General features: G+C 38.5%; 1 non-coding gene and 2 pseudogenes across 1 annotated transcript; 1 reads left to right on the top strand and 2 right to left on the bottom strand.

Annotated features, from left to right (window-relative positions):
• Nucleotides 1-1,153: 1,153 nt before the first annotated feature.
• On the bottom strand, nt 1,154-1,251 carry LOC142438090 (U2 spliceosomal RNA; annotated as a pseudogene).
• A 22,608-nt stretch (nt 1,252-23,859) lies between these two features.
• Nucleotides 23,860-47,760, bottom strand: LOC142433377 (14-3-3 protein epsilon pseudogene; annotated as a pseudogene).
• Nucleotides 47,761-67,407: 19,647 nt separating this feature from the next.
• Nucleotides 67,408-67,556, top strand: LOC142438408 (small nucleolar RNA SNORA57). The gene has a single exon (XR_012782785.1). It is a non-coding gene; the product is annotated as a small nucleolar RNA SNORA57 (small nucleolar RNA).
• Nucleotides 67,557-72,089: the final 4,533 nt, after the last annotated feature.

Here is a 72,089-nt window from a genome sequence, read left to right as displayed (position 1 = left end):
ATTTGAAATTTAAAAACAGGCCTCTAAAGCATTGGCCTGACCTAAGGTAAATATGGCCAGAGGCAATCTTTCTTTTAATCCTTTCTTTCTTTTTTTTTTTCTTAACCCTCTGGGGCAGCAGTTCTCAACCTGTGGGTCGGGAGACCCCTTTGGGGGTCAAACGACCCTTTCACAGGGGTCACCCAATTCATAACAGTAGAATACTTACAGTTATGAAGTACCAGCAAAGATAATTTCGTGGTTGGGGGCTCACCATACCATGAGGAACTGTATTAAAAGGTTGCAACATTAGGAAAGTTGAGAACCACTGCCCTATGGGTTTAGAATATCGTTTATTTCAGCTTTAAAACAAACCAAAATATAGCAAGTCATCTAAGAGAAAGGATGGTTTTGAGAGTTGTAAAAAGAGATATAAAAATTAAATTTCAGATGATTTCTTTAAATGTAATATGAAAGGATATTTTCTTAATGAGATTTCAAATCCCATCAAATAGTTATGTTGCTCTCAGTAAATCCACCTGTAGATTTACCCATCTGTGTTATGATGAGTTCACTATAGTAACAAATCCAGTGACACTCATATATGTATAATAAATAGCTTTATATCAAGAAATAGTTATATATCAAAAAAACATCTCAATCCAGTCTAACTCAAGTCCTTAAGTCTGATACTAATCCATAAGTCCCTCTTCAGACTTGTGCAGCCACATGCAGTAATGGTAACCCATGCTGGTGGGTGCAGAGTTGTGTGGCTCCTCCTAGGTCCGTGGAAGTCATGGCAGGATTCCAGCAGCTCTCAGAGTGACCAGAAAGCAGGAAGGTCAAGGCAGAGAAGAGAGAGCTAGCCTCCAGAGAGCTAAATATCTCAGTCACACCTCTAAGGGAAGCCATCAAACTGTGACCTGATTGACAGGTCTTTTTAGAGGTGCCATATTAGCATAAAAATTATCACATCATTTCTTTACATGTCCTTCTAGTCAGAAGCCTCATGTTATTGATCAAAACGATTTCCAATGTGCAAAATAATAGTTGTCACTGAAGATTACAAAATGACCCAAAGAATTCACTCCTTTAAATAATTTTGCTTATTTAGCAAATTATTAGGAGAAAAATAATAAGTAGCAAATTATAGTAAGTAATAATTAGTAAAAACATAATTTGGACTCTGATTCCACTAAACAACAAAATATTTAGTTATTTATAACCTAACTTTTACTACACTTGATCTTAGCCAAAAGGCTGAGAAGTGATATATGATCCAACTTTTAGAGAAACAAAATTTAAAAGTTATATTTAGAGAGAAATAAACAGAACAAATAGATAAATAAAAAGAGTAACTTTGAGTCTAATCCAATCCATCCAACCTCATGTATTTCACAGAACTATTCTCGATAGTGTTTGCAGGGGCTGATTTTTTTAAGTACTTCTAAGACACCTCTGAATTGGCTCAAACTTCAAATAATTCAGTTACCAGTTTAATACATTAATCAATTGGACCAGGGACTTGTATTTGGAGAAAAATGTAGCATATATATTTAATGAAAATGAGTTGCTTATGTATATTTGGGGCTTCTATACAACATAAATATAATATTAATTGAGCTGACTTTTTAATGCCAATATTTTGATTTCTCAGCAAATTTGAATTAAATTATAATAAAAAAATGAGAATCAACTTAACAGAGTAATCTTGATAACTTTACTGTACTGGTCATATAATTATTTAAGTTAATAAATACATTTACTATCATTTTAGATTATTTCTCATAATTATCTTTCAAAAAATCTAAATAGTGAATTATAATAATATAGATTATGGCTGTGATGTTTACCTGCTACAGGTAAAGGAGAATGATTTTTTTAAGGCAACAGTGTTATTTCAAATAAGCTTCTGAGAATATGTATTTAGGAGAGAAAAGATCTTTAGTGTTGAGAAGTATTAAATTTTCAACTGTTTCCTCACAGAAAATGATCTCTAAATGGAGTTCTCCCCAGCTTTATTTGTAGGTGGGGAAGGTGTAGTGGCATTGTGGTCACAAGTTGGGCTGCTCACCACAGAGTCGGGAGTTTAAAACCACCAGTCAGCGCTGAGGGAGAAAGACTGGACTGTCCTCCCATAAGGAGAAGCCCGGTTGTTCAACGGTGTTCATGCACTGAGGGAGGGAATGAGCAGAGGCCGGAAGTCTATACACTATCTCAAGCTATTGCCATATAAATGTATGTGCTTAAGCCAATACCTCTATTTTTATGATTAATGTATTCACATATGTACACACCTAAGCCTATACCTCTATCCATAGCTTTGCTTCCTAGATCCTTCCTCTGTTTCCTTTTACCTTCCTCCTGCCCCACCATCATGCTTGCCCTACTTCCAGTTCTTAATATTTCCTCTGATCTAGATGGTCATTGGTCCAACACTCCCAGGATCTCTACATCCTCTTTGTTTTTATTTTAATTCCCTAGTTGGTCCCCTGTCCATGGCATTGTTTGCTCACTACACCATTTCCTTACCACCTTCTCCCCCAGATACCTCTGGGACCGCCGGTCCTGTTGCTTTCTCCTCAAGCTTGCTTCCCATGCCTCTCTTATTTAAGTAGGCAAATCAATAATTATATAGACCAAACAAAAAACCCCAAAAGATTGAAAAAACAAAAGAAAAAACATACATAATTCCAGATCTGTCTGCTGATCTTCATGACTGTCTCCCCACTGGTCCTGGAGGAATTCTGGGAGATTCCTTTCCTAGCCTGAAGCCTCTTTTGGGGACTTTTTCGGGGCTTTGTGGCTTGGCTTTCCTCCAGTTGCTGATTTGCTATGTTCCCTTCTTGATCTGCCCCGCTGCAGGGGATTCAGACTGCACTGTGTGTCCCAATACTGTCCTCTATTGTAATATGCTTCATTAAGGGGACAACATGTCATGAGCTGTTGTCATCCCTAGAGTCCTCTCTGTCTTAGCAGCTCCGTGCAGAGATGTCGTCCTCGGCGCTTGGTGTGCCAATATGGGGTCTAGACAGACCGTCCCTTTCTCTTTTTCTTCTTGGTTTGTTTCCGTGAGGCCATGGGATGCTGGCCCCTCTCTCAAAAATGTAGGTTTAGGGTTGTTCTCATACTTCTAGGGAGAGGGTCATTTTGGCTCCGGTTGGGGTCAGCCTGGTCGCCCAAACTTTTCAGGTATTCCTCCACGTGGTTATGTCGCCTCATGATTCATTGCACCGAGACGGGGTCTGTATGCACGCTTGCAACTCCGTGGAGACATAAGCAATACTCTCCTCCTGGGTGGGTTAGTGCCCTGGATGAAAATGCCATCATCTCATATCTGCCACCCCTTTTCTCCTTGTCCCTGTCCCCTTCCCCTTTTCACCCTTCCCCCTTCCCCCTTCTTTTTGTTGCATGAACATGCACCTCCTTGGGTTTGGTCTGACTTTGACCTGACTGCCTGTACCTCAATCTGTATATTGCGAGATAAGTGGCTTTTCTTCTATATCTACTACGCTGATTGCGCTTGCTTCAGGCTGCTCATGTTGTACTTCTCCTTTTGGCTGACTTCACGTAGCATCATTCCTCCAACTCTTCCCATGAAACGTTTTAGCGAGGCATAGTACTTCACTGTGTGCATGTGCCAGAGTTTACTAATCCACTCATCTATCAATGGAAATTTAGGTTGTTTCTGACTCTTTTTCATTGTGAATTGCGTTACAATAAACATTGGAGAGCAAATGACTGCTCATGTTTTATTTCTTACCTCTTCTGGGTAAATGCTCAGCAGGGGGATAACTGGGTCATAAGGTTCATCAAATTCCATTTTCTTTTAAGTCTCACCAGATTGCTTTCCATAGTGGTGGTACATATCTGCACAACAACCAGCAGTGGAGAGAGTTCCTATCTCACAACATCCTCTCCAACATTTTTGCTCTCCAGTTCTTGATTTTCTGATTTGGCCTAACCTCAAGGGTGCTAGATGATATCTCATGGTTGTTTTAATTTGCATTCCTCTGGTGACTAATGATCAGGAGCATTTTCTCATATGTTTATTGGACATACGGGTCTCCTCCTTAGTGAAACTTCTTTACAGATGTTTTGCCCACGTCCTCAGGGGTTAATTGTTTTCCTCTTTTTGAAGGTCAGGAGGGGTTATAGATGTCAGCAATAAGCTTTTTGTCTGTGTGTCCTTGCTAAAATTCTTCACCCAATCTGTGGGTTGCCTTGTTACCCCCTTGGTGAAGCCTTTGGATGTACACAGATGTTTTCTCTTTAGTATTTCTCACTTGTGGATTTCAAGTTCATTTGTGTGTGTACCCTGCCCGATTGCAGTTAGCCTATGTATTCCCTGGGCTAAGGTTCTTAGGTTTGTCCCAATTCCTTCATTGATGGTCTTGATAATTTGGGGTTTTACTTCTAGGTCTGTGATCTATCTTGTGTTTGTTCCTGTGCATGGGGTGAGGTGAACTTCTTGTTTCATTTTTCTACATGTGGATATCCATTGTTTCCAGCACCACTTGTTAAAGTGGGCATCCGCCTCCCACTTGATGCTTTTGGGGCCCTTGTTAAAAATCAGTTGCCTTATCTGTTGATGGTTTTATTTCTGGGTTTTCTGTTCATCTCCATTGGTCTGAATATCAGTCATTATGTCAGGACCACACTGTTTTGACCACTGCGGCTCTGTAATAGGTGTTAAAATCAGGTAAAGCAAGCCCTCCAGCTTTGCCCTTCTTCTTGAGGAGTTCACTGCTAATTTGGGGCTTCTTCCCTGTCCATATGAAATTGGTGGGCAGTTTTTCTAATTTTTAGAAGAAGCTAGTATCTGAATTGGGATAGAGTTAAACTTATACAGTGCCTTGGTAAGAATGACATCTTTACTATATTGAGTCGTCTAATCCATGAGCATGAGATATTCTTCAATTTGTGGAGGTTGCTTTTGGTTTTCTCTAGTAGGGGCTTGTAGTTTTCCTTATATGTCTTTTATTTATTTATTTTGTAAAATATTTCCCTCGTTATTTCAATTTTTGTTGGATATTGTGTAGGGTACTGCCTTTTTGAGACCCTCTTCCATGATCTTGTCCAATGTATAGAGCAAAGCAATAGACTTCTGTTGGTCCTATATCCTGCCATTCTTCTATATTCCTCTATTGCTATCAGTACTCTTATTGTGGAGCTTTAGGGATATTCAATGTACAGAATCATGTCTTCTGCAAATAGCAATAGTTTCACCTCCTCCTCTTCCAGTTGGATATTTTTAATGCACTTGTGCTGTCTTATATTGTTAGCTATGACCTCCAGTATGATATTGAATAGAAGTAGGGACAAGGGGTATCCTTGTCTAGTCCCCTTTTTCAGTGGGACTAGACAAGGATAACCTTTTTATCTTTTCTCTATTGACTATGATGTTGGCTTTTTGTAGATAGCTTGTATTAACTTAAGGAATTTTTCCTTCCATTCCTATCTTCTTGAGTATCTTAATTAGGAATAGGTGTTGGATGTTGTCAAATGCTTTTTCTGCATCTCTCCATATTACCATGTTATTATTATACTTCTTATCAATGTGATGTATAATATTGATGGATTTGGGGATGTTAAACCATCCCTGGATTCCTGGGATGAATCCTACCTGATCATGGTGGATGATATATTTATGTACTTTTGTATTCTATTGGCCAAAATCTTGTTAAGGATTATTGCATCTATGTTCATTAGAGCTATTGATCTAAAGTTCTCTCTTGTTGTGGAATCCTTGCCGTTTGAGTATCAAAGTTATAGTGACTTCAGAAAAGGCGTTTTGGAGTTTGCTATCCTTTTCTATGTTGTAGAATAATTTTTGGAAGATTGGTGTCAACTCTTCCCTGAACGCTTCGTAGAATTCTCCTGTGAAGCCATCTGGTCTGGGAATTTTTTTGTTGGTAGCTTCTTTATAACTACATCTATTTCTTCCTTTTCCATAGGTCTATTGAGGTTCTTGAACTCTATCTGGGATAATCTAGGAAGGGATTGTTTTTCCAGGTCTTGTCCATGTATTCAATGTTGTTGAATTCATTAGAATATAGACTTTAATAGTACTTTGTGATTACCCTTTTAATCTCCTTGGAGTCTGTTGTGATTTCCCGTTTCATTCTTCATCCTGGCTATTGATGTTTGCTCCTTCCTTTCCTTGGTTAGGTTGCAAGTAATCTGTCGATTCTGCTAATATTTTCATAGAACCATTTTTTTGTTGCATTAATCTTTTGTATCATTCTTTTGCCATCTCACTGGTTTAACTCTTCCCTGATTTTTATTATTTCTTTTCTTTTTCTATTGGAGGAGTTGTTCTGTTCATTCTGTTCTAGTTGCTGGGGGTTTTGCGATAAAAGTATATCAATCATAAGTCTCTCTTCCTTTCTTATGTATGCATTTATTGCTATCATGCCACCTCTTATAATTGCATTTGTAGTATGCCATAAATTTTTATACATTGTATTCTTATTCTCATTTGTTTTTAAAAACTTCCTAAACTACTCTCTAATCTGGGGCAGTACCCATTCATGTCTCTAAACACTGTTATTCACCCTCTAATTGTTTGCCTTGTTTTTATGGTTTTCCTTTGATTAATCTCTAGCTTTATGGCATGGTAATTCGAGAACATTTGCATAATCTCCATGTGTTTGAATGTACCCAAGCTTGACTGTGTCCCAGTATGTGGCCTATTTTCATAAATGAGTCATGAGCTCTTGAAAAGAATGGGATTCCATACCCCCCCACCCCCCACCACCAGATTGGTTGGAAAGCTCTATATATGTCTATCAGATCCAGTTGCCTAATTGTAGGTTTAGCTCTGTAGCCTCCTTGCTTAGTTTCTTTCCCAGTGATCTTTCTCTGATAGTGGTGTATTAAAGTCACCTACTATGATTGTTGAATCTGTGGTTTCTTTATTTAAATCTTTTGATGAATTTCACAGGTCTCTTTTTAGGCACATATATATTTATTATGCTTACTGGTTCCTGGTTTATTGATCATTGAAGAATTATAGTGGGCCCCTTCTTGTCATTTTTTATGGTTTGAGCTTTGAGGTCAATTTTGTCAGAGATTAGGATTGCTACAACTGTTCTTTTTCAAGTTGCCATTTGCGTGGCATATTTTCATCAGCCTTTTATTCTTACTCTATTTTTTTCTGTGAGTTTAAGATGTGTCACTTGCAAGCAGCAGATTAATGGGCTGTTTTCTGAATTAGTCTACTAGTTATTTTCTTTTAATGTATAAATTGAGGCCGTTGACATTCCGAGTCACTATCATGATCTGGGGATTCATTACTGCGATCTGGTGCCTTTTGTGTTGGGTGCTTTCCTAACTCCCTTCACATCAGTGTGCTGTGTTTGTGTGGGGGGCTTTGTTCTTGCCTTATTATCCCTTTGAGGCCATTATATCTTGGTAATTGTTATCAGCAAGTTGACTTCTAGATGAGGTTGGGCTATTTGGTGATCTCCTGTTTTTGATCGGTGATGTTGGTCTTTGACCATAGTGAGTTGGGGAGTATCTTCTGCAAAGTTGGGTGTCTTATAGCATATTATTTGAGTTTTTCCTTGTCCTGGAAGTCCCTTATCTCTCATTCTATCTTAAGAGATCATTTGTCAGTGTAGAGGATTTTTGGGAAAGTGATTTTCAATTAGGTTTTGGAAGATGTTACTTCACTTTCTCCTTCTCTACATAATTTCTGCTTAAAGGTCTGAGAACATTCTTACCTGAGCACCATTGCGTGTGCTTTTCCTTTCTCTGTTTCTCTTAAAATTTTCTTTTTCTTCAAAGTTGGATAATTTAACTATTACAAACCTTGATAAGTTCTTCTTGGAGGTTAGTCTTATTGGTACCCTCTCTTCTTCCTGTATGAGTGTCTGATTCTCATTCATTAAGGTAGGAAAGTTTTCTTCAGGAAATTCCCTTGCTAATTTAGCTGTCAACTTCTTCATTGTGTCTTGTTCCAGTTGACCAATTATTCAAATATTGTTCCTATTTATTGCATCTGTCATTGATCTCAGGTTTTCTTCCTCCTCTTTTGTTATTTTTATTTACTGTCTTTCACGATTTATTTAAATTTGCCAGATTATCTTTGATATTACTGCTATGATTCTCTGTCTTCTCTAGTCTGTTCACGAGATCTGTGATCTTGTGTGTAACTTCTGTTACATCATCCTATATTTAGCTCTTTTATTTCCCTTTGGTGCGTAGACTTCATCCCCTCTATTATGGATTTCATCTCTCTGTCATTGCATTCTTATTATGCATTGCTTCCCCAATCTCCTGTATTATTTCAATCAGCTTTCTGAACATTTTTTTTAGGGACAGATCCATGTCTGATTCTTCTATGAACGTCATTAGCTGTGCTGTGGTGCTTTATCTTCCGTGTTTTTTGTTGAGAGTGTTGCACTATGTTTCTGTTTAAGTGACAATTTCTTAGATCTGGACGCCATGTTTCTAGAAGACCAAGGGACCCTGAGCTCTTTCTCTGTGTGACTGGTAGAGGTGTTTTTGAGGGATGTGTGTGGCCTACTGTGGTGGTGGATTGGACTGCTCTGTAGTCAGGGTACTGCAGCAATTCAGTGACCAATGGTGGTGAGGGGCCTCAGAGACCGGCATGAGGCTGGTGATTATCTGTATTCCTCTGGGATGAATTGGTCTGGTCTGTCAGGCCACAATTAAAACAAAAAACACCTAATTGAATACGATGGTGGGGCAGGCCACGTTGTCATGGATGGGGGTGCTGTTCAAAGGCAGGAACAATACCATTGATGCTGGTGCAGGTGCCATGGGAACGCTGCCATATTTGAGGTGCCAGGTCCCAGCGGGGGCTGCTATCGCTATCACAGGTGGGGTGAGCCAAGCAGTCATGGGCAGGCCACTGCTGTTGTGGGTGGTGGGAGGGAAGGAACTCAGCCTGCAGTGCTAAGACTGATGGGAGCCAATTGGTGGTTGCCACATTGCTGTCTGAGGTAATATGGCTCCAGGAGCCTTGTATCCCAGGGACAGAATCACTGTACCCTGGGTTCAAGACCCAGGCTAGATGTGGGGGGATGATGCTTTCTGGGCCAAGGATGTACTCTCTGAGCTGCGGGCCACGAGAGGTGGGGCAGAGATGAGCCGTGCTGCCAGGGAAGTGGTGGGCACTACATTGCACAGACCAGGAGAAGTGGGGGCAGTGCTATGCTGTGCTGTCAGGAAAGTTGTGTGTGCCGAATCCCAGGGACACAGTAACACTGCTGCTACAGGGGTGGAGGAGTCTCAGGCAATGGTGCAGAGAGCCCCCACAGCCACAGGTGATCAAACTTACTGCAGGTGACCTGCATGACAGTCCCTGGGGCTCTTAGTGGGTGGTGGGAGGGCATGGAGTTTGGCAGTAGGATAGCTGCCATGTGGCAAGAGAAGAACTGCAAGAGAAGGGAGTAGCACCCCTAGGGGAGTGCTTTAGGTGACAACAACTGTGTGGTGGTCCAGCTGTGGCTGTAGGAAACTCAGCAGGGAAGTCATCTAGCTCTTGACATTACAACCAGGCTTGGGGGTGGTGGGAAATCGGTAGGTGGTGACCGCTATGTCATGCAGAGTCAGCACGGTTGGCACAGGCCAGTAAATCACTGGGATCAGGTTGCAGCTCTCCGGAGTTCTTGGGAAAAGCAGTGAGTGGAAGGGTTGCCTCCCGGACAGAAAACAACACTCTGAGTTGTCATGAGGGTCTTTTAACTTACCAGAATCCTCCCACTCGTCCTCCTGCACACCAGGCTCACTGATCACCACAGATATCCCAGTATGGACTGCTTACCTGGATGCCATCTTGCCCCTCTCTCAGAGAGGTGGAATTTGTTAGCATTGTTGGTGTTTCAGTAATTATTTCATGAAACTCATTGATCAGAATGAACACGTACATTCATTTATTAAGAACCCCCAAATATAGAAAATATTTAAAATTAATATGCAGGAACTTGAATAAAAATTAATATATATTTAAAAGTTTTATTCTAAGGAACAACTATTACATACAAATAAAATATCTGTACTGCACAAATTCTCAAATGGTACAATCAGATTGAGTACCACTCTTTTTATATCCTATTCTATGTTATCCTCTTTTGTCTTAATCACTTTACTGGGGACTCTTATAGCTCTTATAACATTCCATACATCAATCGTATTAAGAATATTTGTGTGTATGTTGCCATCAACATTTTATAATATTCAATTTCTCTTTGTGCCATTGGTGTCAGCTCCTCTTTTTCCCTCCCTCACCACCCTCCCACCCTCATGCCTCCTTGATAAATAATAAATTATTATTGTTTTTCATATCTTACACTGAACGTGTCTCCCTTTACCCACATTTCTGTTGTTCATTCCCTGGTGAGGGTGATTATGTGTCAATCATTGCAGTTGGTACCCCTTTAATCCCTCCACCTTCCTCTACCCCCAGTATGTTATTTCGATTTCTGTTCCTGATGGGTAAATCTGACCTGCATTCTATGCATTGTGAGCTCTCATCTGTACCACTGGACATGCTCTGGTTTAGACAGAACTCATAGTTTGGGGTGAGGAAGCCTCAAAGAACCAAAGGAATATTGTGTTTAATCGGAGGTATACTGCACCCTGGTTGACTGATCCCTTTCCTGTGAACCTTCTGTGAGGGGATGTCCTATTGTCTACAGATGGTTTTGGATCTAGGCTCCAACTCCCCTTGTTCTCAACAATATGCTTTTTCTGTTTGTTTTGGGTCTTCTGGTGCCTGTTACCTTATTCTGTAAACACCTCATGATCACCTAGGCTGGTGTGCTGCTTCCATGTGGGTTTGTTACTTTTCTGCTAGATGGCCATTTCTTTAATTTCAAGCCTTTAAGACTCCAGATACTATATCTTTAGATAGATGGACACCATCTGCTTTCTTCACCACACTTGCTTATGCACCCGTTCTGTCTTCAGTGATCATGCCAGGAGGATGAGCATCACTGAAGCCAGATTGTTAGAAAAAAATATTCTTGCTCTGAGGGAGGACTTGAGCAGATCCATCCGCTTCCTCAATGACTGACGTGCCATATAAATATTTATACATAGGCCAATACTTTTATTTTTATGAATTAATATATTTACATAAATGCATACTTTTGTTTCTACCTCTATCCCTAGCCTTGCTTCCTAGATCTTTCCTCTGTTTCCTTTTACTTTCCTCCTGCTCCACCTTTATACTCACCCTTCTTCTCCCTCTTAGTAATTCCTCTCAGCTAGATTGATGCAACATCACTGAAATCTCTACATCTTCCTTTTGGTTGCTTTAAATTTCCTAGTCATTCCCCTGTTTATGGCATTGTTTGCTCACTGTTCCTTTCCCCTGACTCCTCCTCACACCAGGGTCCCTCCAGAATCTTTTGTCCTGTTACTGTCTTCATGGGCTTGCTTCCTATGTATTTCTTATATTGGTAGGCAAAACATCAATAACATAGAAAGAGAGAGAAAAGAAAACAAAAGACTGAGTACCAAGAAGGAAAAAAAAGAAAGAAAAGAAAACTAGCAAAATACAATCTCGCAAAAGCATACATAATTCCAGTTCTGTCCACTGACCTATGTTACTATCTCCCCACCGGTCCTGAAGGGTTCTGGGAAGGCTCCCTCCTACTGTGAAGTTAATTTTGGCTTCTAGGGGATTTTTTTGCTTTGTTTTCTTCCTGTTGCTGATTTGTTATCTTCCCTTCTTAGTTTGCCCCACTGTGCAGGCAATGAGACTGAACTCACTTCCTGTGTGGCCCCAACATTGTCCTTTGTTGCTGTATGGCTACATTATCTTTCGAATGAAAGTTTCTTTTTATCTCAGCAATCGACAAAGTTCCAGCTTTGCAGAGTCTTGCCATTATTTTTAAAAGAAAAAAAAATACTGAAATGGTAAATCATGTTGTTTTCTTATTCAGGGATTATTAACACAATAGAATGAGTGATATATGTATATACAGGTATGCTTCAGAAATATTATTATGGCTATGCTTCTAGAACACTGTAATACAGTAAATAATATGAATTTATTTTTAGTTTCTGATAGGGACAGAACAGGGACTTCTAACTGCTAAGGATAACAAGTGACCTGGACAAAGTCTATTAAACATCCTGGAGATCAGTCTGGGTGAACATTCTGACACCAAACTGTAGCCGGAGGTAAGTTTAAAAGAAGTCTACACGTGATTCAAGGATGGACTAAGCAAACTAATTGGAAAGCGGAACTATCATGTGAAAGATGCAATTTCAGTCCCTCTGACTATTCCTTTGAAAGCAGTAAATGGTCCCCTGGAAGAGCCCGTTCTCAACTCCAGAGAGGGACGAGCTTGAAACATATCTTATCTACGCAGAAGCAATCATTCTCACCTCTTGGGGGCGTGGGGGAGGGACTTGCTTAGATTTTGAAAGGTGTCTGTTTGATGCATAGATAAAACTTTTGCTTAACATTTTTGCTGTGTTACATCAGTGTGTGTGCAGTTTTTAATCTGTTGCCAACAGACTCTTTGAGAGGGACTTGCTAGTACCCCCAAGGACGACAAAGCGAGTGCTGGCAGGAAGACCTGGCAGGCCTCTCCAGCACAGAAGTTTGCAGGTTCCTAGAGCATGTAAAGTTCATGTTTATACTATACTATGGTTTACTAAGGGAGCCCTGGTGCTGTAGTAGTTATGCGTTGGGCTATGAAACCACCAGCCACTCTGCAGGAGAAAGATGAGGATTTTTATTCCCATAAATAGTTACAGTCTCGAAAACGCACAGAGGGTTCGCTATGAACTGGCATCAACTCATTGGCAGTGAGTTTGGTTTTGGTTCTGTGGTCTATTAGGAGCCCTGGTGACACTGTCAGGTAATTTTTGGATTGTTTGCTACAAGGACTATGGTGCAAATCAATCAGCTGTTTGGCCTAAAAAAAAAAAGATAAGAGTGTGCAAAAAAAAAAAAAGGAAAGAAAACAAAAAAAACTGCAAACTCAATGCTAGACAGGATTGCCATGAGTAAAGCCAACTTGCTAGCAGTGCTTTATTGTTGTTGCTCGTTGTTGTTTTGGCAATCTATTAAGTGTGTGTTAAGATTGTGGGAATTATCAAAATGTGACACAGAGACACACTGTTCGAAATATGGTGCCTAAAGGCTTGGGAGATGAGAAGTGGACACAAACCTTCAGTTTGTAAAACACACAATATTTTCAAGGAACAACTGGGTGATATAAAATGAGTGATACCTGCATATATAATGAAAAATGATTGATTGATTTTTTTTCCCCTAGGAATTGATTCATATGGTTGTACGGAACTGAGAAATCCAAAATCTATAGATAAGGTGACAGGTTGAAGACTCCTGAAAGCTTCCATTTTAAGATCTGTAGATCAGGCCAAAGAGGGAATGTAGAGTCAAATGAGAGTCCTGCCCAAATATTCACTCACAGTTTAGAGGCAAAAGACACCATGGAGAAGCTGCTCTTTCTATTGATTAACTGATTATATCACATTAAATTCCATTATGGTGGGTGATAACATTTCATTAGAATGTATTATGGCCAGTTGATTTATTCTCATGTAACATGCCCATGGTACTATCAGCTTATGGTTCGACTGTAGTTAAAACAGTGCAGCGCTCCATAGCAGAACTGTGAGGCTGTCTGCTCCCATCACAATGTGAAGTCACCGCAACCCTGTAGAGGGTCACTGTGAGTGGCAGTGCACGTGGTGGTGGCTACTCCAAGATAGCAATCAAGACTATTGTCTGGAAAAATCATTGGCAATTGTAGAGGAGGTAGATTGTTATATGAGGTTTAGTATCACAGTAATATATTTTTCAAAGCCCTATGTTGGTTCTATTAGCTTGTTGCAGTACCTTAAGAATCTTGACAGGAAATGTACAAACCATGGGATGGCACTTTATATTCTGGGTTTTACAGTGCTTTATTTTTGTCTATATCTCCCACTCTACTGTGGAAGATAAAATTCATGAAGTGATCCTTCTCTATAGATATGTCTAACTGTACCTGAGAGAAAAACTTTACTCATATTTGTCATGAAATGTTGTCCCCATGATAACTTTCTAAAACAATTTACTCATCTGAAATCAAGTAAGAATAGGTTACTTTCAGTGATATTACAATCTTTTAATTAAATATTTGATTATTCCCATCACCTGACAGTGATATCCAAAGTTCATGAGCAATAACTTTGCCTCTGGTGCTGTTACTAGGTGCCCCAAAGTCATTACCGACTCAAAGACATGTCATGTGTACAACATCTTGTGTCATCTCACAACTGCTCCGGCTGAGGCTGATGCTGCAGCCACTGTCAGCTCATCCTGTCCGGTGGCGTGCTCTTCTTCATGGACAGTCTACTTTACCGAGCCTGAGCTTCTTTCCCAGAACCTGCTCTCTCCTGATCTTTCCAATGAATTCCTGACAGTCTCACTTCTAAGAAGCATTCTGCTTGTACTTGTTCAAAGAAATATCTCTTTATTCTTTTGGCAGTTCACAATATTTTGAGTATTCTTCACCAGCACCATAATTCAAATGTATCACTTTTTCTCTTGTTTTCTTTAATTTCCAACTTCACATCATATGCTCAGCTATTACAGATTCCATGGTTTGGGTCAGGTGCACAGGAAATTTCTCATTAGGGAGATTAGGGCACTTTGCTATCTAATCGATGAGGAAACTTCAAGCTCTAAGTTGTTTTGTTTTCCTGACACTACACAGATACAAGGTGACATTCACTCTATTCCTTTCCCACAATGGACATTGCAGGTATTGTGTAGTAGTGGCATTGTCCGGTGTTGAACTGACCACCTCTGATTTCACAAGCAGGATGGAAGATCACACTCCCCAGTAGTCCACGACCTATTCCCGTGAGCTGAAGGTCGAACATGCGTCCACCAAGCAACGTCCTTTGACAATTCTGATGAGAAGCCTCCCTCCCGAGGCACGACCCACTTGTCATTAATTTTAAAAATTTGCTGCAATGGTCACACTGAACTCACAGACAATACTTGTGCTTTGGTATTTATTAGGCAAATTAATAGGATGCAATTTAAGGTCAAGTATGCTCAGGATATCATTTTCACAGTCGTAAGTGCTCTAGGACTTTCAATTGTCCATCCGGCAGGCCCTGGGTCTCTGCTTCACTTGGGCACTGTTACCATTCTCTTTCGTGCTTCACACGCCGTCACCCAAAGGGGTAGCTCTGTAGGTTGGCAGCGTTAGTCTTGTTGCTGTCTGGTGCCCTCTGGTTTGGTTCCGACTCAGAGTTATTCTGTGTACAGGTCGAAACACCTCTCGGTCCTGTGTCAACCTCACAATTGTTCCTGCGTCTGAGCCCATTGCTGCAGCCACTGAGTAAATCCATCTTGCTGAGGGCCTTCCTGTTTTAGCTGGCCCTCTCCTTTTCCAAGCATGATGTCTTCCTCCAGGAGCCAGTCTCTCTTGATAACATGCTAAAGGACAAAGTACATGAGATGCAGACTCACCATCCTTACTTGCCTTTATGGAACATTCTGCCCGCACTTCCCCCAGGACAGATTTGTTTGTTTTTTGGGAAGTTCATGATACTTACACCATTCTTCACCTGTACCATAATTCAAACACATAGATTTGCCCCCACCCCTTGGTCTTCCTTATTCAATGTCCTTGGAAAACTTAGATCCTGATTTAGTGCCCAGTGGCATCTCATTCCACAGGTGAGTCTCCTGTCCAAAGGTACTCAATTGTTCTTGCTCCCCAAGTCACTCGCTCCCAGTTTCCAATTCTTAGTTCTGCTGCCTTGGCTGCTGCCCTCCTTTGGTCTCCTGCAGTGTCACAGTGCTATCTCCTGGACTGAAGAAATTTAGCAGATGCACATCTTGGGATCCAGTGCAGGATTGTGCTGAAATCCTGGCTCTTCTTCCTTACTTGCAGTGAGATCCCCTAGTCCTGCTTTGGAATTGGCTCATCTTAAACCCATAAGATCATGAAAAACGATTGATCTCCAAGTCAGAGTTCTACACATCTTATTTGCATGCTCCCATCCAATCATTTGATAGCGGTTACAAAGATTATGGTTAGAAAACCGTATCAAAAAATTCACTGCAAAGCTAGTATTTAAAACCACACACACAAACAGATTAATATTTTATTTTATTTTGAGATATGCTTGCTGTCAATTATTTTTCTTTCTTTGCAATTTTTAGCTAAAATCATCTTAGTGGTAGCAGTTTTGTTCTGTGTTTGATTTAGTCTTTGAACTGCTACACATGCAAAAAAATCTTTCAAATTTTTCAAAAGTGTAAAAGTCAGCAGTTTTCATTGATGATTTTCTTTCATAAGCTATCTTGGCCCCATTTCTTTTAGAAAAAGGAACTTCAATATCTATTGTTAATTTATATGTGCTTGTACTATCGGGCCTAATTTAGACATCAGAATCATGATTTCTGTTCAACCACATTTTTCTAGAAATTCTTAAGAAGGCACAATGAGAAGTAAAAATTATCTCATTTCATCAAACTAAAGAAGTAAAACAAAATTAGTATATTTCAAATGTATTTTTTGAGCCCATCTCTGTATTTTCCCATTAATAAAGACCCTATCACCACACAACTTTCTCCAAGTTTGCTGCTGGTGGGTTTGAACTAGTGGTCATGGTACTGTATTGTGCTCACAATCCTCCTTGAGACCAATGTTGCAGCCATTGCTGTGGATCCATCTTATAGACGGTCTTCCTTTTTCCATTGCCCCAATAGTTTCCCATGCATGATGTCCTTCTCCAGGGACTGATTTATCCTGATAACCCGTGTTGCTGATGAACACTCTGGACATATTTCTTGCAGGGCAGACATGTTTGTCCCGGAGGTAGCCTGTAGCACATTCAACATCATTCACCAGCACCACAATTCAGATGTGTCCGTTTTCTAATCCTCCTTATTCATTGTCCAAACTTTCACATACATATGAGGCAATTGAAAGTAACATGACATGAGTCAGGCGACCTTAGTCCTCAAAATAACATCTTTGCTTACAACACTCTAAAGACGTCTTGTGCAGTAGATTTACACAATGCAAGGCGGCTTTTCACCTTTTGTCTACTGCTTCGATGAGCATTGATTGTGAATCCAATCAAGATGAAATCCTTGACAACTTCAAACTTTTCTTCATTTATCATGTCTCTCTGTAGTCCAGTTGTGAGAATTTTGGTTTTCTTCACATTGACTTGTAATCCGTATTGAAGGTTGCCGTCCTTGATCTTCATCAGCAAGTCCTTCAATTTAACCTCAATTTAGGCAATCAGGTTGGGTCTTCTGCACATTGCAGGTTGTTAATAAGCATTCCGCCAATCCTGCTGGCACATTCTTCTTCATATAATGCAGCTTCTCTCATGATTTTCCCACCATATAGATTGAATAACTATAGTGAGAGGATAGGATCCTGACACACATCTTTTCTGATTTTAAGCGATTCAGTATGGCCTTGTTCTGTACTCACACTGCCTCTTTATCTATGTAAAAATTCTGCATAAGCATAATATAGTGTTGTGGATTTCCCATTCTTTCCAAGGCTATCCACAGTTTATTTTATTTTATTGCTTTTTTTTCATGGTCCGTAGAGATGAATGCATTGGCCTAGTCTATAAAACACAAGAAAATGTTTTCTAGTATTCTCTGCATTAGCCAAGATGCATCTGTCATGAGCAATGATATTCCTTGTTCCAAGTCCTCTTCTGAATCCAACCTGAACCTCTGGCAGCTCCCTGTCAACGTACTGCTGTATTGGTTGGTCTTCAGGAAATTTTGCTTTCTATACGTGTTACATGTGTTTAGTTTTCACATGTGTTATCAATGATATTGTTCTATAATTTAAGCATTCTGCTTAACACCTTTCTTTGTAATGTGTATAAATATGCTTATCTTCTAGTCAATTGGCCAAGTAGCTGTTTTCCAAATTTCCTGTCATAGACCAGTAAGTGCTTACAATGCTTCCTCAGCTTGATGGAACATATCAGTGGGGTTCATGACTTCATGGAGCCTTGCTTTGAGCTAATGCTTTCAATGAAGCTTGAACCTCTTTCTTCAATACGATTGATTCTTATTCATATGCTACCTCCTGATATGGTGGAATGTCAACTAATTCTTTTTTTGTATAGTGCCTTAGTATAAGTATTTATGTATTTTAGCTGGACAATGAATAACGGACAACAAAAAAAATCGATCTCAGAGTAGGTATAGACAGCATGCTCCTTAGAATCCAGCTGTCAAGTCAACAACCTCCCCATTTTGGGTGTTAGCAGGAGAGACTAGTCCCCGGAGAAGCACAGTGCAGTCGCTAAGGAGAACTTCCATGAGATGTGTTGCCACGGTGACTACTCGATGAGCTCAAGCACAACAAAGCAAGGACGGCACAGGACCAGGCAGTGTTTCCCTGTGGTATAGATAGGGAGTCTATGAATTGGAAAAGACTTGATAGCAAGTAACAATAAATGTAGATATTTAATTTAATTTGGGCTCTTAAAAATTGCAATTTAGGAATTTTGAGGTTTGGCCATTGCTCTGATGGTCAGAAATAGAAGCTATACCCAATAATCCTCAAGCTCCATCATAATTTTGAGACAGAAATATACCTTGATTTATTATGTGGTAGGAGTGAGTGAGTGAGTAAAATTTACTGAGTGTTTACAATGGACTGGATCTGACCTTTGCATACAGTGGTCTCTTATTTAGTCATCTTACTGTGCCCATGAAATAGATATTTCTATCATCCCTTCCATTTTGTAATTGAGATAAGTGAGTTAGAGTTCAAATATCGTATCCATGACTTAAAGCTAATACAGGGAATTGAACCCAAAGCCACAGGGAACCAAGGCACACACTGGCAAATACACACAGTTCAGTGCTGTAAGATATAAAGGGGTACCAGATAACAGAGTCACTGGAGTAATTTGTCTCAGAAATCAGTAAAATATAAATTGTTCTATGTTATGGTCTAAGTAATGCAAATGAGGAATATTACCATATATGTTTCTACATGAAACATTGTATAAAGGGTGTAAAACAATCTGAATAAAATTTAGCACAATTTATATCTTACAAAAATACTGAAACAGAATTTTCAATATATTTTTCTTCAATTAGTTACTATGGAAAGTTAGCATTATACCTCCTGTGTATCATCATCCTAGAGATTAAAGGCATCCACCTTTGTATCCATCTTTATAAAAATGTTCTTAATAGCCACTTTATAACCTAGATTTATGTTCCACTAACAATTGAAAATTGGCACTTAAATCAGACATCTGCATTTAGGGTTGTGACTTTTAAAATAATTCAATATCACGTCTATGGAACGAAGGCTTAAATCTTTGGGAATTTCTCTGGTTTTTTACATGATTAAAACATTCTTTTGAATATATTGTTGCACTTTAAATTTAGAAAAGACACAAATATAACACAGATCAGAGCAAATATTCCATACTTAAATAAATAAAAAATGAACGTCTGAGAAGTACAACCTGAGAATAGTGTAATGCTTAGTTTCTGTGGAATGTATTTGACAGTAAGATTTGTAAAAGATCTAAGAGGCTGACCTTTCTCCCTTCCAAACTAAGTAGACTTTTTAAAAGGAACACATCTGGTTTATGTTCCTAAACCTCTGGCCTTTAAAAGCTTTGTTCCCAATTCACACAAAATACCATTCAGGATTGCTTGCCATAGTGACCCTTCACTGTAGGTGGTTAGTCTAATCAAGTGATTAAATAGATTCAGGAATTTAAAAATATATATAACATCTTCTGAAATCAGTAGTAAACAGTTACTGTTCACTGGTGATATGTTTTAAGTAATTTAGGCTTCTGAAGTTCTAATTATAAAATAGTACTGTTGTTAAAGAAGTAGATTTTCCTTTTTCTGTAAATACTTGTAGTTGTCTTACTTTTTAACCATTAAGAACAAAGCATGGGTTGTAAATAAGTAAGGTGTTTTGGTAGTAGGGGGGTTATTTGTGTGTGTTTTTCTCCCTTAAACTTCATAACTGTTGGGGCTGGGGTGGCGGGCTGGGGAGGAAAGCCATTGACAAAGGAAGTCAGTTTCGATCCATAAATCCAGATGAGCGGTAACCATTTCACAAACTCTTTGGTACTCAATCGAGTTAAACATTACATGGCGCGTTGGCCAAGAAGATTCCATTTCCAGGCGGCCCACTACTAAAATACTGAGAGTCGTTTGTGTAGAGTGTCATTCCTTCTGACTTTGCTTTCCATTTGCCTTGAGGACATACCAGTGTAAAAGCCTTCAGCACACTGTGCCATGCATAACAGGCAATCTGCCTAATTAAGTCCTGTAAGGATGTTCTAAGTAAAATGCTGAAGAGTTCCCACAACCTCTGCTTCACCCTCCCCATGCACCAGAGCTTCTGAGACTGAGAAACCCCAGCCATTAACTCAAGTGTTTACACTTGAAGCTCAAATTCAACTTTGCCAGAATGGCTCATTTCACATTTTACAAATCTGTTTTCTCATTTGTAAGCAGTAAGCAATTTGTCATTTCTATATATATTATAATTCTCAACTTGTTCTGATAGTGAATGATCTAACATATAACTACAATTTATACTGCAAAAATCACACTGTGACTGAGACTGCTATATCCAGAGACCTAATAAAATTTACATCCATACTTTCAGTGCATTCATTTAGCATATTTCAATGAATTATTAATTATGACCAACAGTAAAGTATTATTTTGCTCAGATGCACAGCAATAGGAAATATGCCCAAGAGAAATTCTTCTGACAGTTCAAAACAAAATGGCCAAAATTCACTCATAGCTAACACATCCAGCACAGCATGACGCATATTTGCCCGCCAAATGCACTCCGTGAGCGGTTTTTCACAGCTTGTCAATGTTTTATCAAGAGAATAAAAGGTAAACCTCAACATTCAGATTAAGAAACCTCAATTTAATGATTAAGCAGAAAATGATAGGTGACTAATAAGTGTTTTGGAAAGCCCCTCAATTACACAAGGAATTGATAACAATGATTTTCATCCTTAAGTTTTCTTTTACCTAGCATCAATGTGGCTAGAATCATTACCAGACAGAGTTACACTGCATATTATATGTCCTTTAATCTACTTCTATTGGCATAAAAATACTGACTCCCTCTTCTTACCCTACTCCCTATAATCACCCATTCTTTTCTGCTCAATAAAATCTCAAATCAGAAAGCTCATGATGCCTACTGACTCAGCTCTCTTCTTTTGCCGTGCACATTGAACTGAATGCCAAATCAATCCTATTTATGCATTCTATATACATCTTTCAAGTTTACTCCATTTTTAACCTGAGACGGGTTCAGAGAGCTTTTGGTAGCAATTTTTTTTCTCAACTGAACAAATAGCTTAGTAATAAATTCTCTATTCTATTTCCTGGCAAGATCTTAGAGATAGATGTTCCAGATGTCAACTTTGTGTACTCTGGCTAGTTACTGGTAAACCTCATCAGACCACCACAGTTGAGTTGCCAGTGTCTAGCTTGTCACTAGTATTTAGCACCAGAAAGACTCTAATTATAAATATTGAGTAATAATGATACCCAAATGGCTAATTTTATGCCTGATTATAGATGTAAGTAATTGGAAGGCAGAAGGGGGAGGGTAACAAAGAACCAGCACTTTCCATTTCAGAGTAGCAGGAATTAAATTTCTACTATGCAGAAACCTTAGGGAAATAACTTAGCATTTTTTATTCAGTTTTTTTTCTGAAACTACCATGCAGGGGTGGTGCAATCAGTTTGACTTCAGCTGCAGCTTCCCCAGCAGTGTGGAGGAAGGAAGACCTGATGGCCAGCTTCCACTAGCATTTTTAGCCAAGAGATCCCCATGGAGCTCAGGATAGCTGAAAACACCTTGGGTCTCTGTGAATGCGAATCAGCTCAAGGACAATAGTTTTCCTGCTCTCTCTACCCCTTTTACTAGATTGAGAAAGTGTTCTTGAACTTTTGGCAATGCTAGGCACAGTGATTTTAAAAGAAGCTACAGTTATATACTTTTAAAGTTCACACTCGACCTTCTACTTTCAAACCGTTCTCTCTGACATCACTGAAAGTGAGTTTAGCCCAAAGAGTTGTAAAAATAATAGGAACATATATTTTAAGAGAGGTAAGTAGAAGTAATAGGTTTCATGGAAATATATTTCATGAGGAAAGAGAGAGCGCAGAAAGGGATAAAGGGCATATGTACAACAAAGAGAAGAGAGAAAAACTGTGTGGCTTAGGTGTGGTTCAAGTTCAGTTGCTGTGACAGCATGAAGGAGACAGGTCTGTCCCTCAGAGGAAAAAGGAGGAGCAAAGATCCTTGATAGAATTGGTGTGCCTGAATCTACAGGCCTGCCTGTGTATATCTGGAGATAATGCTTAATCCCAGGAGGGTGACATTGCCTGGAAAAGGAAGCCACAAGAGAAAGTGGGAGAAACTAGAAACAACAACAACAACAATAACAACAACAAAAACACTTCACAAAAGTAGACTGCAGAAAGTTGCTGCTGGATTGCACTTCCTATCTAGAACGCTCCTTGCCCCGGTGCACTCTGGGAAATCAGATGCATGTCCTAAAATCTCGGTTCTCCAGGATTATTTTTAAATTTTTCCTACCCATTTAAAAACAAACAAACAAATGAAACAAACTTGTAACCCTCAGAAAGTGGCATGGCACAGCAGTGGTTCTCTGTGACCCTTTTCCCCAAATTTGGGGACCCACTGGTGTGAGGGACTCTCCCCCTGACAACCTCCCCCATTTAGAACCCACCTCACACCTACTGATCCCATTTCTCCTCCACTTTGACCCCTGAGAAGCATGCATGAGGCCAGATCAAGTTGCAGGATGCAGACTATCCATACCTCTACTCTGTAACCTGGTCAGGCTTCCTCTTCCTTGCAAGACTGGTTCCTACACTAACTAACTGACCTACCTGATTCTTATTTTTGTTTGCTTGTTTTATTTAAGTTTAATATTAATTCTGTGCTCTGCTTCACTAAGAACAATACAGATTCTGTATATGTGGCTCCGGTCAGATATTCTGTGGTACAAATTAGCTTCAAGTTACACATACTGAAAGAAAGAGGCTGAGCGAATGGAGAGGGCAGGAGTGCATGTGGGGGATGCAGGGGGGCAGGGAGGGAGAGGGAAGAAGGAACAAAGAACTGAACCCGCATGCAGGCTTTTCCACACCACCGTCAAAGCTGACCTGCTCCCGAGGGAGCATACAAGCAGGCAAGGATGAGCAGCCACGGATTGTGGCACTGTTACCCGCACCATACTTTTTCAGCAACATCTCAGCACATTTGGAAACACTTTTTACAGGAAAACCATTACAGTAAACTCCCCTCAAAACCTTTGACCACCTCAAACTAACTCCCAATTAATTTGAAACATTGGTATACAACTTCAATTTAAACAATTAGAAAAAGGAAACAATGTTATGACATATGCCTCTCTAGTGCGATTAGCCTCTCTCTCAAGATGCTCACAGCACCTAGAAGTGTAATGGATTCCAAATGCGATTTTCATTTCTGGTGGTGATCTGGCCACTGACTGGGTGCATACTGGCCCATAATGCTGTAAAGCCTCTATATGCACTCCTGTTAGTGTCTTAAAGAACCTAAAAGCCTGGACCAGTAAAATCCACAGAAATTCACTCTTGCCTTGAAGAACTTTTGAAAATGGTTTAAAAAACAAACAAACTAAAAACAAAACAAAAAAGCCCAAATAGGGCAGTAACTTAAATTCTGAAATCAAATGTAAAAGTCAGATTTGGTGGTTCTCAGTGACAATGGGGTAATTTCCAAGGGGTGGGATGCGGTGGAGTAGGGTGGTCAGATGGATTCTCTTGTTGGCTTTTTAGTCTCACTGATTTTCATCTTCCACATCCTGCAGCACTTCTTTATCCTGCTCCTCACCATCACGCTGCATGGTAGAAATCCATAGTGTCAGACGATCACTTAATGCATACGTGGAGAGTCCTAATAGCTTTCTTCCTCAGAGTATCCAGTTCTGCAATTGCATCATCAAAAAACTGCATTTTCCAACCTGCAGGCACGGCCAGGGGAATTAAGAATTTCCTAGTAGAATACAGAAAAGTTGAGCGCAAGACCTAAGTGAAGGGGTGTGTTAGTGGAAGTTCTCTGCAGCCTCCTTCCTGCCATTCCCTGTGGCAAACCCAGCCAGATACCTGTGGCAGTCTCCTTTCATTTTATAATAGAAAACCTTAGACTCGCCAGTTAGCTGCTGGAATAAGGGGTTTGTCCAGTACATCCAGAATGTCACAACAGATTAACTGTAGTTCAGTCTCAACCATTTGCCGATATTCCCGAATCATTTTTAGTTTGTCTATCCTCCCTCATTTTGTTCTTTCTGTTCAATGCTGCCGATTATTCTCCAGGAGGCTCTCCCAGCTCCAATCACATTTTTATGTGCAACTGATAAGAGGTTTCTTTCTTCAACTCTCAACTCAACATCCATCCCTCCTACTTGCTTCATTGATTTCACCATTTCGTCGCATCCCTCAGACTGCTCGGACAGCTTTGCCTGGTGCACCAGACCATCCGATCATCCATAGTGGCAGGGACTCAACATGGGTCTGCGCGACGGATGGAAGCAGATAGCTCTCTAACTCTCAGCCTCTCGCTCCATGTTCGGGAAGCAAAAAAAAAAAAAAAAAATCGACCTACCTGATTCTTGAGAGCCAAAAGCCGACTGAGGTTAAACCAGGGTCTTCTTTGTGTTATGTACACAATAACATTGGCGTGCTGTGCTTTCCCTATGGGATATAGCAGGTCAATAAGTGGTCAGATGTATTCTCCACCTACCTCACCCACAACTTCCTTAAGAGCCCAGTCCACCTCTCTCAGTGAGACACACACTCACATAAGCTAACAAATACTATCCGAACCAGGAAACCAAATTTACTGTCAATGAGTTGATGTTGAGTGATAACAAATCCTCTCAGCCTATCGTCTGAGATCATAACCCTTTATGGGCATAGAAAGTTTACCTTTTCTCCCACAGAAGTTTTGGTGGTTTCAAACTTCTGACTATGTGGATCATAGCCCAACAGGCCACCACTATGTCACCAGGACTCATACCTCTCAAAATCCTACTTTCTAATAATCAGAAACTACTATTATTTACCCAGAAGGCCACCTATTATTAAAACCATCACGTAAACCCAATTCTCATGTTCATCTCCTTCATCCGTACCACACTCACAACTCTGCCATCTTCCTCGTCCCCACACAATCTGGTTTCCAGCCTCTTTCTTTCTTTTTGGTCTTCTTTTTCTTCATTAAAAAATAATTTTATTGGGGGCTTGTACAACTTTTATCACAATCCATATATTCATCCATTGTGTCAAGCACATTTGTATATTTGTTGCCATCATCATTTTCAAAACACCTTCTTTCTACTTCAGTCCTTGGTAGCAACTCTTCGTTTTTCCCCTTCTAGCACCCACCCTTCCTTCCTCTCTCAAGGCAACAAATGTGCTTTACACAATTGATATATATATATATGGATTGTGATAAGAGTTGTATGAGCACCTAATAAAATGGCTAAAAACAGAAACAAAAAATTTAAAAAAGATAAATATTACTTGAATATTTAAAACCTTGGCATTTGATCTTCCTTGAGTTTGATCTGATTTTTAATATTTTCTATTTGTATGTTTTTTTCCAGATAGGGTCTTATCTCTACTGTATTTTTGAATTGTTGGTAGCATTCTTTACTGCTTGTTATATATTTTTTATGATTTTTGATCTTGAAATCCAGATAGTTTGAATATAGAGAGATTAAAATGAGCATAAGGGTTCCCAGGGGGAACGGCACAGGAGGGAATGGGTAATGCAGAGCCAATATCAAGGAAAAGAAGAAGGACTAAAATGTATTAAAAATGAGCGTGGTAGCAATTGTTCAACACTGCTTGATACGACTGAACTAGTGAATGGTGTCAAGTCTGGATTATGTGCTAAAACAGGATTTGGAAAAATAAAAATATTAGAAAAAACAAAAGTACAAAACCTGAGTAACATAAAATAAAACAGCTTTGTGGGTGAGGAATCCTGCTCCTATGCTCATGTTGTTGCGTGTATTGGCATGTCAAATGGGCAAGGGGACCCCTTGGTGGCGGTGGAGGGCACCAGATGACAAAGCAGGAAAGCGAGAGGAAGGGCAAACAGTGGAGAAAATTGTAGAGTAGAATTGCATAAATGACAGACAGAATCGATGGGTAATTGAAAGACAAATCGTAACTGATACCAAGGGCTCAAGTAGAAAGAAAATGTTTTGATAACGATGAGGGCAATATATGTACAAATGTGCTTGACACAGTGGATGCATGTATGGATTGTGATAAGAGCTGTATGAACCCCCAATAAAATGATTTAAAGAAAAGACAAATCTTTCCTTAGCAGTCTAGCTAGAACATTCAGGAAATAGAATGACAACAAAATCTGACGATGTGGGGCACTATGAGGAGAATAACCTATCATGTGATCAGAGTGTAGTAAAAGGAAGAGAGCACAATAATCCAAGAAAATCAACAGTTACTAGATAAAATTTTCCTTCACATTATGAAGGATGAGGAGGTTAAAAAGTTAAAGAAGTTAAAAAAACACACGCATAAAAAAATCTCAAGTGGGATAAACAGAACAGTCCCCCAAAGAAAATAATCAAGACCTACCATAATTAAAGCGGGACATTAGTGGTGATAGAAATCTAACTAGAAGCATTTGTAATTGGAAAATTTTTATCACCGTGATGATAAAAATGATCCTGGAAATAATATTATAGAATTTTCAGAAGCAATAGTTTATTCATTGCAATGCCATTTTTCAACAACATAAATAATGACTACACAGTTTGATCTTTTCTGCAGAAAGAAAGAAAGGAGACTCTCAATATCATTAGCCAAAACAAGGATAGGGACAAATTATGGAACAAACAAATAACCAAATACTCATTAATAAGCTGAGGGTGAATATAAAGAAAATTGAAACAAGTCATATTTGGGGAATGGCATCAAGAATATAAATATGAAGAAAACAAAAGGCACAACATACATGGAAAAAAAGAACAAAGTGACTATCAGAATATAGTTTGAATTTTGAGTAGCAAAAGTGTTATATAAGAAATGATGCAGTAAAATACCTGAGGAGAAAATTGTGAAGACTATCTCAATATGCAAAGTATTATAATAAATAATATTAATGCTTGGCAGTCAGAAAATCAGAAATTAAGAATATACTTGGCATTTTCACATAGAAAGAACTAAAGAAAAACTTCAAGACTCAAATTGTATTGTTGAACAGTTCTAGTAAATGATGCAGGGAGCCTGAAAAGAAGAAGGAAGGGATACAGAGCCACTGTATCAAAAATAGTTGGTCAGTATTCAGCCATTTCAACAGTTAGCATATGATCAAAACCTAATAATCATTAAGGAAGAAATCCAAGCTGCACGAATGGTTTTCATGTAAAATAGGCTCTAGCAACTGACAGAATACCAATTGAAATGATTCAATAAAGCCTTGTAGCTCCTAAAGCATTCACTAGTCTATTGACAAGGAATATGGAAGACATTTATCTGTTCAGCCAACTAGAAATGATCTCTATTTGTGCGCATTTCAATGTAGTTGATTCAACAGAAGAATGTGGACATGATGAACAATATCACACGTAGGAAAAAGTTTACTGAATATAATTTAAAAATTGTTGCAACCGAGTATTGACAGAGTATTTCAGCAGAGAACTGCCAGAAATTCAAGCTATAGAACAGGGATAACATTGCTGATGCAAATGATTCAGAAAGATATTTATGTGTGTTTTATTGATTGGGCAAAGCCATTTTATAGTGTTCAACATAACACGCTATGCGTAACACTGAGAAAAAATGGCATTACACAACACTTTATTGTGGTTACGTGGACCCTGCATATAGTTCAAAAGGCAATAATTAGACAGAACAAGAAGATACTTCATGATTTAAAACCAAGAGAGGTGTACCTTTCACCATAGTTCTTCAAATTTTACACCAAGCAAATAACCCAACAAACTGTACTATATTAAGAAGAACATGATTAATATTAGAGGAAAGTTCATTAATGACTTGTGGTGGGCACGCATGTTAACAATGAAGAGAACTTGAAGTATTTAGTGATGAAGAGGCAAGACTTCAGCTTTTAAAATGGATTAATCTCCATGTAAATGAAACACAAATTCTCATAAGAAGACTAATATACAACATTACAATGAATGGAGAAATGATTGATGATGATAAGGATTCTATTTTACAGAATCCACAATCAATGCTCATTGAAGCAGCAGTCAGAAAGTCCAAGGATGTATTGCACTGGGCAGCTCTGCTGTGGAAGAACTCTTTTGAGTATGAAAGCGCACAGAAGCCTCTTTGAGAACTAAGGTGGACCTGACTTAAGCGATGGCATTTTACATCTCAGCATATGTATGTGGAAGCTGCACACCAAAGAAGGCAGACCGATGCAAAATGCAGTCCTTTCTATTGCAGTGCCTTGGAAGGTTCATCAATATACCATGAGCAGCCTGAGGAACACAACGACCTTGGAAGAGGTCAACTATGGAGATCTTTAAAAGTGAGGTTTTTGAGATGTCTTCTCACGTGCACTGTATATGTTATCAGGAGAGACTTGGAACTCAGTTTATTAATACATTTTATTATCCATTTTACTCCCATCAGTGAACATAAGAGGTTCATGTAACTAAAAGTGCTGGAAATCAGAGTTATCAAGTCTCAACTCACAGTGAACCTATAGAATGGCAGTTATCAACCTCTCGGTCTCAACTCCTTTGTGGGTCAAATAACCCTTTCACAGGGGTCACCTGATTCATAACAGTAGCAAAATTACAGTTATGAAGTAGCAACAAAATAATTTTATGGTTGGGATGGTCACCACAACATGAGGAACTATATTAAATGGTCACGGCATTAGGAAGATTGAGAACCACTGCTATAGAACAAAATAGAATTTCCCCTTTGATTTTGGAAGTTGTAAGTCTTTATGGAAGTAGAAAGCCTTGTCTTTCTCCTGAGAAGTAGATGGTTGGTTCGAACTGCTGATCATGCAGATTATAGCTCAACTTAAAACTCACTAAGTCACGACAGCTCCTTTAAAAGCAATGTGCGTGCTTGAAAGGCATATTTAACGACACTTAGCTCTCTTTTCCATTCAGATAACATGTGCCAGACTCATGCTCTATGGAAATCCAGAAGGTCTTTGTCATAAAACGTCATTACGGAAGGCTTTGTTTCTCATGAAATTCCTTACTGCCTTATTACCGTTATCTTATGAAACCAGTCATCTTGCTGTGAAAGATTCTTGCAAAGTTCTTCCTTTTATAATTAATAATATGTACATTTTTGTTGCTGTTGTTATTAGGAGCCATCAGGTCAGCTCTGACCCATAGCAACCTCTGCACAACATAAGGAAACACCACCTGGTCCTGGGCCACTCCAATTCTTGTTCCCCTGTAGGACTCCATTGACCTAACCTTCTTACAGAGGGCCTTCCTCCGTTTGCTGTTCCTTCACTTCACCAGAGGGGATGTTCTTCTCTAGGGTCTGGTCTCTCTTGACAGCATGTCGGAAAGTATGTAAGAAGTCTTGCCATCCTGGCCGCTAGGGGGCACATATAAATTGTATTTTTGTATACAACAAAATGTTTACCATTGAAGTGCCCAGTACTTAGCTGATCCTAAAAATAATCCGTACTATATTTTAACAATGTTATATATCTTAAAAACTCACCGTCATTCTCATGTCATCTTTGATTTTGAAATTCTAGAAATATTTATGCACTAAACATGACTGGATAATATTTTAATTTACCTTTATTCTTTTGCCTGTATTTCTACTTTTCCTTTATCCGAACACAATTAGTCAGCTTTCTGCTTCAATGCCTCACAAGAGATATATGACAACGATGAATAAAAAACTAAGCTACAAAATACTCAGAATATTTTAGATTTTCTTTTCAAATGGTCTGAGGATGAGGAAGAAGACACATAGGCTTAAGAAAGGGAAAGATCCTGGGAGGATCAGCAAGTTGATAAGTTCTTCTTGCCAGCTGGAGAAACATCTCTTGGCTTTTGAGAGAGAAATGCAGGTGCCCTGGAATGGTAGGAATTAGGGCTTTATTTTATTGCAATGTCTTTGTAGAAGCAGAGAGAAAGAGATGTAGAAGGCATCTTGGTTTAAACCAGATCAATGTTTCCATCTCACCGATGATCAAAACACACCAAATGAATCAATCTCCCAGATTTTGTAGGCAAACATTGATAGGAGCATAGTATATCTCTGAAGTCAAGTTTGTAGATGAGTAACTGACTTGCTGGAAGTGAGTGGGAGGTGAAAGACAGAAGGACCCCTCACCTGGTCCAGTTGCATTAACATCTGCATTATGAAATGTGGGTCATGCCAATTCAGACAGATGGATTATGAACTAGGTGTCAAATTGAATGGAATTATTAAAAATGTAACAATATTTCTTTTTCCTGTTTAGTTCAAAAATTATCTAGAAAATAAAATAAATTTTCAAAGTATCTTAGTTTGTAAACTGAGATTTACCACTTGAACGAAAATGATCAGACACATACCATATCATACCCCAAAACATAACTATTCAAATTACTTAGAACCACTTTAAATTTTTAATGCTATTCATTCATATATTTGAGAGATAAAAATCTAAAATGATCAAACTCAGTGCCATTGAGTCAATTCTGACACATAGGATCTTTTAAACACATCTTTCATGTTTTCCCTTTTATTCATGTTCCAATAGAAATCGCCATTTTAAAAAGAACAGAATTACATATATTTGCACTGAGCCATTTGTACTGTCTTATAAGAATATTGTTTTGCTACACTGTAGACATTGGTGCAAGAAGTAGAATTAATGTTTAAAGATATACACTAATTTGAGACAAAATACAACTGAAGAAAACTGTATTTACAATGTCTGAAGATGACCACTTTTAGATTTGGCTGCTCATTTTTATTTCAAAGCCTCAGCAATTTATAATCTTTTGCATTTATTTCCTCTCAAGAGGCTAAATGCTTCAGAGAAATGGCCTTCTAATGTTGTAAATTGAGATCTAACTACCAATTACTAATTGTTATTGAAATTTTTGGCCTGGTCTCTAGAACTGGACATCAAATCTTTGTCTCTGGAGTGCAACCAGGTCTAATAGGCAGCCTCCAAGTTGAGGCAAAGAGCACATGACAGCGACGGAGTGACTTGTCAAGTTTTAACTTAATGAACAAAATCAGATGTAATGGGTTTTGAAGCTCAAACTGGGTGAATGTACTTTCTTTTACACTGAGGAGTTTAAGTACAAAATTTCTCTATTCCTTTATTTAGAGTGAAGAAGCACATTAGTGAAAAGGGTTTAAGAAAGTTCTCCATTGGTACATTTTTAATAGCTTCAAGCTGTTAACTGTTACATTGTCCCTAGGTATGGGGTGGCAGATGTTATGGTTAACTGATTAGTACAGAGCCTCGTGACATAGAGGCATTTTTTCTGTTACTAATATCAGCCACAAAAACGTATTTCCAAGCAATTAAGCTTTAACTCCTGCTGGTTTGGAAGCCATGAACCTTCAAATTCCCATTCAAATTATTCAACACCTACCACTGGTGGGAAACCCCCCCCACAACTTCATTAGTAAGAGCCACAAAGAAATCTATTGATAAGTTTTAAAAGTTTCTTTAACATGAGGAAAATGCAAAGGTGTTCGGATTGTAAATTAGCCACACAACTCCCAGTGACTTCACTTTCTTTTTTCATAACTCTATGGGTTTATTTTATGAGGCCTTAAGTTTAACCACACACTTCAAGAAGAATGTGGACAGTAAAATAAATGCGTGAAAGTTTATAAATCGTGGAGTAAGTAAAGTAGGATTACTCCAAAATCGTGCAGTTTTAACTTCTTTCACAATTCAGAAATATTTGATATTGGACAAATAATTCCTCTTATTTGTGTGGAAAGTGTCTTCTTCCCCTTCTCGATCTTCCACAGATTTGTAAAGCACTGTGGAGATTTTACATATAAATATTATTATTTTTTATATCTGAGATAGTTAGTTTATTGTGCCAGGCTGGCCGATAAACACAGTGGGATTAATTGAAGGGTGGAGAGATAATGGCTCTGTGAGCCTCGCCTTTCTTGTCTCTCATTCTTTGATCATCAAACCAGTGTGCGCTGCCTTGCTTGTTCTGTGCCTCAATTTACAGGCTACACTACTTGGGGGATGCCTAGCCTGTGGACTGTGTCGCTGTAAGCTGAGGTCCCTTTAAGACCACACGGCTGGAATTTACATCTCTGGAGCTGGGGACAGACAGATGGTTCCTGGCTTTGCTGCCTGGACTGGGATAACCTAGCTCTCTCTGCAGAGGACTACCTGGCGGCCCTCAAGACTTGAAGGACTGCCAGTCTCACAACTCTCTCATGGGAGTGAGTTGCACTGAGCCATTTGTACTGTCTTATAATTTAACTGTTCATTTCTTGTATTATATATCTATCTGTATATAAATTAACAGTTCATTTCTTATGTTATATAGCTACACTTTGGTGATGGCAAAGAAGATTCTGTGTACCATGAACTTCCAAAAGGACAAAGAAATAATGCTCTTTAGAAGCTAGAATGGCAAGACTTTCTTTCAAGTAATTTGGACATGGTATCAGGATAAGGCCATAATGTTTGACAAAGTAGATGATAAACTAAAAGGAGAAAGACTTTCAGGGCATTGGATTAACATAGTTGCTGCAACAATGGGCTACAAAGTAACAATTATGAGGATGTTCTAAGATTGGCAGAGTTTCATTATAGAGGGTGAGTTGTGACTGAAACAAGGTCACAATAAGCATATCCTCTGGTTGAGACATCACAATTAGAACTGAGCCTTCAAAACAAACGTAGATGATGATGTTAGAGGAGCTAAGGTATACTCTATTGGTGAATTCCCAATATACTTTATACTTATAGCATATACCTTAATACTTATTTCAATTTAAAATTATATGCAAACTTATCTTTAAAGAAAAATAAATATACCTTTACAATGTAAAAAACTTCATAGGTAAACAAATCTCTCATTTTTAAGTGGAACATTTTCATTATATTAACTGCTTTGAAAGCTACAAAGCCAGACTACTAAGTAACCCAGGACGATTTTGTTAAACACACTTTCATATAGTTTTGACTTTTTTACTTTGTACCACAAGTGTTTTATGATGACAAAGATGATGAATTATCATATTGTTAAGCTCTTCAGATAGAAATTGCTAAAAATAAACTACCAAATTATTTTCATTAGCATTGAACAGAGTGTTCACTCTAAGGAAAGAAAGGGAAGGGCCCAAGAAAAAGATCTATGGTACATCTCTAACAATGGCAACATCTCTCTGAATAAGTATGTCTCTGTCATAAGGGTTAAGAACGCTGGTGGTGTAGGGGTTACATGTTGGGCTCTGATCTGCATGGCCAGCAGTTCAAAACCACCACAAGCCCCATGAGAAAAAGACTGGGCTTTCCACTCCCATAAACAGCTACAGTCTCAGAAACTCACAGGGGGGCAGTATTGACTCACTGTCAGTGAGTGATAGTAAGGGTATTGTCTCAATTGACTCGACTTGTGGAAATAAAGTCTAGAGCATCAGCCATGGCAATGACCCTCACTAGTAAGTGAGTTGGTTATTGTAATGGTTGGTCAAAACTGTTTGGAAGAATACCAAGGCTTATCATCTTTTTCCGTTTTCTCCATCATGATTCTTATCCATTCCTTCTTAATATTTTTATTAATTGTTTATTAAAATAGACCAGAGTCTTTATAGAATTTGAACATTTTTAAAAAGTGAAGATTTTAAAGGAAGTATCCTAAATTTTAATAAACAAACATAATATATAAATGACAAATGAATGGCATGTACAATAGAAATAAGCAAGAGCTTTCTTACTACCGGTAATCAGTTGTTTCATTAAAACTTCAGAGAGAAAATGGGATTTTTGTCTGAGTGTTTGATGATGAACAAAATCGTCCCTGGGAATGAATGACTTTAACTAGGTTGGAGAGAAACGTGTGTGGATAGGTGGTACCAGCACAAGAATGGAGATCCACTTCTAATTTTACTGAAGCCTGATTATATAGGGCAATGGATAACTGTTTAATTTGGTGATTTTTCTGGTTTATAAAGTGGACTAATTGATTATTTAAAGCCTGGTGAGTGATATGATATATATTTTTACTCCCAGGAGACAAATTTAAAGGGGTCAGTGGAGAAGTAGAAAAGTCTCTGAACATAGTTTATGCCTGAGGGATCCTAAGAGACTCCATCAACTACCAGGATGATCAAACCCACGAAGAAAAGCAATAACAAAACCGGAGGGCAGCTTGAGGTTGTAAGCCTTCCACTTTGGGTTCTTTTTCCACCCACAAGGCAGACGCCTGGGCAATGACAGCATTCAGACCAGTCAGAGAAAAGGAAGGAGCGTGTTTATTAAGCAGGTGTTTTGTAGGAAACATCAAAGAGCCTGTAGCGAATCCGAGTGTCCCACAGAATGAAAACCCAGGTTTTTATCTCGGGTTGTGCAGTGGTTAGTGAGCCTTGCTTAGCCCTGGTGGTGTAGTGGTTAAGTGTTGGCCCGGGAGCCTCAAGGCGGCCGTTTGAAACCACCAGTGGCTCACAAGGACAAGGACGGGTTGTCTACTCCTGCTAACAATTATGGTCTCCAAAACTCCCAGGGCTTGGCCGTCTACCTGTCCTGCAGCATCCCTGTGAATCAGCATCACCTCCATTGGGCACGGAGGACCTTGCACTACTGAGTGGCTTGGCTTTCTAATCGGTCTCTGATTGGTTGGTTTCAAAAGCATTGCTCTCACCTCCCTTTTGCCCTTTGCTCAGGCTTTTCCCAAGTCAAAGTCAAGTCAGCCTTAGGGAGGGCAGAATGAACTTCCAGTCTTTTCTAGCCCACACCCGTTCACTTCCTCAGCCTCTTTCGTCCATAGGGAAATGTGTCTTGCCTGTTTGGTGCTGAGGAAGCTGGGGGGACGTGGGGTCCACCTCCCTTTGGTGTAAGGTTTCCGTCCCCGGTCACTGGCTAACAAAATGACTCAGATTTATAGCAACTTTACAGCACACAGTAGATCCGTGCATTTCCCCGGAATTAGCATCAACTCCATGACAAGTTTGGTGAGTTTATTAATCTGTAAGGACTCAGTGCCATCCAGTTAATTACAACTCGTAGCAGAAACCTTGCAGGACAGACTGGACCTGCCCCGTGGTGTCTGATTCTGTAACTGAGAGCCTCTCCTTTCTCCTGGGGAATGGCTGGGCTTTGGAATCGATGACCACAAACGCACCCCGTCACCGGCAGAAGCAAACTCCTAGGTCTTCTCCCAGTGCCGTTGGTTGTGACTTTGATTTCCCAATCTTTTAGTCTGTACCGAAGTACTTACCTTCTGCAGCTCCAAGTGAAGGTAGAGAAAAGGAAATAGGGAGCCATTTAGAATAAGACTTACCTAGGAAAATAGACAAGTCTCATTTATCAATAAACACGTTAAAGATACTAGCACTTTCGTACTTCTGCCGCTTGAATTCTCTCTGTAGAGAGAAGTAAGAACTGCGGGAAAGCATTTCAAAACATTAGCATGTTATTAAATCATAAGATGAAATGGTATAAAGCCAGGAGGCAATAGCCATTCGTTTATATGAGAAAAAGTTTGAACAACTCAATCTCAAAAAAATAACTGACCAATTCATAGCCAGTAGCAAGAAAAGCTAGACTGATACTGACACATAGCGGTCACATAGGCCACAGCTGGGGTGGCCGTGAAGTGCCGAGGGTGGTGGCTGAGGAAGGAATTTGGTGTGCCACTCTTGTGTCGAGCTTGACTAGGTGAAAAGTAAATGCCGAATGCCAGTTTCGCTTTTTACGCTGCTTTATAATAGGGAGAGGTCTTTTCCGAGTTATTTTGGTTCGTTGAAGATGCACTAATGTAAGTCTTTCATAAGAGCAACAAAACAAAACAAAACAAAGTAAACTCACAAGTCAATTGCAACTCACAGCCTCCTGATAGGAGAGGGCAGAGCTGGCCCGTTTTCTGAGATGAACTATTTACTGAAGGAGAAAGCCTTGTCGTTTTACTGACCGTATTGGAAGAAAAGTCCAAGCTGCATCCATGGTATTGATAAAAAAATATGATATAAAAATTCATAGAATACTAATTAAGATGTTTCACCAAAAGGAAACAACACTTAAAATAGGGGGGCCTGATGGTTTTGGACTTCTGAACTTACCAAGTGGCATAAAAACAAACAAAAAAGTTGTATAAAGTGTGCGTGTAACTGTATTTTTCCAAGTCACATTTATTTGTTATTCTAGTAGTCCATGGGCTATTCAATATTTTTGTTGATCATAATTCAAATGAATCAGTTCTTCTCCAGTCTTTCTTATTAATTGCTCAGCTTTCACGTATGCGCGTGAGGTGATAGAAAATGGCATGGCTTGAGTCAGGTACAGCTCGGGTTCAAAGTGACACGTTTTCCTTTTATTCCCTTGAAAACTCTCTTCTACAACCCGTGGTCCCAATGTAACCCATCACTCGATCTCTTGACTGCTGGTTCTCTAAGTATTGATTGTGAATCCAAGTGAAATGACATTCTTGACGACATCAAGCTTTTCTCCATTTATCATGAAGCTATTAGTCCAGTCGTTAGGGCTTATTTGTTTTCGTTGACAGTGGGTTGTAATCCATATGAAGGCTATATTATTTGCTCTTCATTAGTAAGTGTGTGATTTCCCTTTGCTTTCAGCAAGCATGATTGTGTAATCTGCCTATGATGTTAATGCATCTTCCTGTACTCCTGTCCTTTTTTATATAGTCCAGCTTCTTTGATTATTTGCTCAGCATCCTGATTGAATAAGTATGATAAAATGATACAAACCTGATGTACAGCTTTCCTAAATTTAAACCATTTATTATCCTCTTATTTTGCTGTCTATAAACCTTTGGTTTTATATACAAGTTCCACATGAATGTTCTGGAATTGTCATTGTTCAGAATGTTAATTATAATTTGTTATGATCCACACAGTTGAATGCCTTTGCACAGTCAGTAAAACACAGATACACATCTTTCTGCTATTCATTGCATTCAGCCACGATCTGTCTGACATTAGAAATTATATTCCTAGTTCCATTTACTATTTTGAATTCTTTTTGAATTTCTGGAAATTCCTTATTCATATACTGTTGCAACCCTTTTAAAATTGTCTTCATCAAATTCTTACTTGTGTGGGATATTAGCAGTATTATTTGATAATTCCTGTATTACATCATATCACCTTTCTTTGGAATAGGCACGCATATCCTAGTAGATACCATCCAGATTTCTTGACATAAATGAGTGGATATTTACAATGCTGGATCCTTTTGTTGAAACATCTTAATTAGGATACTGTCAACTCTGTATTCTTATTTTATTTAACTAATGCCATCAATGCATCTTGGATTTTTTCCCTACAGTACCATTAGTTTTCAATCTAACACTATCTCCTGAAATGGATGGACTTGAACCAATTCTTTTTTTTTTTATAGTTACCCTATCTTTCCTCCACCTTCTTTGGATTCTAATTATGTTGTTTTGTTTCTTTGTTTGATTGTTCCCTTACAATAGAATCCTTCAGTATGTCAATTGAAGACTTATTTTTATTTTCTTCAATTTCTAATTGAAGTTGCATATGAGTAATTGTTAATCTACTCTGCAGTCAGCCCTTGGCCTTGTTCTAAACAATGACATTGAGTGTTCTTTATCCTTTTCAATATATACAATTGATTTGATCCCTGTGCATTCTATTTGTCTACATGTATATGTACAGTTGTCATTCATGTTGTCTTCAATGAATATGAATGGAATAAGATAAACATGAATATCTATCATATTTATATGAATTTAAAAAGCATGGAGAAGTAATATGTTGCTAGATGAATGGAGTGATCTCTAACAGCTATTGTTTATCATTTTGATCAAAGATTTTATAAAATGTTCCTATCAAAGGGGAAAATAAAAAATTCAGGACCTAATTTCAAGTTATAATAGCTTCCAGACATCCTGGAGCCATAAAGGATGAATTAACAATTCTTGTCCTGAGATAATCTTTGTTATAAGATGAAAAATATCTCTTGATGTCTTCTTAAAATAAACAAATAATATTTTAGCTTATTGAAAAAAAATTCTACCTCGAGCATTATGCTCTTTTAAGAGTTAAGTATATGATATCAAATTCATAACAATTCAAAGGGTTAGGTAAAATCCTTAGGAGTTGTGAACTTTTGTTAATGGAAGAAGGACAACTCAACAAAGGAGGGTAAGAATTGTTGCATATGTCAAATAATGTAATCAATGTCATTAAATTATACACGTGGAATCGATTGCTATATTATTTGCTGTATATAGTCTCCAAAAAGTTACAAAAATTAAATATCTTTAAAGATTAAAATTATGTGATGTAAGTAATAATATGTGTCAACTTTTATGTGTACATGATTGATGACAGGGATCAAGGATGAACCTTTTGAAATGCTGAGGGATGATCTTTATTTTAATCTGGATTATGGTTGCATATGTGTAAATCTGTGTAAAAATGTATCAAACCACACTCTTAAGATTTGTGCATTTTACTCTAAGTATCCAGGCAAAATTGAGCCTTGGTGGCCTGGTGTTTACACATTGGTCTGGTAGCCACAAGGTCAGCAATTCAAAACCACCAGGTTCTATGTGAGAGAAAGAGAAGTTTTTCTACTCTCAAAAGAGATACAATCTGGAAAGTAACAGGGGCAGTTCTACGCTGTCCTATAGGGTCACTGTGAGTTGTCATCAATTTGATGTCAGTGAGTTTGGGTTGGATTTTTCAGGCAAAAATACAGAGAAAAATATTTTTAAAAATATAAGAATTCACTAATACAATTATATTTTATGTTTGAAGTGTTGACCAAATTTTAAAATAATTTCACAATTTGTTATTTTCTCCGTCTCAATAATAAATATTCACTTTTGTATTTGCATGCATATGCTTGTCTATTGATGCATATAAGATGGATTTAAAAGTATAAAATGAAATACCAAGCATCTACTTTAAGATGTACAAAGGAAATCTCTAAAAATGATTTCCATGAATCTTGGATTCTCTTTCACAAAAGAAGAGATATAGAAAGAATAAGAGATAATAAATCTGTTTTTTAAAAATCTTTTTATTGGGACTCATAAGGCTCTTATCACAATCTGTACATACATCAATTGAGCAAAGCACCCTTATACATTCGTTGCACTCGTCATTCTCATAATTCACCTTCCACTTGGGTTCCTGGAATCAGCTCAGTTTCCCGTTTTTCCCCCGTCCCCCTCCCTTCCCGATCCCACCCCTGGTCCCTTGATAGTTTATAAATAATTATTATATCTTATCTTACACTCCCCGGCATCTCCCCTCACCCACCTCCCCATTGCCCATCTCCCAGAGAGGAGGTTACACATAGGTCTCCGAGATCGGTTCTCCCTTTCTACACCCCCTTCCCTCCTGGTGTCGCCACTCCCACCGCTGGTGTTGAGGGGTTCGTCTGTCCTAGATTCCCTGTGTTTCCAGATCCCTACTGCACCGCTGTACATCCTCTGGTATAACCAGGTCAGCAAGGTAGAATTGGGGTCATGATAATTGGGAGGGGAGGAAGCGTTCAGGAACTAGAGGATGGTTTTTAGTTTCATTGTTGCTACACTGAACCCTGAGTGACTCATCTCCTCCCCACTACCCCTCTGGAAGGGATGTCCAGCTGTCTACAAATGGGCATTGGGTCCCCATCATGTACTCCCCCTCTTTCACGGTGATGTGATTCTCACCACCACCCCACCTTTGTTGTTTGAGACCTGGTATCCTCTGCCCTTCACGATCACCTATGTTGGTGTGCTGCTTCCGTGTGGGCTTGGTTGCTTCTGGGCTAGATGGCCGCATGTTTGCTTTCAAGCCTTTAAGTCCCCAGACTCTATATCTCTCAGTAGCTGGGCACCATCAACCTTCTTCACCACACTTGCTTATGCACACTTTCATCTTCAGCGATTATGTGAGGAAGGTGATCACACAATGATTTTTTTTATTCCTTGGTGTCTGCTACATGGTCCAATCATCACCTTGTATTCGCTTAGGCCGTGTGCTTCTTCTCTGTGGGCTTTGTTGCTTCTGAGCTAGATGGCTGCTTATTTGCCTTCAAGCCTTTAAGACCCCAGAGGCAATACCTTGTTGATAGCCAGGCACCATCAGCTTTCTTCACCACGTTTGCTTATACACACGTCTATCTTCAGTGATCATGTCGGAAAGATGGGTATCCTGCAATGACAGTTTAGCAGGGCGAGGTGCTATTGTATTGGGGGATGATGCATGAGGAGGCCCTACTACTGAACCTATAAATACATGCACATAAGTCCATTGCCCCCATAATCATAAATATATTTACATATGTACATGTCTGTATTTAGGCTTCTCTGTATGCACGTTGCCTCCTACTCCTTTCCTCTATTTCCTTTTGCTTTCCTCCCATTCCATTACCATGTTTAGCCTTCATTCTGGTTTCAGTAATTCCTCTCAGTTACCTTGCTCTTGGTCACTTCCTACCAGTCCTCCCCTCCCCTCCCTCCTCTGGTTTTGAACCACTCGCTGTTCCCTTGTCCCTGTGTTGGGCGACACCTCCTCCCTTCCCCTACCTCCCACGCTCTCATGTCCCTCCAGGACTGTTGGTTCTGTTATTTTCTTCTCTCATTATTTGTCCAGCTTATCTTATCTAGGTGGACCTGCTGATATAGTAATATGTGCATACTAATGCAGATGACTTTGATAGCGCCCAAGTGGCACATAAGAACATGGCTTTGACAGAAGCAACATGGACACGCTGATAATCAGAAAAGCCACTAACATACAAAATTTACGAGGTAAAAAACAAAACAAATAAAAAAAACAAAAGACAAAACCAATAGATAGCAAATATTAAAAGAAAAATTGCTAGCAGTTCAAGGTCAGTTCATTGGCCTTTAGGAGTGTTTTCTAGATGTAGCTTGTGAGGTTCCATGTCCTGGTCTGGAAGTCCATCCTTTATATTCCCTCGGGATCCCTTTGTTCTGCTTCCTCCGCTACTCCATTACACGCCCCCAGTGTTTGCCTCAGTGTGGTGGGGTCAGCTCAGTCACACATCCCCCACTGTGTCTCAGGTGCTGTCCTGTGTAGGGCCATATGTTGGTGCAGGATGTCGCATCTCGTAGTGCAGCCAGCTGAATGGTCCTCTCTGTATGATGGGCCCTTCTAGCTGGTCTATCGACCTTGGGCTTGGTGGACCCAGGTGTACTCCACTACGTCCTTTCTCCTTCTTTTGTTTCAGCTTCCTTCTGGATGTGGTGTGGTAAACCTGTTTTTATAATCATTTTATTAGGGGTTCATACAACTCTTATCACAATCCATACATACAATGTGGTGAAGAAAGCTGATGGTGCCTGGCTATCAAAAGATATAGCATCTGAGTTCTTAAAGACTTGAAGGTAACCAAGAGGCCATCTATCTCAGAAGCAACAAAGCCCACATGGAAGAAGCACACCAGCCTGTGTGATCATGAGGTGCTGAATGGATCAGTTATCAGCCATCAAAGAACAAAAAATCATAACACTGTGTGCTCACCTCCATGATATGATCGCTGAAGACAAATGGGTGCATAAGCAAATGTGGCGAAGAAAGCTGATGGTGCCTGACTAGCAAAAGACATAGCATCTGAGGTCTTAAGGGCTTGAAGGTAACCAAGCGGCCATCTAGCTCAGAAGCAACAAAGCCCACACGGAAGAAGCACAGCACCCTGTGAGATTACCAGGTGTTGAAGGGATTAGATATCAGGAATCATCAGAACAAAAAAATCTTACCATAATGAGGGGAAAGTGTGGGGTGGAGACCCAAAGCCCATTTGTAGATCACTGGAGATCCCCTTGCAGAAGGGTCTCGGGGAAGGGAGACTAGCCAGACTTGGTGCGATGTAGCCAAGATGAAAAATACAACTTTCGCCTAGCTCCTAAATGCTTCCTCCCCTCACTATCATGATCCCAATTCTATCTTGCAAGTCTGGCTAGACCAGAGGATGCATACTAGTACAGATAGGAACCAGAAACACAGGGAATCCAGGGCAGATGATCCCTTCAGGACCAGTGGTGTGAATGGCAATACAGGGAACTAGAGAGAGGGTGGGTTGGAAAGGGGGGAGCAATTACAAGGATCTACATGTGACCTCCTCCCTGGGGGATGGACAACAGAAAAGTGGGTGAAGGGAGACATCAAATGGGAAAGATATGTCAACATAATAATTTATAAATTATCAAGTGTTTATGAGGGAGCGGGGAGCAGGGGAGAGGGGTAAAATGAGGACCTGATGCCAGGGGCTTAAATGGAGGGCAATGAATGTACAAATAATCCTGTTTTAAAAGTTTCTTTTGCTTTTTAAAAGGCTATTGTCATTCTATGAATCTCTATTCCCCACCCCAAGGAAGGCTTGTGGTGCTGCTTCATTCATGTGAACTTAATTAGAAAATGGACTGAAGTCATACACAAGCTTTCAGTGAAGAAGATATACAGTTGGGAAATAAGCACATGAAAAGATGCTCAACATTATTAGCCATTAAGGAAATTAAAATTAAAATCAGAATGAGATATCATTTAAAAAATAGGACACCAAAGAAGAAACCACCAGGAATGTTATGAAAGAGCAACTAGAAAGAGAAGGATTTCAGAATGTTATGTAAGTCAGGTGAGAAACAGAGATCAATCACAAGGGCAAGATCAATGCCATTGGATTCTGTCCATAGCCTGAGTCAGATTAAAAACCAGAATGTTCATTAATGACTATGAACTACATCTCTGTAATGTCCAGCAGTTCCTTAACACAAAAATACACTTTGCAGCAATCTAATTACGCAGTACTGTTTGAATTTCTAGAAATACAAGCTTATTGAAAAGCAGATATTATGGGATTGTACTATCCGCGACAGCACAGCACGATAATTGATTCTTGGGGGTAAAAAGACCTGATTTGTAACCATTATAGTTTTTCATTATGGCCTGTATCAAATTACCAAGGTGACATTGCTCAATCTGGAATTAGGAAATGTGCCTGAGCCCATCACGCCTGAAGTTAGATGGTACAAAAGCACAACCCCAGGGGATCGGCTGTGCTCAAACTAGCAACGACTACTCTCATTGCTGAGAGACAGTTGCAGGAGGAATGAGACTTACTTTAGTGAGACTTCTTAAAAACAGTTTGTTCTGTCCTTTTAGAAAGAAATAGCTCAAAATCACTCAATTTCAAAGAAATAACAAAACATGGAAGGAACTAATAGGGACTATTTAGTTATAGAAAGTTATCATGAACATGTATTAGGAATCTTAGAAAAAATGCTTCATAATGGTATTTCATAATCTCATTTTGTAAGTAGTCTTTCAGAAAAATAATCATAAGACTTCAAAGCATCACATGGAAAAGAGTTTTCAGTGGAGGAGGGGATGAGAGAAAAGCACTTATTTTGCATAATTGACTTGCAAACATAGTTTACTTTCTACACATCCCCTGAAAAGGATTTATAATTAAGTGTAACTCTTTCTTGACACTGGGAAATGGTGAACTAAAACTGTGGGGAGGATTGGAGGAAATATGACCTAGGTATTTTCACTGAACTATCTAAAACCTACATAGCTGGCCATTTATAAAAACAAGTGCTGAATTTTCTGGACGAAACTGAGAAGTATAACAGATTTGTAGAATAAAGTCTGAAGTTCTTTTTACAACAGAAAACTGGTTAAAAAAATCATTGATTAACAGTTAAAAAAAGCTAACCCTCTATTGTCTACAGCAAAGTTGGGGTTCAGAAGTTAAGCTTGATACCATTATTTCCTTCAGATTTGGATATTATTATGTTTAGTCCTTGGCTCATACGATCTGGTGTGCTTTTTCTGTGTGGATTTAATTGATACTTGACTTTGATGGCTACTCATTTTGAAGTAAGACATGAAGACCCTCGGCACTGTACTTTCTGATAGGCAGACACCATCCAATGTACTCACCACATTTTGCTCTAACATCCATATCTTCAGCAATCCCCTAATGAGGGTGAATGTCGAGTACAGCCTGGTCATAATAAATAATATTTTTTATATTATGGCCAGGATTAAGTGTGATCTCCAAGTCTATTCATGCATCTTTGGTTTATATGTGTCCCAGGTTTATCTTTGGTTTATATGTTTCTCAGGCACATACTATCATTTTATGATAGAGAGCATTATAAACCATCTCCAGGGGGCATAAGGTGATTCTACTGTTAGTATCAGTGGTATAGAATTTAAAACACTGTTGATAAAAGGAAATTACACATGTATAGGCCAGCCTTTTGGACCACAATGTATGAGTTGCTGACTTGTACGGATAAAAATCTTAAGTGACTAGACATTATTTACAAAAACAGTGGTGCTGAGAATATTATAAAAAATTCAAGAATGCTCATTCACAAAGGCAGAACCATGCCTACCAGACCGACACATATCTTAAAACATCAAAAAGTGTGTAAATTCTGAGCACACAATTTTCAGAGAGCTGTGGAGGACAGCGGGAGACCTGAATCAGAGTTTCTGAGAATATTAGGCAGTAGTCCAGAGATGTGGCGAGCACTGCAGTCCACTTGGGCAGACACCGTTACTTCAAGTGCAACACCTTGTGGTTTGATCTCCCTTTTGATTCATTTTGAATTTGTTCCACTCTTTAGTACATTATGCTGATTCTCCATTGAGGTTTTCCATTTTTCTATTTGGTCATTGTTGTTTTGGTTTGTTTTGTAGTTGTTGTTTATAGCTTCTTGATTTTGTTTTGTATGGTTTTCAGTATATGAAATCCAGGCTAGGTAAATTTATAGATACATAATAAGTAGGTTATTAATAACCTAGGGACATGTTAGGGGAGATTGTGGGGGAAAGTATGGGCCTAACAACAGTGAGTTCCAGAAAGAAGAAAATATTATAAAATTGATTGTGGTGATGATTGTGTAATCCTTCTTAATATGGGTGAACTATTAAATTGTATAGGTAGATTATATGTCAATAAAAATTTAATGATTACAAAAGCATATAGCTATAGAAAATTAGTATAATTGGTAAGGTAGCAATTTTACTTTGAATTAGGATCTAAGGAAAATGATTTTACCTCAAATGATATATTTTATATGTTCTACTATAAATTCTAATCTAAGTTTCATTTGTCTCTAGGGAGAATGAATAATTTACCATATACTAAATCATTTTTCAGGAAAGCAAACAAATGAAGAAATAAACACTCAGTTAGTCTACAAGGTATGAAAGGAATGCAGATCCAATCAGTCACTCATGATCCTGCGATAAACTAGGTAAACAATTATAAAAAAGAAAGCAAGACAAACAGTTTCATGTTAATGTCCCTTAATGCTCTTGTGTTAACATTTTATATATAGGAGTCAATTTTTAGTAGTCTGAATTGGTTTTAAAATGTTTTTTTCATAAAACTGGTAATTCTTGCTCATTACATTTAGATAGATAGATAGAAAGATACACACACACACACACACACACACTCCTATCTGCTGGGAAGTTTCTAACAAACTTGACTTAAATAGATATCAGCCTTTACCGTATCAAATTCATTTTTGGTTCAAAATGCTTTTTTTTAAAAAAAGTCATTTTACACTGCACTTTACAATAATATTTCAATTCCCTTTATTTTCTAATAGGGGCCATATAACCAACATTTCCTAATAGGCTTTGGTGAAAAATAACTTATGAAATAAGACAGCAGAGGGCTGTTCACCTGTTTAATAGTAATATTTTCTTATTAAAACGTGTGTATTGAATTATTTTAATGTTCATGAAATCTTGCATCATTCTGTCAAACTACTCCACACATTTCTCATTATCTCTCAGAGCGACCCTGTGAGTTTTGAACATGGCAACCATTGCTACATTGCTTTATTGATGGGAGAAACTGAGGCCAGAAGGCATCTCACAGCATGTGTGTCAGGCCTAGGAACAAAACCAATGCTTGAATCTTCTCTTCCTGATGAGTTTTCTAGAAAACAGAATAAATTAGTTTGTCTATAAAAATACAATTATTTATTCATACAATATCAAATATTCTAGGTATTCTGAGATTTATTTTATGTTTTGAAAAAATTCTGTGAAATTTATGCTTTGCTAATACTATATTTATTATTAACAAGCATGTAGCATATTCCTAATAATTATATATAACTGTAAAACAAACAGATTATGAAATAAAAGCACATATAAAATAGAATGAATACATTCTACAGAGTTAATTAGTTATTATATATATTTTTTTATACAGCTTAAGTGGGATTTATTTCAAGTACAAGACTGGTTAAACATTTAGGATTAATTAATTGTTTTGTCTCAATCTATAAATACAGTAATCACTTTGTAAAGAATACTTGACATTTTGTTCCACTAATCCACTTTAAACACACACACAACCTTAATCCCTTTCCTCTAAAAAATAAAATAAATTTTTCAATAGTACGGAATCTTAAAATTAAATTTAAGTAGTCAATTTATACTTTTTCTAAATAGAAAAACATCGTCACAAAGTGTTCTACAGGTAGTAATAAGCATTGATCAATTTGTGGAGATACCTTTCTGCTTACAGTTATAAATTGGCAATTACATTTTTAATTTAAAATCTGTGCTAAAATATAATAATTCCTGATGTGTTTAGAATGTACAATTGAGTTTAATCCTAATGGATAGGGTTACAGACAGATTCACAGTGATATAAAAAACTGTTAACAAAGCATTGCTGGATGTTTGATTGGTTATTTCCTATACCAGTTACTAAAATTACATGAATGATAAAGGAGATTCATTAAGACCTTTCTGTAGAGACTTAAGCAACTCATGTTTCCCATGTTTTGTGGGAAATATAGGAACTAAACTCCAGGAACTCACATATTGTGGAACACAGTAGCTTCCTGCGGAAAATGTTCAGTCAATATTGATATGCAATGCTTTCCAGTTTGACTCTACTTATCAACATAGTTCTGTGACACCATTCTGATTTCATTTTCTCAGTCTTTGAAAAGCCCATGTGTTGTATTGAGCCAGCATTATTGTTACATGCGATTGAGTCCGTTCTGACTCATAGCAGCCCTACGTAGAAGAGAACACACACATTGCACCTTTCTTACGAGTGGTCTTAGGTCTGAGCCCGCTGTGGGTGACACTGGGTCAGACACTGTGACAGACACTGGATCAGACACTGGGTCTGATGCTGTGACAGACACTGGGTCAGACATTGGGTCAGACACTGGGGCAGACACTGGGGCAGACACTGGGTCGGACACTGGGTCTGATGCTGTGATAGACACTGGGTCAGACATTGGGTCAGACACTGGGGCAGACACTGGATCAGACATTGGGTCAGACACTGGGGCAGACACTGGGGCAGACACTGGGTCGGCCACTGGGTCAGACATTGGGTCAGACACTGGGGCAGACACTGGGGCAGACACTGGGTCGGACACTGGGTCTGATGCTGTGACAGACACTGGGTCAGACATTGGGTCAGACACTGGGTCAGACACTGGGGCAGACACTGGGTCAGACACTGGATCAGACATTAGGTCAGACACTGGCAGACACTGCGGCAGACACTGAATCAGACATTAGGTCAGACACTGGCAGAAACTGCGGTGGACACTGGGTCAGATACTGGATCAGACACTGCAGCAGACACTGGGGAAGACACTGGGTCAGACACTGGGTCAGATACTGGATCAGACACTGGGTCAGACACTGCTGCAGACACTGGTTCAGACACTGGATCAGACACTGTGGCAGACACTGGGTCAGTCCATCCTGTCAAGAGTCTTCCTCTGTTTTGATGTCCCTTCACTTTGCCAAGCGTATTGCCCATCTCCAAGCACTGGTCTCTCCTGATGACATCTTCAAAGCAGGTAACACATTTCTCCACAGCCTTGCTGATAGGTTGTACTTCTTCGAAGATAGACTTAACTTGTTTTCTTGGCAGTCCGTTGCCAAGAGAAAGCGCTCTTGGTAGTACTTTCAGTATCTACACCACCAGCCTGCTTACCTAGGATTAGTGAAGGTGTGCTATGCTTTTAATATTTGTTCCCTCATGGGACGTTTTTTGCCAGATAAAATAACTATGTGACTTATAAAATGCTTATATTTAACGTTTTAGCAATTACTTTATTATCTATGAAAGTCAACATATGCTAACATATTTTGATAAGGCTTTTACATTCTTAATACAAAATGATGTAATTCGCTAGTTTTTGTAGTATTATTGGATATAAATTATTATTTGTCCTTATCTATATGAAATTAGAATGAATTTTATTTATTGGTACTAGATGATTCACATTTGAGAACATTTAATGTGCAGCATTTTATGATTTAAATTTTTTGTCTTAATAGTATGTACCCATTTCACAGTATTGTTGTTTTGGTTGCCATGGAGTTATTTCTGGCTGGGAGAAACCCCACGTACAACAGAATGAGACACTGCCCAGTCCTGCATCCTCCCCACCATTATTTCTGTTTTAAGCCCATTATTGCAGCCACAATGTCAATCCATCTAGTGGAGAGCCTTCCTCTGTTTCTGCTGTCCCTCTACTTTACCAAGCATGCTGTCATTCTCAAGGGTCTGGTCTCTCCTGACAACATCTCCAAAGTACTTCTTCCAAGGCAGACTGGCTGTCCCTTTTGCAGCCCACAGTACTTTCAGCGTTCTTCACTAGCACCACAACTCAAAGGCACCTACTCTTCTTTGGCCCTTCCTTATTTAATCTCCAACTTTCTTTCGCGTGTATATGACCATTGAAAATACTATGGTTTGGGTCAGGCACACTTTAGTTCCAAAATAACTATCCCTGTTATATTATAGAGTGTTCAGGCATCAGTAAAGTGACTATGTCCAATTCACGCTCTCTCACTACTTCACTCCCTGGGAGACATGGCAGCTGACAAGACACATGGAACATAGCCTAGTGCCCTGAGCCAGACAAGCCACATGGATGCAAACAGACCTCCGAATCCAGAGAAGCCACAGAGACCCCTGCCAGAGCTGAGATTCGTACAATGTCACTGGACTCAAAGACTTTCTACCCACTGGCTTGTGATCATCCTGCATTTGGCTTCATTGCATGTGTTTCGTGAGTGTGAAGAGGACTTTATAGATTGGTATCAGACATATGGGCTAATATCAGACTTATGGCCTTGGACTGGACTGGGTTGGGATGTTTTCTTAATGTACAATTGCTCTCGTATAGAAACCTCTTCCTTATACACACATGTGTGTCTGTGGATTTGTTTCTCTGGTCTACCCAGACTAACACATTATACTCAAGTTCTTCCAACTTCGACATTTGTTGATATCATGATATTCTACAGAGAATAATATATGTAACAGAAAGTTCTATGAAAGGTGGTTTAGTGGCTAGTAATTATTTAAGCACTGGCTGTAAATCAGAAGGTGGGTGGTTTGAAGCCAAGGGTTGCTTCATAGGATAAATATGTGGCTATATTGGAATATATGGGAACCCTATGGAGCAATTGAACTCTATCCTAAATTTACTATGAGTCATAATCTATCCTTAATTCATAATCTATCCTAAACTCATAATCTATCCAAAATTCAACTCTATCCTGAGTTTCTTATGAGTCATACTCAAGTCAACGGGAATATTTGTGTGGATAAAACTTATGAATGAAACATATCCAGCACACATCTGTCAATTTGTCTCTCAGTTTGTCAGCTTAGACACATGAACAGGAGCCAAGAGTCTCCGGGGAAGGACATCATGCTTTGTGAAATAAGAGTGGAAGCAAACACTGGTGGATGATCTTCAGCAGCATGGAGTGAATAGTTGCTATAACAATAGGGTCAGACATCACAATTTTCAGAATGGAGCAGAATTTGGAAGTGGTGTGTGTGTGTGTGTGTTACACGGGGTCAGTGTGAGGTAGAACCAGACAGAGCAAACAAGAACATAAAACTGATAATACCCAAATTTAGGACAATGATGTATATGAAATTCAATAAACTTTAATTTTTTCCTCACAAAATTATGTCGAGACAGTAAACAAAACAAAAATTAAAAAAAAAAAATATATATATATATCACACCCAATAAACCAGCTAGAAAGAATGCTGCTGAAGTTGATCCATTCTGTAAGACCTAACTGCTGTCATACACACTCATTCTTTTCCTTGGAGAGATTCACAAGAGTTTGTTTACATAAATTTATTTGTTCCACCACCTTAAACAAACAAGATCTCCAGCCGTCCCGAGTTGCTTCCTTGTTTGTTCAAGGTTGATCCTTCAAAGACCCTTCCTCAAGGGAGTGATGCTGCTTTTACTAAGGACTATAGTCCTCTCTCCTTCTCCCTGCTTCTGTTTCCTGTTCTGCTATTTCCTTGTAGATGAGCAAGTGACTTCCCTGTTCTTAAGTCTTTCAATGATTTTCTACCACTTCTTATTGATTTAAAATAATTAATAAAATGTGGTATTTGCATATATTGAAAATACATAAATATGAATATGCAAAATGTACAGCTTCTTTTATCCTAGGCTGTCTCTAGTCATTCCCAACCCTTATTCCTCATCCTTTCACCAGCAGACCTATGGTAGTTAGATTTTATGTCAATTTGACTGTGTGAACATGTAGGGGTGGAGTCCAACATATCAATCAGGTGATGGTCTGATGATGTCTCCTGGATGGTGTGGTTCTATCTATAATGGGAATTTCTCTTTCATCTCTCTGACTGTTGACCCTCCTGCTTGATGGGACTGTATGTCTGCTTCCAGAGGTAGCTCCATGTGGGCTGCTGACCTGGAAATCCGTCACTACCCTGCCATGTTCCCATTGACCTTGGATCCACACAAACCTGCCAGCACTGGCCTGTGATCTCTCTGCGTCCTGTTTTGCCTTTCTGCATCATTGGCCTTTGATCAGGGTTGTCTGAAGAGGGTGTCAGCTAGCACCAGATCTAAAGGTTTGAATTGGACTGGGCTGAGATGCCTTCTTGATATAAATTTCTTTTTTACCTCTATGGATGTCACTGATTTTGTTTCTCTAGACAACCCAGCCCAACGCACATCTTAAGAAGGATTGGTCAAATGCCATTCCTTTTGAATATGATGAAAGAGACAATGGAAACAATGAAGGGTAAAAGCCAATAGAACTGAAAAACTTTAAGTTGGCATTGGAAAGGGCCATCGATTAGCTATAGGAGACGAGCAGTGATCTAGAAAAAGTGAAAAATGAATCAAGGGCTTCAATAACCAATTAGCATTTGGTGAAAGAGGAATATTTTAAAGATATTTAGAGAGTTTTTACAAAGCAAATTGACAACAGTTTTAAATGCAGAAAACATCAGCTCCACATTGGTGTCTTTTGAAGACACACTGAAATAAAGATTTAATCAATTTCTACTAAATTTTGGCTTATAACTGTCATAGGCTGGGCTCACCAGAAAGGAAAAAAGTGGAAAATATATAAAGTTTATGAAAATGAAATTAAAAGAAAATTGACGTTTTCCATGAACTGTTTGGAACATCTTTTTTATATAAATACAGAAAGAGAAATCAATTTGGAGGAAATGGCTTGCATAGTTTACGAAGTTGCTACATCCCAAATCCATGGCTTAAGTGTGCACCAGACTGGTGGCTTTTCTTGACTCGTGTCGTTGCTGGAACGACAAGCCTAAGAACAGCAGGTGACACAGCAGGCTGTTGCAGGACATTCCAAGAACTGGAGGTCAAAGGATCACATGTGTGATGCATGATTGAGAGAGGGCTGGCTGGGTCAGAACATCTACCTATGATGTAGGCCACACCTCCCAAGAGGTGATTGGTTTTTAGCTGATTGGCTGCTCAAATCAGATCATAAACTGGAGGGTGATCACATTATATTACAGTATAGAATAGCCATCAGTTCAGTCTAATGTCTGCCATATTACTGAGAGTCATAGTTCACCATGTTGACATACAATAGGAACCATGATCATAACAAACATGTATATATATACATGATTATTAAATGTTTTACAATGATTATTAAACTTTTTAAAGCAGACTTCTTACTGATTTAAAGAGGCACAATTGTTCTTAAAATATCACAACATCACCCAAGGGAATTCTAACTTGTTTTTTTTAATTGAAGTTTGTCAGGGCGCAGAAAGATTCAGGAATGGATGGTCCAACTAGAGACTCAAACCTAGGGTGAGTGTTACATTTGTAAAAAGCTAAAAGTCTTTCTCATGTAATTGTAAAACAGGTGATAATTTTTCACACAACTCAGTGAACATTCATTTTCACAGAAAGATTTCCATCTTACCGGATGGAAAGTGATCAAAGTCAGATGCATTGGCATTCACGGAAAGCTAATACTTTGTGTAATTAGCTTCCGTTGTAGGATTACTAATTAGTTGCAACCAAAAGTGAAAAATAAAAGTCCAATATTAGGCCCCTGCACATGTGTATGCATGTATCTCCCTCTCTCCCATTTCATTCACACACACGCTCATAATCTTTGGCAGAATTCACTAAATTGCCGTTATTGAATCTGTACTACTGAAGATTCTCCTGTCTGTATCTTTCCCAATGTTCTAAAATTAGCATCATTGATAAATGTAGTCAGCCTTGATGATCGCCTATCCCTTATCTATTGGCAACTTCATCCATGGTAACATGATTATATTATTTATGCAACTATTTCCTGTGCCAAGTTACCTCGGCCTATGATCACAGAACAATCTTGCTGCCAATTCTATAACTTACCAACTATTTGACCAAGTGCAACGGAGCTGATTTCAATGCTGTTGGTTTAAATATATGGTACTATAATTTATCAAGACCATTGTTTATTTATATTCAAAGAGCTATTAAAGAATTTGACTGTAATTCAGCAGGTTATATACCTGAGCTGCCTGTCATAAGTAAGCTGATATGAATTCACGAAACCACATGTAAAGTTGGTTATAATAGAGGCACTCCATTACCAAATGGAAACAGTATAGACATAGATGTCACTCACGCAGGCTCTGAAGACCCAAGTGAGTTAAATAAAGAAGTGGTACAGTTAGTTCCAACTATTGCTACATATCCCACTTCTACTTTAACATAACAATTGCAATCTATACAAACCCAGAACAGTGGACCAACTAAAGAATAATTTATGTTTCTCACAGAGTAATCAACGCAGAAGTAAATAGAAAGCTGCTGGCATTAGTTCAACCACACACACATGCAATCGTCAATCGACAGGTCCTTTCTGTCACTCTTCAACACTTTCATTATTAAATTTTCTATGCTTGCTGTCTTATAGTTGCAGACTGGGTGCTGCAATTAAAGATATGTTAGCATCACATGTGCATTTAATGCAGAAACAAAAATGGAATGCAGTCTTAGCAGCAACTGTCCTTTATATTAACAGAGAAAAAGGTTACCCAGCAAAATATATCATTATCACCATGTAAAGATACCGTGATTATATTAAGCATAATTACACTTCCAGATCATTATTATATATGTATGCGTTAGTATAATGTGAATGGTAGCAAAGATTAAATACTGAGACCTAGTTTAAATCAGGAAAATTTTCCCGGAGCTGGGCCAACTCTGCTTTTTGAAGAAAAGATGCAAATTTACAAAAATTTTTTCAACAAAGGCATTTGGTAGACTTTGAACTGTGTTTCCAAAATATATGTATTGAAATCCAAACTCCAGTATGTTTAAATATAACGCAATATGTAAGTTTCCTTTGGTGATGTAAATGAAGTCAAATCAATGTAGGTTGGATTATAAACAGAATTCTTTACCTAATTAATACTGAATTATAAATAGAATAGATGGAGTTATAAAATTAATAGAACGAAGGACACACATATAGGGATAAGAAAGTAAATGACAGATACGTAACTATCTACACTCCCAAAAAAGACAAGGCTCATTACAGCAACAACCCAGTGCAGTTTAATATATCCTCACTCATAGGAGTCCTATATTGTTGTAGTTGTTAGTTGTTAACCAGTCAATTCCGACTTACAGCGACACTATACACAACATAACAGAACACTGCCTGGTCCGGTAGCATCCTTACAATTGTTCCTGTTCTTGAGCCTATTGTTTCAGGCACTGTGTCAATGCATCTCCTTGAGGCCTTCCTCTTTCTATGCCCCTTCTCCACATACTGGTCTCTCCTAATAATATGTCTAAAGTACCTAAGACTGAATCTTACTGCCTGTAAGGAGCATTCTGGTCTTACCTCTTCTAATGGAGCTCAATCTGTCTGTTTTAGTCCATGGTCCTTGCAACAATCTTCTCTAGCACCATGATTCGAATGCATCAATTCTTCCATGTCCTTCCTATTCAATGTTCAACTTTAACACGCATATGGTGTAATAGAAAACACGATGGCTTATGTCAGTTGCACTTTAATCCTCAAAGTAAAATCCTTGTTTTTCAATTCTCTGAAGAGCTCTCGTGCAGTAGATTTAGCCAATGCAACTTGTCCTTTGATCTCTGGACTGCTGCTTCCGTGAGCATTGATAGTGGACCCAAGTAAGACAAAATCCTTGACAACTTCTACCTCTTCTCCATCGATCATGATGTTACCTATCAGTTCAGTTTTGAGGATGTTGTTCTTCTTCGCATTGAATTGTAATGCACACTGAAGGCTTCCATCCTTGGTCTGCATCAAAAGGTGATTCAAGTCTTCTTCACTTCTGGAAAGTAAGACTGTGTGATCTGCATATTGCAGGTTGTCAAAAAGCCTTCCTCCAATTCTGATGCTACATTCTTCTTCATAAAAGTCAGCTTCTTTGATGATTTGCTCAGCATAGAGATCGAATAAATATGTTGAGAGGAGGCAACCCTGTCACACACCTTTCTGAATTTAAAACCATGGAGCATTCCCTTGTTCTGTTCTCATAGTTGCCTCTTGATCCAGGTGTATGTTCCTCATGAGCACAATGAAGTATTCTGGAATTCCCATTTTTCTCAAGAGGATTGTGGTAGTTACATAATCTCTTGTCAACTTGAGGATATTAAGAATGAAGGGGTGGTATCTTGCCTGTCAATCAGGTCACAGCCTGATGATGCCACCTTGTGGGCATGGCATTCTCATGAGGATTTCGGAAACTTCCTCCCACTCACCCTGGAGGTGGAACAAAAGCTGTCTGCTGCCATTTTCCTGTTGACAAGTCACCCAGAGACTTGCGGAGCCCTGTGAGAAATGCTTTCTCTCTGCTTCACCTTGCTGTTAAGGAGCCACACTTGGAGAGCCGGAGGAGGCATGTGGAGACCAGCGTCAGTACTGAGATGCTTCCACCACCATAGAATCCACATGACTTTTCACCCATCGGCCTGGGAGCTTTCTGGATTCAGCACCATTGCTTGTAGCTGTGTGAGTGTGAAGAGGGACTTGTGGATTGTAACAGACATATGGGTTAATATGGACTTTTTCTGCACTTAAGGACTTGATCTGGACTGGCCTGGGATGTTTTCTTAACATGTAATTACTCTTCCATATAAAGCTCTTTCATATATCTATATGAATGTCCCTGCATTGGTTTCTCTAGCTAATCCAGTCTCACACAATTATCTATAATTTATTATTATCCACACTGCCAAATGGCTTGGCATATTCAATAAAACACAAATAAACACATTCTGGTATTCTCTGCTTTGCGGTAAGATCCTTCTGACATTAACAATGATCTCCATTGTTTCACATCCTCTTCCCAATCCAACCTGACCTTCTGCAAGCCGCCTGTCATGGTACTGCTGCAATCTTTGCTGGATGATCTAGTTACCCTATAGTTCAGGTTTGGGATAATTGCTTTGTTCTCTAGTAATACTAGAGAATAGAGAGTTATTCCAATATGTTAATCTTTGTAATTTAAATAATCTACCTTTTGATTAGCACGTGTGTTAGGCAGGGTTCTCTAGAGGCCGTGTGTGTGTGTGTGTGTGTGTGTGTGTTTGTGTGTGTGTACAGAATGTACAAGCTATTAGTCCACACAGCAGTATATAATTTCAGTTCTAATCACTTTCATGGAACAATTAATATACCGCAAGTTTTTCAACTTACATGGCTGCTGGGTCCAAGGTCAAGGAAGCAGACAGCAGAGTCTTCCCTCAGGCAACACAGATAGAGTCTGTCCACAGGCAGCAGACAGCAGGGTGGGTCACGAATAGTCATGAATAGTCATTAGCACAGCGGGTTAGCAAAGCAGGCCTGTTGTGATCTCAAACTTAAGTGATGCACAGCGACAGAATCCACCAGTCTCAAGCTCAAGTGACATACAGAATAGCGGCATGGCAAAGCAGGTCTCGAAGGAGTCTCAAGCTCTAGAAATAAGTTCCATGAGTTAGGTTGGCCCACAGGTAGTGTAGCACACCAGTTGTTGCAAAGAATTAGCTAAAGCAGCAGCTCGCTGGTCCGATCACCAGGGAGCAAGAGAAATATGGGATTGGTCATCTTCATTTATCTTAGTCTCCCTGCAGTCAAGCTGCAACCTGATCAAACTCCACTCACGTGTTCCTATTGGCCTCGTTGGCATAATAAATTTAACTCTCACAACAGGTAAACACTTAATTGTTGTGCTACTGTGTAGATTACTAAAAGCTGAAACAAGTAAGAAAAGATCTCAGCATAGAGTAATACCTGAGTTCAAAGTTCTAGTCTCCTGTATTGCGAGAAAAATGTCCACTTTCTATTTGATATTTTATTATGATAACACAGCTAACTAAGTTAGTAGTTGAATTTAAAGATGTTCATGAGGGAAGCGAGGAGGGAGGGACATTGAAGCACTATTGTATACAGATTAAAAATCTGGCATTTTCTCTAGATGTAATACTCTTATACTCTTAGCCAGGTATCCTAGTTAAGACCAGGTAGAAGGAAAAAGCTTATGTGAAGAATGCTGATTACCTATTTTAATCAGAGTTTAGTTAAGAATGGGCAGAAGGAAGTAACTGTTGAGAGGAATAAGGATTTAACCATTTTGATCAGATTAAAAGACCCATGGAAGTGCTGTCGGGTAATAGTTGGCCTGTTAAGTACAAAATAAGCTGTTCAAACCCACAAGAAGCTCTTGGGAAAGAGCTGAGCGACATACTCACATAAGAATGTAAGCCTAAGTGGAAATAACATGACTGCAAGGAGTTTGTTTTTCTGGTTTCGTAGAATAGAGATTGTAAATTCACAATGTTCTCCTGAAGAGAATTGAAGATGAAGATTTTGGTAGCAAAATAAGTGAAGAGTAAGTTGTTTGTGAGAAAAATGATTTCATAATAGTTATATTTCAGAAAGTTCAGTTTGAGAAAGTTGAGTTTCCTTTGGAAAAAAAAACAAAAGAAAGCAGGGAGAAAGGAGGAAGATTTGCTCATGACTTTGATGTTTTAAGTGTTGATTGGAAAGCATGCTGATTCAATGAAAAAGAATTAGAGAGTTTACACTATTTTGATAATTAAAGAATGATATCTGATTTAATATCTAGATATTGTGGTGGTAATGAATTATTCAGGCATAGAGTGTGGCTGGACTTTAAAAACAGTTAATCATATAGAATGATTGGGCCATAAATACCAAAAATAATACATTAACTAGAATTGTTAAACTGTCGTCAAGGGAAAGTTTGCTAAGGAAGAAAAGCCACTAATTATTTAAACCTGAGCCATTTATGTAGCACAACCAACTCGTGTCTGTCAGTTTCTTTTATTGTGATGACTTGTGTGTTTCTTAATGCTGGAAATAATGCCATAGCTATTTCAAATACCATTAATTCATCCATGGTGGAATAGTTTCATCAGCTACTAGAATAATAGTAGGAAAAAAATGGTGATCTACATTTAAAATAATAGGTTTATCGAAAGTTTATGAATGTCACAGATCACTGTGTGATGAGCCTCTCAGGTTGGAAGGAACACAAAAATATTGCAGAGAAAGAACTGCCTACTCCTAGTAGTGAATGGAGTACAGCTAACCTCCTCTATTTTTGTGTATAGTATGTCTGTGAATGAGAAGAAACAGGTGTAAACATCCACTAATGTTAGGATGTGGAATCTATAAAATGCAAATCTAGAAAAATTAGAAGTTATAATATTGAAATGAAATACAAAAATTGGTATCCTAGGCATTAGTGAGTGAAAACACAATGGTGTTGGCCATTTTGATTCATATATTTTATTATTCCTGAAACAAGAATCTAAAAGGAATGGTGTCACATTTTGTCACTAAGAAACATTTCAAGCTCTATCCTCAAGAAGAACATTGTAAGTAATAAGATAATATCTGCATGCCTTCTGAAAAGATAACTTAATACATCAATTTTTCAGTTATAGACAAATCACTGAAAACAAAAATGACGATCTAGAAGATTTTTAAAAAGCACTTTCAAAATATTGAAATTGTTCAACATACTATCAAAATCCATAGATACTTACACATTATTGGAATGCGAAAGTTGGAAATAAGGAAGATAAACATTGGTGATAGGAACTACACGAGAGTAGAGAAAATGTTTTGAAAATGACGATGGCAGCAGCAGATGTACAAGTGTGCGTGACACATGGATGGATGGATTGTGATAAGATGTGTAAGAGCCCCCAATAAAATGATTTAAGAAAAGAAAAGAAACTACACTAGAGAGCACATACAAGAATTTTGAAGGAAGTGACATTCATTGCAAATGCCTTTTTCCAATGTTATAAAGAGAGACTGGAAATATGACTCTCACAGGATGTGAGATACAGAAATCAGATGGATTATTTCTGAGGAGCGAGTTAATGGAGAAAAGGATACCTTGAATATATATACCTCACCTGAATTTAGAGACTCTCAATAATATATTTGATACACTGGACACCGATTCCAAAGACCAGAGTGATCGTAGGAATAAATCATGGACATAACATATAAAGAAAGCAAACGGTCACTGAAAAGAAAAGCGAGAGACAAAAATAGGGGTGTGATAAGAGACTTTGAAACTTTTTCTTGAACATAGCAATTTGAGTTAAAAATGTGAAAGAATTGGGCAGAATATTGAGATGGAACACAATATTGCTATCACTTTAGATATTTCAACAGAGGAATGCAATATTGCACATTCTTGCTTATCTAAAACAAGAAATTTGGAAAACAGCTCCTTGGCCAACTGACTGGAAAAAGATCACATTTGTGCCTGTGTCAAAGAAAGGTGACCCATTAGAATGCAGGAATGGAACAATATCATTAATATCTCATGCAAGTAAAATTTTGCTGAAGACATTTTGAATATAATTGCCTCCATATATGCATAGCGAGATTCCAGAAGGTCTAGTTGGATATGGAGGGAAGGCTGTCTTTGCTAAGGCCAGAAAGGTTGAAGCTGAAAGCAGAGAACCATGAAGATGTTAACTTGTGTTTTACTATGTCATGTCAGTGCATTTGAAGATAAGGCACTGTGGATAATGTAAGAAGAGCCCTAGGTTGCTAATTGCAGGGTCAGTGGTTTCAAACCACTAGCCATTCCATGAGACAAAGATGGGGCTTTCGACTCCTGTAAAGAGTTAGTCTCAGAAACGAACATAAGCAGTTCTACCCTACCTAGAGGGTTGTTATGATTCAACAATGACTTGATGGCAATGTGTTTGGTTTTTGGATAACCTAGGATATAATGGGAGATCCACAAACTTTAATTATTCCGATGTAAAACAATTTCCCAAGACACTGTCATTTGGACAGAATTATATGGACACTACTTACATCATGAGTTTATCCTTCCATGATTTTTATTCAATCTGGAGGCTGGGCAAATCATCTGAGAAGATGGAATATCAAAGATGAATGTCGTATAAGGGTTAGAGGAAGATTCATGAACAGCCATTGATATGAAGATAAAAAACCTTGCTTGCTGAAAGTTAAGTGAATAAGGCTAGTTGGTAACCAGGCACTCATTTGCCATTTAGTTCTCTCAGGGCAATTATAGAGGTTGGTTTTGCTAAATTTATGAATACATATTATTTAATTGAGCACTTATCAGCAATAGAGAAATGACGTTCAAACTTTTGTTGACTGGAAAAGCACCTGCTAAAGTAGGATTCTCAGTTTTCCAGTTGAATGCCATTCTTTTGATTCAAAAAATTTAATTATATCAGATATAAAATTCTATATTTTTATGTGTAAAGCACCTATTCTATAAATGTTACAGGATTTTATTCCTTATAAGTACGTACGTGAGCAGGCTTCAAAATGTTCATAGTTAAAAGGTAATAAACAAGAATCGATGCATTTGAAGTCGAAATATGGTGCTGGGAAGAATGTGGACAGATCCCCCACGAAAGAGAAAATAGCACGTTCCCTGGACTGCCGAAAGAACAAACCGACCGGTCCTAGAAGGAATACAGCCAGAAGACGCCTAAGGAGCAAGCTGGTGAGGCTTCCGTCAAGTCCTCTGGTCCTGCTGTCAGGGCAGACCAGTCCCTGGAGAAGGACATCACGTTTGGTAAAGCAGAAGGTCAGGGAGAAAGAGGAAGGTCCTCGAGAAGATGGCTTGGTTCATTGCTGCAACGATGGTTCAGATTTGAGAGCAATTGTGAGGATGGCAGAGAATGGGTCAACTAATAGCAACAATAAGAACCACATGCCTGTGGAGCCCCTACATACGGTTAATCCAAATGAAGATGTAATACAAATGCACATTGAATTATGAATATATAGTGCTAGAAAACAAAGCAAAAAAGAGATAATAATAAATAATTTCCATAAGCATTTTTAAACCCCTTTGTATAGAAATAAGTAAAATGTATAGATAGAAATGTATGAAGATGATATCAGTTAGGTAAGGGGAATGCATTGTCAATTATATTCCATTTTAACACAGAAGTGAGTCTTTCTTTTATAAGTGTGGTAGTGACATAATCTGGTGACAATTTATGAAGGGGTGGAGTCTAGCCTGTCAATTAGCTCACAGTTTGTTGACCTCATTTGGAGGTGCCACAGAGATAAAAAGCTCCCTGGAGGCCAGATACACGCAGACTCTCTGCTTCCTCTTCCTGTTGAAAAGAAACATGGAACTACTCTAGAGTCCCGGAGTTGGAGGAATCATGTGGAAACCCCTGCCAGCATTGAGGTGCTTCCACTGCCACTGGATCCACAAGACTTTTCACCCACTGGCCTGTGATCTTCCTGCATTCGGCCTCATTGCACATGCTGCGTGAGTCTGAAGAAGAATGTATTGGTATCAGATATATGGGTGAATATCTGACTTGTGGACTTGGTCTGGACTGGGCTGGCTGTTTCTCAATGTTCAATTGTTCTTGTATATAAAGCCCTTTCTTATACACATGTAATTATCCCTGGATTTGTTCCTCTACTCTACAACTAACCGAACTAACACAATAAGCAAAGCGAAAGATATTTTAAGCATTAAATAGAAATCATTATAATGCTTTTAAAAGTCTATCGATAACTTATTTTGTCTTTTGCAGTCAAGTGCTCTACCACTGAGCAATACCCCCTTATTTTGTCTTTTGTTGTCAAAGAAATTCTTAGGAATTCCTGTGTTGATTTTCAGTGGCAGTGGGTGGGTGAGTTGTGTTTTTGTGGTCCTACATATAACAGAAAAAAAAGACTTGCTTATTCTTGTTCCATCTTCAGGATATTTGGCATGTTTTAGGTCAGTTTTGTAACTATTATATAAATTTATCTCATTTATGATTGCCCTCAGTCTTGCTGCCCCTCTACTCTATCAACCATGATGAGCCCTGCAGACACAATGGTTAAGCACTTGACTAATGAAGAGAAGGCTGAAGCTTCAACACAGTGGGAGCACAGTTGGAGAAAAGGCCCAGCAGTTTTCTCCAGCAATTGGAAAAGTATATGAGAGAATGAGTGTGTTGTGACTTATGAGCTGGAATCAACTCAGTGGCACCCAGCAAAATCAACAACAGGTGACAAAACATGAGGATGCTATAAAGGCAGAGATAGAAAATTCTTAGCATTTTTTTCAGTGAAATTTAAACATTCCAATTTTTAGACTGACTCACTTTACATTTCAAAATAGGCTTAATTGTGAATAAAGAATTCTGTGTATTTGTATGTCTTTATTGTATTTAATGAACACGAATTCTGCTGGCTTAAACTAAGAAAGAGATCACTATTCTTTTATTTTAAATCTCAATCTTTCTAGTTTTCACTGTAACACTTTACAATAATAGTCTAATTATGCTCAACTCCTTTGGTATTTATTGCAGGGACATTAATTCTGATGGGCTCATTTAGTATTAATGTGGATGTCATAAGTACTTCAGCAGGAATAGGATTTCTACTGGATTTCAGCATTAATTAGGCAGGTCATGACTTCAAAGTGTTACCCTTCCCTTTTAGGACAGCTACACTTCAGCATAACTCTCCTGAAAGAACATCAAGGCTCTTTCTGTTAGAAGGATCACTTCCAACTACTTGAGTCCATGGAGAGAAAGTTGTGGGAGTGAACAAGTTATAATAGACAAGGTGTGGTAATTACTAGACAACTGATTAATAGAAGCTGATGCTTTAACTCAGCTCCTGTGGTCCCTACAATAGCTCAAATTGAACAAGAGACTTGATTGCACTTTTTCTAGAGCATAAAAGAGCAATTGCTTTAAAGACCCATGTAAGATCTTCAAAAGTTAAACAAAGTTTTAAAAACCCAAGAAACATAGCAATTGGAATCTTAACCTTGGTCTGATCTTGGACTAGAAACACTGGGTGTTGATAACTAAAGGTATTATTTAATGCCAAAAATGTTTATTTTAATTTTGTAGTATGTCAAAAGAAAGATACATTTCTTATTTTATCATTCTAATATGCTTTTTAATATTTTAACATAGTTATTTTTCATCTTCATTTATATGATTAAGTTCATCCTACTATTTATTTGAAGACTCAGAAAGTTGAAATGTACTTATGAGAGTAAGTCAAAACCTTGTTAGCCAGTGTTCCAGTTCAAACGTGCACAGGATTATTTCACACCAAACTTGTCTAACTGTATGTCTGCTGCCAGTGGAGGGCTGCAGACAAGTTTTCTCAGCAACAGATTTGTCTTATTCTTCTTAGTATGACTTCTCAAAACAGGTGCAACAAAAACAGGTGCTTTGGGAGGGACTTTCTTGGGTAAGTTAAATTCAAGCCAAGCAGCCACTTCAGAAAGCTATGGTGATTGTTTTTGGACACAGGACCAACATGAGTATTTATTATGAGGAAGTATTAAGAAAATACGAATTCACATTGATGGTAAAAAGGCTAGGAATTGTGCTGAAGAATTTTTGTACATCACAACAATGCACCTGCTCTTCTTCAAGGAGAGTAAGGACTCTCCTACAATATTTACATAGACAAAACGTACCCTGTCCGCCATGCAACCACCATACAAAGTGGTGTTTGATCTTTTTTGTTCCCACAACTCAAAGTTCATTTAAAAATACAGTGTTGTGTCTCATAAGATTGCTCAAACTGTCTCTTTGATTAGATGTTAACGAAAGTACTCAAAATGATTTGGAGAGCATAAAGAGAAGTGAAAACACCACGTCAAGGCAGAAATGTATATAGATAGAAGGAGCATATTTTTAGAGATAAAAGCTTCACTTTTTGTGTTTTTGTTTAATGAAGTTGATGTGATTATGTATCATTTTTTAGTTATCTTCATGTGTTACTGAAATTTCAGTAACATCGTATCTCTTTGTGTTAGGCAGGGTTCTCTAGAGAAACAAAACCAGGACATTTATGATTATATATAGAGAGATTTATACAGCACGAAGGAATATAACAGCTAATTAGTCCACACAGCATTATAGAGGCCCCAGTTCAGCTCAGTTCCATGGAGCAGTTAATATACTGGAAGTTCTTCAACTCATGAGGGCAGCTGGGTCCAAGGTCAAGGAAGCAGACAGCTGAGTGTTCCCACAGGCAATTCAGACAGAGTCTCTCACAGGCAACAAGCAGCAGGGTGGGTCAGCAGCAGTTAGCAGCTCAGGGGCTTAGTTAATCAGGCCTGGGTGCAATATCAAACTCAAGTAATGTAAGACGATAGGGTCAGCTAGCCTCAAGCTCAAGGGATGCACATACCAGCAGTGTGGGGAAGCCGGTCTCAAAGGAACTCCAAGCTCTAGTGACAGGATCCATGGGTTGGCTGTTCCACAGTTAGTGTAGCTCATAAGCTGAGGCAGAGAACCAGCTAAAGCAGTCACATGCTGGTCTAATCACCAGAGAGCAAGAGAGCAAGGGGCAGGCCTTGCCTAGCCATTTATCTTTTTTTCCCCAGTCAAACTGTAACCTGACTAATTCCACATGTTCCCATTGGCAAGCTTGGCACATTAAGCCTACCTATCACGTCTCTTTAGCAATAGGGTTGACTTGATAAAATGGAAATATATTTAAGTCTATACAATAAGTGATGCAGTACAGTGAATTATTTATGACTAGTCATAATCTCTGTAACTTCCACCAACCAACCTTTTCCTGGTGATTATAGACAAACAAAGGTAGGGGAAGGTAGTGATAATACTCAACCGTGTGTACTTGTTAACAAGGTTCATTGCGAAGCCCATTCAATTAGGCATAAAATGAACAAGCTGGGAAGCAGGTGGTGAGATCTCATTACCAGCAAGGAGAAGTAAACAGTTTCCTTCAAATCCTGCATCTGATTTGCCTTTCTTGGCCAAACCTGGAGTTATTAGAACTTGAATTGTAGTTTATCACCTAACTGGATCTCACCAACTTCCACATCCTTGATGATGAAGATAATCCTCCAGATGGATCCCAGAATTTTACATTTGGTATTTACCAATACCTACACACATAAAACATTTTCTTTGTGTTGTGAGTTTTGTTTGGTCACTGTAGTGAATTGCAGAACCTTGAGAAGTAAGGGAGTGTGTGAAGTAAAGGAGTGTGTGAAGAAGTAAGGGAGTGTGTGTCAGTGGAATAGCAGTTTGGAAAGATGGGGCATTTGGAAGATATTTAACCTCTATCAACTTTGGACTACTCTTAATTTTCATAAGAGAACTTGTTAACAAAGTGGGTTAATTCATTTTTTTCCTCCAGGAACACTTACTCTAAGCTTGGTAATGTTGCAGCCAATGTATTTTTAAGTTTTATTAAATCCTAAGGCCATTATTCCCCAGATCACTTAAGAATGGCTTTTCGATTCCTATCTTAACTAAAGGGGTGATATCTTTAATTTCAAATAATTTGTTTACAAAACTCTCTTCATTAGACTTACTTCCAAGTTTACGAGCTATTAGTGCCCATGTTTAAATCAACTCCTCAATTAAAGTAATTAATAGTTACTCCTTTTTGTTGTTGTTTAAATGATTTATTCTGTCACCATATTAAGTCAATTCAGTTAATTACATCCAATAAATATCACTTCAGAAAAGCCTTGTGAAAGACAATCACAGAAATTATAGACATGAAAAGGGATTCACTTTTCAAAGATATTTCTAAACAAAATGTTATCAATTCTAACTATCTGCATGTTTAGCCCTCCTATCAAGTTTAGCATTAAGACAGAAGTCTTAAAGGATTGTATTGTTGCTAAACACTGCCAGCATTTCTCTTCCTAGTTAGAGGATACCTCCCCCTTTAATTCTTTGTAATGTTGAAACAAGGAATATCAGCTGTAATTAATGTCTTCCTTATCTTAAGTGAAATATAAAATAAGGTCTTTTTTTTACTTCATTAAAAGTTGGCTTAAATTCTGTTTGCCAAATAAGAATTAGCAAATCTTTATGAAAAATCCCTCTTTTATGCAAATAAAATATCAAAACAAGTTTCTTTAAAAAAAACAAATTTCTTTGTCAAAGGCACACTTTTAAAGTTTCTGAGAAAAAAATATTAAGGTATAAAATAAATTTTATTTAATGTCATTAACCACAGAAGTAAATATCTAAAGTTTGAAATATTTTGAACTGAGGAAAAGAGATTATATGGTATAGTGGAAAGAAAAATAGCCTGGGCATAAAAAGAGCTGTCTTTCTCTTAAAATCATGGATCTACCACAACCTATATAACTTTAAGAAGTGTTGTCATTAACCATATCTAGACCTCACATCTCCTCTTTGGTAGACACTTGCCTGAGTTTCTAGGATCTACTCACATCTAAAATACGTGAAATAAGTTACCAATAGAAATTGCATTTTGACAAATTGAAATTTATATATGAGGGTAAAGGGGAAAAACTATTGCTACTAGGATTCAATTCATGTCTGCCTAACTTCATTTCAAATAAAATGTGTTTAAGCATACCTCTGCATTCATGGTTGGCTGCAGGCACTTTCTCTGAGGAATAGCTGTCTTATTCTCATGTTGTTGCCTAGATAAAATGGTCCCCTCAAAATGGTACCCTCAATATGCTTCTGAGGGCATACACTGAGCTGAGAAGGTTATTGCAATTCTTTCTCTCTCCCTTTGCTTCCTCTCACCCCCCTGTTCAAAGAGGTAATTCTCGTGAGTAGTAGATTACACTCCGGCCTGTTTGGCAGGAAGGAAGGCAGTTTGAAATCGCCCCCTGCTCTGCAGGAGCAAAATGAGGCATTCTACTCCAACAAAGGTGTACAGGCGCAGACACCAGAGGGGCAGTAGCTCTCTGGCACGCAGGGTCGCTATGGCTCAGAATGACTAGAGGGCCATGGGCTTGAGTTGGAATTCTTGATAGATGTGCTTAAGTGGTTTCTTTGGGGGAAATTTGAAGACAATTTCAGGCTTTTTTCAACAAATATATTGGTGAGAAGAAGGCCAAGAATTTTTTTGTCAAGGAATTTTTACCATAATGAAAATGTATTTGTTCATTCTTTAAACATAGTAAAGGGTGTCCTAAGACAATTCAACCTACAGTACTACAGCGCTAATCTTGTCCCTTCAGACTTCTGTTTTCAAAGTTCAAAGAACTTTTAAAAGGAACACAATCAGTTCCTTCAAAGGCCAAACTTGTCTTTTTGACATGGTTTCATCAAAGAGCACAGGATTCTTCAAGTGGGGTTACAGAGATGGAAATGGAACCTTCTGAGGATTATAGACCTAGATGGAGACTGTGTCAAGAAACAAGTTTCACATTTAGCTATTTTTATTTAATAAAAGATTATATTTTTATTTGTTTCTATTATAAAGGGGAAAAACCAAGTTATGTTAGACAGGGTTCTTTAGAGAAACAAAACCAGCACAAAAATGATTATATATATATATATATATTTAGATAGATAGAAATAAACAGTTACCCTCCTTTTCTTGGCGGGGGCCAGGCATGCAGTCCCGGTCCCCGTTATGTACGGAGCCAGAGGGAGTGGACTCCGGTCCCCTCGGCGTCATGTCTTCGGTGCCAGCGGCTGCCCATTCGCTGGTTCTATCCTCAAGCGCCAGGACAAGGACCAGGGGGAAAAAAGAAATAAACAGTTAATTAATCTACAGAGCAGTACAAATGGTTCAGTGTAACCCACTTCCACGAGACAGCTATACATTGGCAGTCCTTCAAGTCTTGAGGGCAGCCAAGTACTCCTCTGTAGAGCAATTCAGGCTATCTGGCCACAGGCAGCAAACAGCAAGGCAGGTCAAGAGTCAGCCAGATGACAGGGTCCGACTGTCTCCAGCTCAAGAGATGTATACTCCAGTAGTGTGGCGAAGCTTTTCTTGAAGGAACCTCAAATTACAGCCACATGGTCCATGGGTTAGGTGCCCCACAGTTAGTGTAGCTTGCAAATTGCGGCAGAGATCCAACTAAGGTAGCCACACACTGGTATGAGCTTCAAAGAGCAAGAGACAAGAACGTCCTCGCAGAGCCATTTATCTCTCTGCTCTTCAACTAATCCCGCATGGATTCATTGGGCAGGGTTGTACAATAAACCTACCTATCACGAAAGTCTAAGAAAAATGGTTTTCATAATAAAAGAAGCAAACTTGAAGGTTATGGTAAAGGAAGTGGGTGGGTGGAGGAGAGCAGGGAAGGTGGGTAGGAAAAGAGATCAAGAGAGGACCACATACAAGGATTCACTGTGATACTAAAACTGTTCTCTGGAGCCCTGATGGCGCTGTGGCTGTGCATTGGGATGCGATCCACAAGGCCAGAAGTTTGAAACCACCAACCATGGGAGCAAGACAGGGCTTTCTACTCCAGTAAAGTGTGACAGTCTCGGACAATCACGAGGTAACTCTCCCTGTCCTATGGGGTCACTATGAGCCAGCATCGACTCAGAGGCAGTCCATTGATGGGCTGGTCACTGTTCTGATTAGATGAGTTGTGTAACTGTGTTTTGTACATTTCTTTGTGTGTGTTCAACGTTGTGAATTAAGGCTGGGAAAAAAGGCCAGAGCCCTCTCTTCCCCATCAGACATAAATGCAAGGGTGAGTAGTTACAAAAAGAGGAAAAGTGAGATTGGAATGGACTCAAAGCTTGTGTACATGGGTTAGTTTCAAAATAATAGTAATCGTAAAGGTTTCTATCATTTTGTAGAAATATGCTGATGTGCCTTTGTGTATTATGAAATCCTTCAAACATGTGTTTTGGTATGTTTGTAATTGGGTAGCGTTGGTCTGCTCAAAACCGGGCGCTTTAAGCAGTGGCGTCATTGAGAGGTTTGAGAGTTGCTGACATGATCAGATTGGGGGACACTAAATTTATCCTCATATTTAGTTATTAAAAACATTTTTTAAAGCCTAGTGTTCATGGATCAATGTATCTACAGGACTAAACTATGTGCTGATACACTTTTTGGAATTCCTTTCTAAAGAGCTCCTGTCAAAGCAGCAGTCTCATTCCAGTGGTGATGAGGCTTGAGTCACATGATTTCATCTGCATGGACTTCAAGCAGGTGCTGTTGTTTTTATTGCGGCCGGAGTTTTTATAGTTGCTGGTCTAGACAAGATTTCTGGGTTTTGTTAGTTACAATCTTGTGATAAGCAAAACTTGTGAACCAGTAACAATAACTTTTTTGAGAATGAAATACTAATTAAAAGACAATAAGAATTTTTAAGAAAGACTTCTCAGTTATCAATGTTGTGACTAATGATGTTGCAATTCATTGCAGATCTATTTTACAAAACAATTTTGTTGCTAGTAGTCATGTGATCTGAGAAACTCTGCATTTAAGCAATTTAAACTGAATTTACTACGTACTATTCTATGACTACAATTGATATCAAACATCACCGAGGATTCTGTCTGGTGCACGGGGAAGATTACACCGTGTGTTATCACACTGGGTGATAATGAGCCTAGTGACAATACTCCATATGACTTGGAAAAAAATTGTTTCTTAAAAATGTGGACAGACATGTCCATTAAACCATTCTGACTCAAAGTGTTTAAAGAAGTAATTATTTGATAACTTTTATATTTTAATGACAGATCTGTTGAGATATTCTGCTTCTAAATTTATATTTTAGTCAACCTAGTTTATCATGTTATTCTGATTTATTTTCATAGAAATATGTAGCATTCTAATACATTTTAAGACTTTTCTATATTTTCACTGTATTATTTTTCTTCTTGCTTAGTGTCAGAATTCACTAAACAGCAATGCTTTTAAATATATATATATACATATATGCCAAATGTTTGTTTAATGATTTAAAATATTTTATACTATTAACAATATCTGCACATACCAGAAGAAAAACCAATGAGTGAGTCCATAGAGTGAGATAGCCCTGACGTGTGGGACCCAGAAGACTTCAGCTTTTATGGAAGCAGGTGGCCACTTCTTTCTCTTGGGAAGTGGCTGATAGGTTTGAACCACTGGCAATTTGGTTAAGAGTCTAAAGCTTAATTGCCGTGCCAATAGGACACGCTCTCTGTGGTTGTGTTTGTGTGCTCGTTTCTACACAGATCTTAAGAAAAAGCTAATGATTGAAACAGAGGTAAGCACAACACGAAGGTTCTTAATATACATTGGTCAATAATCCTCTATAAATTTTGTTTCATTTCCTCATATTGCTTAAACAGTTGTCTTAATATTTCCATATCTAGTAGTCAGTAAGTTATGAATTTATTAAACTTCCTAGGAAGATGTGGTATTAATTACACTGCCTTCACTTGAGATGGAGCCCTGGTGGCAGAGTGATTATGTTTTGGTCTGTGGACCACACTGTCAGCAGTTTAAAACATCAGCTGCTCCCTGGGGAGGAGAATGAGGCTTTCCACTCTCTTACAGTGTTACAGTCTCAGAAGTCCATAAGGGCAGTTCTACGCTGTCCTTTAGGGTGCCTATGATGGCAGTGAGTTTGAGTTTTTGAGTCACTTGAGATACTTAACTTGAATTCCTAAATATCACATGTTTCTGGTTTTCTTTCTACTTTATTAGCTATCCCTTCTTGTCATTCTCATCCTCTTGGCCTATGAATTCTAAGAACTTCTATTTTCCTTCCTCACATCTCTTGTCTTCTTTCACATTTTCTTCTTTAGGAATATCCATATACTCATCAAATTTGATTACATTTCCAAGTTGAAGATTACCATCAGATTTTCTCAAATAATTTCTAGAACTTCCTTATATCTAGAAAGAATCTTGACTTCTCAACTTAATTGCTTAATAGACATCTCAAGTTACATATCTCAAACCAAGCTCGTAATTTCCATTTCTTCATCCAAATTTATCCCACTTCACCATTTCTTATCTATTTTAGTGGTACTTCTAGCTACACAAATATTCTCTATAATATACATATCCAATTAATCAACAAATGAAGGGATAATGTAGTGCATGGGAGGAGGCCATCGTTCAAGCTGACAATGCCTACAGAATTAAGATACATTATAAAGTAATTTTAATAGCATTAGAATGCAAGGGTCAGGTAGCAACTTTCCAGATATCAAGGTTTTGATAGATAACTTTCTAGATGGAGAACCATTTCAAGATATAGTTGACTTTGAATCTTTTATCTGATGACATTTTCTGATTCCATGGATCAGGACTTGGTCTAAGATTAAGTTCTCTCCTGGATCTGGCACAATTTTACCAATTTCACTAGGTTAAAATGATAAGATTAGCTAATTTAAAAGTCCTTGTGTACATGGATTTTCTTGTAGAACATCAGATGAGAATGACAAAGGTGCTGGAGAGTCAGGTAGGTAAAGCTCACAAATCAGAATTTGCATCCCCAAATCTCATGGGGCTTAGGAGATAGATAAAATTTACTTAACAGGAGGAAGGGGGAAAAGAGAAGCTGATACCAAGGGCTCAAACAGAAAGAAAATGTTTTGAAAATGACAATGGAAACATATATACAAATGTGTTTGATACAATTGATGCATAGATTGTTATAAGAGCTGTAAGAGTCCCCAATAAAATGATTTATTAATAATAATAAAAGATTTACTTAACATGTAGTTGTTTATAAACATAAAGAAATGTGCTGAAAATTGACTTTTATTCCAGTTAGATCCTTCAAATTTGTCCTCTAAAATTCTAAGATAGCGTTGCTGTTTTCGTGAGGTGACATTGAGTTGACTCTGACCCAGTGTCTCTGGGAAAAACAGAATGAAACACTGCAGTCCTGTGCCTTCCTCACAATTGTTCCTATGCCTGGGCCATTGATGTAGTCCCTGTGCCAATTCCTCTAGTTGAGGGCCTTCCTATAAAATAGTGCCTTGTTATAGAACTTTGTAGTAACTTACTATGACAGTAATAGGGAAATAATAGGCAATGACTTAGTTCTCAAGACATATTTTGGACGAATTATTAAGCTTGTAATTCATACAACAAATAGAAAGACAGGGGTGATAGGTAAGTCTTTAAGCCATCTTGGTCCTGCCTAGATTATCAGTTATTTGGCAGTTAACCCCGCATGAAGTGATCAAACACAATGTAATCATGAGCAATCTACTATGAGTAGCCAATCAATGGAAAGAAAAGTCCAAAATGTATAAAGTCAGTGTGCAACTGGTTTACCTGAAATTCGTGGAAA

This window comes from Tenrec ecaudatus, chromosome 1 (assembly GCF_050624435.1).
Source record: "Tenrec ecaudatus isolate mTenEca1 chromosome 1, mTenEca1.hap1, whole genome shotgun sequence".
Lineage (NCBI taxonomy): Eukaryota > Metazoa > Chordata > Mammalia > Afrosoricida > Tenrecidae > Tenrec > Tenrec ecaudatus.
This window is presented reverse-complemented; position numbering and strand designations above follow the sequence as displayed.